Here is a 72,089-nt window from a genome sequence, read left to right as displayed (position 1 = left end):
GTCGGGGGAGGATTCATCAACGGCTCCTCGGAGATCATCGTCCTGAGCGGCCTCGTGTGGTGCCAGGCACCGATGGGGTATGGGCTCTCCCTGGTATTTGGTAAGTCTGGTCATGCATCTATACAGATATCAAAATCCACGTACTTGTGCATGTCCGTTGATGTTAATATGAGACTGCAAAGCAAAGAAATATATCATTTTGAAAAAAAGAATAAAATTATTCTAATTTCATGGATTCAAACTAAGGGGGCTCTATTGGCTGTCTAGAGTTCCACCCCGTCGCTATGTTAGGATCCGATCGTGGTGGGTTCTACTGATTTGACATCATAATGATCCTTTGTTTGTCAGCTTCATATCCATATTCATGGCTTTCTTCAAAGTGGTACATATTAACGATCTTCGCCCACATTAAGCTAGCTGACTCACCGTGAAATATGCGAAATGCTGTTGAACACACTCACGCACTTGTTTATCTGACAGGAGGGATTTTCTTTGCCGACAAAATGAGACGAAGCAGGTACAACACCATGTTGGATCCCTTCAACCGGAAGTACGGCGACTTGATGGGGGCGCTGTTGTACATTCCCGCCTTGTTGGGAGAGATGTTCTGGTCAGCTGCTATATTGTCTGCCTTAGGTTCGTAACATGACGTACTTTAGCATCGATCAACTCCAACTAAATAATATTCGCTATCTTACCAAATGAGACGGACTCCGTGATAGTGGTAGAGCGTCTGCCGCAAGATTGGAAGGTCGGGGGTTCGATCTGCGGCATGGTATCATTCGCCCGGACAAATACAAGCAGCCATACGCACGCAAGTCGCTTTAAAAGTGCAATAATCTTGAACGCGGCGTTCAACCCCATTTCAACTCACCTCTTACCAAGTGAATTCCGAATTTTTCCTGTTCATTGCTTAAGCTTTTGATAATCTTTACTTCCACGTTATCCGGACAATGACACGACACTGATAAACATATGTTACATCCAATATTCCTATGGACACGACTTTTTTTTATATTGCTGGAATATTGGCAAGTATAGATTACTGCAGTATCCGAAAATGAAGAGAGTCTCTGTGCCCCTTTGTATTATATTTTTATTAAGATAATTTCACAACTGGTTTTTTTCCGTAAGATATGGTCATTTCAGAGCCTAGATGTGAGTCTGGTAGTTACCGTCCACCGCGCCTTGGAAACAAATACAATACAATCTCAGTCAGCATATATTTGTATTCGTGTCACTTAAGAATGTCCTTTCTAGCCGATGCGACCTTGCCTTTTAAGGGGCAACACTTGCCGTTATCCTTGACATTGACACGACCATCTCCATCATCATCTCGGCTGGCATATCCCTGATGTACACGCTGGTCGGGGGACTGTATTCCGTGGCTTACACCGATGTAGTTCAACTCATCTGCATTTTTGTGGGGCTTGTAAGTAAAAGAAGTAAAATGCGATGCAATTGTGCGAAATGACAGTACACCGATTTTCACAAGCGGCCATTCTGAGCATATTCGGAATGAAAGATTAGAAAAACATATTACAGTCATAATATTTCCTTATCATGAAAATGACAGAAAATATATTCTCTAGCTGATACATGGAATGAACGCTTAAGATTGTAATTTGGTGAGGCACATGTCGAATATATTCACATTTACCAAGACGTTGATACGTTTATTATAATAAGTGGATACGCAATTAACTACAGTAAAGTACGTTTGTAACGAACACGCTTATAACGAACTGACGGATATAACGAACTGATTATTTTGTCCCGACTATTTGCTATTGTTATACTGTATATATGCTTATAACGAACTACGGTCATAACAAACTAAAGTTAGTGGTCCCTTTGAGTTCGTTATAACCGTAGTTTACTGTATTACGATAAACTAGCCTGGAGGTTGATAGCAGCTTATTAACAAGCCTTATCTAAACCATCTATGATTTTAAGATTGACATTGAATGATAAAGTGGCTATCACCCTTGTTTGTTTCCATAACGTAAATATCCCACATTAGGAATAAAAAGTATGTATTTTGCATTTCACCATAGGCTCACATTCCATATAAACATGTAGATATTTACGATCGTATTACCAGGGGAAGCACACTCGGCAAATAATCTATGTATAATTTGTCTGCTTGTAAATACGTTTGCTTTGTGGTCCAGTGGGTGAGCGTACCCTTTGCTATGACCAACCCGGCTTCAAGGTCCATCATCGTCGACTCCTCGTCGTCTTCATCGTCGTCGTCGTCGTCGTCGTCGTGGATCGGAGAGGTCGCTACGACTGATATAGGGATCTACATGGACACCTTTTTACTGCTCATTTTCGGGGGTATTCCTTGGCAGGTAGGTACGACCACCACCGAACTAACGCTTCTCGTGACATTCCAACAAAGAACATTGCTGTGCTTGTGATAATCTATGTAGAAACATCCAGTGGAGATTCCGGGCTAGGGTTCGAGGGTGAGTGAGTGAGTGAGTATGGTTTTACGCCGTTTTTAGCAATATCCCAGCAATATCACGGCGGGGGACACCAGAAATGGGCTTAACACTTTGTACTCATGTCGGGAATCGAACCCGGGTCTTCGGCGTGACGAGCGAACGCTTTAACCACTAAGCTACCCGACCGGCTAGGGTTGGTCTACAATACGTCATATGTCTGTCGTAAGAAGTGAATGAAAGGATCAGGTTGTGAAGAGCTGTGGCTTGATTTGTTGCGTGTCATTGTACACTGACGGCGTTTAACTATGCTCATATCAGTCACTGGTTCGTCTGGTCCATAATGGGGCGGTAGGTAGCCTAATGGTTAAACCGTTTGCTTTTCACGCCGAAAACCCAGGCTCGGTTCCCAACATGGGTACAATGTGTGAAGCCTTTCGCTGGTGTCCCCGGCCGTGATATTACTTGAATATTACTAAATGCGGCGAACACCAATATTCATCCATTCACTAACTCACATACTCGATCTTATACAGGACGACGTAATGTACCTGCAGCAAAACAAATGAAATAAAATTGGTAAAAACCTTGATTTCCATTGACATCCATTTAACACCATTTCACCTGATTCACCATTCCGATCATACCATTTTATATACTTATTAGACCATTTCTCCAAGTAAATAGTGTGTTTTCACAAATGTTTTGATAAATAGTTCGAGTTTGCACACATGATCCGTGAGATTATATATAAGCTCAGTGGATCTGTTGTACCAGAACATGCGCAACTTCTTTTATACAGCAATGCCGATATTGCAATACCGAAATTTGTTTTGAAGTTGCTCTGTTGTCTTACCGTTTTGCGTAAAACTAAACCCTTTCCAAGTCAAGAAGCATAGGACAAAACGCCGTTCTCATACCTCCATGTCAGAATGATCAGATTAGTCCCAGTGATCTTGAGAAAATACTATGTATCCCACGTTGGGAAATTAATGTCTCAGCGGGACAAAATAAATCCCTTATACCCCGCCACGAACAAGGCAAGCTTCACGCGAATTTCTGAGAGGCAGAATAAATCTCTTATACCCCGCTTCGAAGCAAAACGACGGACGATTTTTCATGGTCAATTGAAGTCAAGTTCACCTCAGCTCAATCGAACAGCTGTTCTCTATTAAATTTGTATTTATTTTAATTCTTTTACAATGTTATATTAAAACAAACCTTTGAGAGATAAGGTTGTGTTCATTTAAAAAAATTACTTCAATATTGTTTTGCGTTTATGGAAGGGTAAACGTAAAAACCTGGATGGGAACTGTGTAACGCAAAGTGTGCGCATAAGTTTTTTTTACATATATAACTCCATACACGCAAAAACATATTTAAGTCAATAATTACAAAATAAACAATTGAACGTTATATTATAATCAAGAAACAGTAGCCCGTTAGTGGGGATGGCCTAGTTTCTTTTTCGGAAAAAGAATAGCTTGGTTAGCCAATCAAATGGCATGGTATTACTTGCAATTTATTTATTGATGTATATGTCTTATATCAGGTATATTTCCAACGTGTGCTGTCCGCGAGAACGGTGAAGGTGGCCCGTATTCTGTCCTTCGTGGGAGGGTTCGGATGCATGTTTATGGCTGTACCAGCAGTGTTGATCGGAGCCATCGCAGCCAACACAGGTAGGTGCAAGAGCAATAAAGTAATATAAAATGTTATATAAAAAATATTCTCAAATTTGGCCGAATGTCAATGAATTTGTTAGATTCCGTGGCCTTATTATTATTTCAAAACGTCAACGCCAGAGAATGACCAGCCTTGAATATTTGCCAATACAAATTCCATAGGGCCTAAGGGGCGGTCGGGTAGCCTCGTGGTTAAGGCGTTCGCTCGTCACGCCGAAGACCCGGGTTCGAATCCCGACATGGGTACAAGGTGTTAAGCCACAGATGTCCGTATCTAAAAACAGACGCCCTCGTGCATATTCATGACCATCTCCACACGCGAGCCCGAAGGGGAGTCCGTATCTAAAAATAGACGCCCTCATGCATATTCATTCGGGCTCGCGTGTGGGAGATGGTCATGAATATGCATGAGGGCGTCTATTTTTAGATACGGACTCCCTTCGGGCTCGCGTGTGAAGATGGTCATGAATATGCACGAGGGCGTCTATTTTTAGATACGGACTCCTGTGGTTAAAAACGGCGTAAAACCATACTCACTCACTCACTCACCATAGGGCCTAAAAGGCAAAGTAGTAATGGAAATTATTATGAATGGATTACTGAACATTAGTGATGACGCAAAGTATTTCCGAAAAGGGTAAACGTGTCCTATTCTACCGGTATCACTCGCCACTTACATTTTTTCATTGTATCTCTATTGCAATTTAATTTTGTTTAGTTTTGGTCAGTTAGTTTCATTCCACTTCGGGAATTATCCCAACACAGGAACCTGTGGAGCGACGGAACGCCTCAACTCAAATCAGAAACAATTAAAATGTATATTCTACCCTGTCATAAAAAATAATCTCGCCTTATCTATTGTTCCTGATGTTATAAATGATTTATTCCGTAAAAAAATATGATCCTTTTTGGATATATTTTCAGACTGGAATCAAACTGCTTATGACAAGCAAATAAATGGTTCCATTCCGTCGGATGAGTTGGGACTAACGCTGCCCCTAGTCCTTCGCTATCTGACACCTGACGCAGTTTCGTTTATTGGCCTGGGTGCTGTCTCCGCCGCCGTCATGTCGTCCACTGACTCTTCCCTCCTCTCCGCCAGCTCCATGTTCGCCAGGAACGTCTTCGGCGTTGTCTACGCCAGATGCACCAAGAAGAAGGTACGGTAATAGGAGATTATTTAGCTCGTGGCCATACACTAAGTCTTAATGTTTAGCCGTTTTATATTTTTTATTACCGAGTGTCCCTAATTAATGACCCTGAGCCTAACCTTTGTATAGTCAGGGTAATCGAAGTAACATGATGCTAAATTATGTTATCATGTCTTGCCATCAGTTCGTACTATATATCATGGTTTCATTTCGACATAACTTGTATAAACTTCGTGAATAATTCAAATCTATCAGTTTAGCTAGATTTAGGTCATATGGTATTTCGATTGTGAGGAGTGAATATTTTTTTACGCCGCTTTCAGCACTATTCCAGCAATATAACGGCGGGGAACACCAGAAATGCGTTTCACACATTGTACACATGCGGGGAACGAACCCGTGGACCATATGTACGCTCATGTCACCACTCTTTTGTGGAACTATTTTATTCCGCGACACAGCTGTTTGTTTTATGGCTGTCAGTGTAAACATGAAGTCACACGCGCCACTGTAATACAACTGTGTATAGATCTACCGCTACCTCCTTCGAGGTAAACAATAGTGATTGATTATCATAATAACTTTCACTTTGTATGAGTTCATTGAGTTCATTTGTATGAGTTCATTGGAGTATGAACCTGCAAGCTGCGACGTTCGTACAGTTTGGCCCTCACTCTATGAACGTTCATACTCCAATGTGTGAAAGTCAATTCTTAATAATTTACATAACGTTTTTTCATCTTTCAGACTTCCGATCGTATGACAATTTGGGTTATGCGATTTACCCAGTTTGCCATGGCATGTTGCGCATGCGCCATGGCAATAAGAGTAAAATCAATCTACTATCTCTTCTACCTGTGTTCAGACCTCGTGTTCGTCATCCTCTTCCCTCAACTAACATGCGCAGTGTACCTTCGCGACACTAACGCATACGGGTCCTTGCTCGGCTTCCTCATTGGTCTGATCTTCCGACTGCTGGGTGGGGAACCGGGGCTTGGCTTGCCACCAACAATTATCTACCCGTGGTACGACGAGGATGCCGGTCAACGCTTTCCCTTTAGAGCTTTGTCCATGCTGATCAGCCTTGTGACAGTAATAGGAGGTTCATACCTGTTCCACGTACTCTTCAAGAATGGTTTTATACCGATTGAATACGACATCTTCAACAGTTTCTCAGACAAGCCGAGGACAATTCTGGCCACTTCTGCGACAACGCCAGTTGAGGTAGCCAAACTGCCATCAGACGTGCCCGCTGGCTACCAACCGTACATCGCCGATGACCTCCATGAGAGAAAGGTCAACTTGAGTAAAAGGGGACACGACAACCCAGTCTTCCAACCAGAGCCGGCCCCATCACACAATCTGGGATATAACGGGGAATTTGAAGCTAAAAGACCCCTGTCGACTGTAACCAGACTGTAGACACTTGTTTGATTGTTCATATAACCACAACTCATCCTGATTGTAATTATCTCAAGTTCTGCATTACGTAAGACAACTATATACGCTTGGGTAGTTATGTCTTTGCAAGACGATACAATCATGTACGTATATTTAACATAGTATTACACTTTATGGTTTTTCAATGTTTATTAGTACACAATGAATGGCACTTTAAGATTCGATGAGCATATCCTACTCACTACGTAGTTAGCAAGACACTATGTCATTCATACACAAATGTTATTACATATGCAACCAACGAGCTACAAGAAATCACGGATGATCTGGCCCGAGTGAATTGATATTAAAAGAGCCGCGTCATGTACAGATAATCCGTTATTTCGAGTTACTTGCGTGTTATTTTATATATTGTCCATAAGGAAGAGAATATATGGATGTCAACTTCTTTATTACGAGGAACACAACGTTTCGGAGTATATGCTTACTCCTTCATCAGGTGAATGCTTACTCTTTCACCTGATGAAGGAGTAAGCACATACTCCGAAACGTTGTGTTCCTCATTATAAAGAAGTTGACATCCATACATTCTCTTCCTTACGGGAATCACCTTTCAAAGACCTTATATTGTCCATAGTTTTGGACCTGAAGTTTGCGAGGGTCGGCGACTGTTGTCAGCCTAGTAACGCTTGGCAACGTTTGTAATTTGTGGTCAAATCCAATTTTCAAGTGTATACTTTCTTTTGCCCGGTATTTGCAAAAAACAAACACATACTGTGGACATAACCTTCTCCTATAACCTTCGATGTCTAGAGTTTAGATTCTACACACTAGACGGATTGTATTAACATGTATTACCTACAAATATTTCAGCTGTATATTGGAAACTTTAAACAGTTAATATATATATCAACGTAATATATCTGATCACACTAACACACCATCATATATGTGTTCTACACAAACACATGATTTCATATTTGTTCATTCAAATTGATATTGAGAGGAATTCACTGCAATAATGATTGCAATACGTACCAATAATGAAGGGAATGGATTGTTTTAACCTTCATCAACTTTGCAACATGTACCCACAACAAACGTTGAATGATATTTGCAATACATTGCATACTACTTTGTGACTTGCAGGGTATCTGTTGTCTATGAATTAAAAAAGTGACATACATGTGGATAACATTTTCCAGGGTACAACATACATCGAGAGGCCAACGATAAATGTTGGTCCACTATTACAATGACATCGTTGCTACAACTATTGTCATCCTAGCATACAAGTAAGCACGGGAATTGCACTCTGCAATCTTTATACTCCAAATACCTATGTGCATCCAAAGGCTGCACTTAGGGTCTTAATAACCGTTTGTGCATCCTTCTCAGCACTCCGATGAGTATTGACCACGAACTAGACTCAAGAACGTTCGTGGCTTGCGGGTCCCCTTTGTTAATCGGTCCCCTGATGTAATAATCAGCGGAGGGGCACGGGTGGCCCAGTCGCCTCAGGCGCTGCGATTCCCTGTGCAGAGTTGCGTCCCTTGGCACGCCAGAAGCCTATGATTGTGGGTTCGAATCCCAGTTCGCCCCGATTATGTTAAAAGGTTTGTCAGTACCATACCCGTGCTCGTGGTATACGTCTGAGACCTGCATCACTTCGTGCTTTCCACACATATTAAGCTGACTCGCCGTGATATTACTGGAATACTGTTAAAAGCGGCGTTAAACCCAACTCACTCACTAATAGTCAGCGCTATGTACGATGAACTGATCAAACCACTGTACATTGTTTAATGGGCCGGTGGCCCCTTTACGGAATAAACTCATTCACTGTAGACTTTAAACACAACTTTGAATTTGTAAAGAGGAAGAAAATGCTTTCTTATGAATGGCTGTCGTGGTGACTAATACACTGTGCTTAACAGTATGTATTGGGTGTTAAAGCTTGTGTTAAAAACTGTATCCAGTATTACCCAAAGTTTTTCCTACATGCACTGCGAGATATACGCCACCATCATCGCCTATCGTTCCAGACGCTGCTGTTTTTAATCTACATCAATTATGTCATTTATTGTCATGGATGTTTGATGAATTATTGCAAAGTAGAAATGATTTTTTTTATCCATGGTGTGTTCAATACATGTGTTCCTGATGTATCTGTAATTCATGTGTCTGTATCTTCATCGATACCACATGCTATTACCGCATAAATATACTCTCGAGCATTTGGGGTATTTTTGCGTTCAATATTTCAGTCAACCTTGTTTTGATTTTTCAATCTTGGCTTGCTTATAAATATTTTGCCCTACATCTGATTCGGGTCCATTGTCAATTTATAACCGCGATGTTTATTTTCGTCAACTGCCACTGTTAGTTTGTTGTTTAACGCCGCACTCAGCAATATTCCAGCTATATGACGGCGGTCTGTAAATAATCGAGTCTGGACCAGACGATCCAGTGAGTGACATCATGAGCATCGATCCACGCAATTGGGATCGATGACATGCATCAACCACGTCAGCGAGCCTGACCACACGACCCCGTTAGTCGCCTTTTACGACAAGCATAGTCGCCTTTTATGGCAAGCATGGGTTGCTGAAGATCTATTCTAACCCGGATCTTCACGGGTCCAACTGCCACTCCCACCATTAATTCATATAATCCTCACTGTATTTATTTATATGTGGCATTAGAGGGATGATTGAGTGTGTGAACAGTATTTTAGTTATATCACGGCGTGTCAGTATTTTTTTAAGAAGGAAAGCTTGAAGTGATGCAGGCCCACGAGCATGGGAATGTTGCAGAAAAACCAAAAGAAACATAATCAGGGCGAATGTTGGATTCGAACCCACGATCTCTAAAATTCGGTGCCTTAAACAAGTGGACCACCCGTGTTCCATCATACAGCAAAATATTCAGAAAAACATCCAACATCGTTATCAAACTAAAACATATGTGTCAATGAAACGTTCGTTAATCTTCTATCTAATATGCAATAATCTAAACAATAGGCCGACTAAATGCAAGATAGAAGTATCTTCAAAAACTGCAAGAGATAAGATGCATTTACTTGCAATCATATTCTTATGCCTGTATCAGGAATTCTAAAATGCTTCGCTAAAAGATCAAAGGCACCAACTGTAGTTTATCCTGACATATAGTCCACTTTTTAAGTTATGTTACATGGACTGGTGTCATGGCGCTGTTCAAACTTCCTCCCCGGTGATATAACGTATTCTTGGGAACATCGTTATTTCATTACTGTCAAGCAAGATGGCACATCAATATCAATTTTCGGTGAAGTAGTTCCTTTAAATTTGTCGAAAAGTTGAATATTATTACGTGGGGAGGAATTACGTCACGATTATGTTAACCATCTCTCGTGCCGCAGGCTTATCTTAAACATAGTCAAACCACTGTGTCCTAGCCACAGCAGTCATAAAATTGTCCGAGGCGGGCGTTTTTGCCTCATGATCACATGTACATAAGTCATGTTGATTAGCGTATGGCATTTAGCAATATACAGCAGCCGAACAAAACGACCGATGTTTTTCTTCCCCTGTGATGTTCGTCCCACGGCGACGCCATATCACGCCCTAGGCCGTCGATTTACGTCGGTTACGGTATCATTTCATGTAGCGCAACCAACTTGGTAAGCACACTGTTTTATGGATTAGAGTTGCTGCAGTCTGTCCACATGGTTAGGTCTACTATCGCCTACAGCGCACATTGCCTACAGTATTATCGAAACAATGTTATGCACCAGTCGCTGTCTCCAATGAGCTCCCATTACTTTCAGTATGAATGGACTCTCCCACTATGACAGACTGAGAGAAAAAACCTTGATAAGAGATAACAATTTTATTTTTACTTTGCTACCACAGCCGGCCCAATCACACAAGCTGGGAAATAACGGGGAATTTGAAGCTAAGAGACCCCTGTCGACTGTGACCAGACTGTAGACACTCGCTTGCAATTGATTGTTCATATAACCACAACACATCCTGATTGTAATTATCTCAAGTTCTGCATTACGTAAAACAACTATATGCGCTTGGGTAGTTATGTCTTTGCTAGGCGATACAATCATGTACGTATATTTAACATACACTTTATGGTTTTTCAATGATTATTAGTACACAATGAATGGCACTTTGAGATTCGGTGAGCATATCCTACTCACTACGTAGTTAGCAAGACACTATGTCATTCATACACGGATGTTATTACATATGCAACCAACGAGCTACAAGAAATCACGGATGATCTGGCCCGAGTGAATTGATATTAAAAGTGCCGCGCCATGTACAGATAATCCGTTATTTCGAGTTACTTGCGTGTTATTTTATATATTGTCCATAAGGAAGAGAATATATGGATGTCAACTTCTTTATTATGAGGAACACAACGTTTCGGAGTATATGTTTACTCCTTCATCACGTGAATGCTTACTCTTTCACCTGATGAAGGAGTAAGCATATACTCCGAAACGTTGTGTTCCTCATTATAAAGAAGTTGACATCCATACATTCTCTTCCTTACGGGAATCACCTTTCAAAGACCTTATATTGTCCATCATTGGACCTGCAGTTTGCGAGGGTCGGCGACTGTTGTCAGCCTAGTAACGCTTGGCAACGTTTGTAATTTGTGGTCAAATCCAATTTTCAAGTGTATACTTTCTTTTGCCCGGTATTTTCAAAAAACAATCACATACTGTGGACATAACCTTCTCCTATAACCTTCGATGTCTAGAGTTTAATGTATAGAGATTATACACACTAGACGGATTGTATTAACATGTATTACCTACAAATATTTCAGCTGTATATTGGAAACTTTAAACAGTTAATATATATATCAACGTAATATATCTGATCACACTAACTCATCATGATATATGTGTTGTACACAAACACATGATTTCATATTTGTTCATTCAAATTGATATTGAGAGGAATTCACTGCAATAATGAATGCAATACGTACCAATAATGAAGGGAATGGATTGTTTTAACCTTCATCAACTTTGCAACATGTACCCACAACAAACGTTGAATGATATTTGCAATACATTGCATATTACTTTGTTACCACCATACCCGTGCTCGTGGGTTTCACCGAAGAGGTAAACGTCTGAGACTTGCATCACTTAGCTGACACGCCGTGATATTACTGGAATACTGTTAAAAGCGGCGTTAAACCCACCTCACTCAGTCACTCATTTTTTACCAATGTACGGCAGCCGAACAAAACGACCGATGTTACTCTTCCCCTGTGATGTTCGTCCCACGACGACGCCATATCGTCGATGACGTCGGTTACGGTATGTCTCATGTAGCAACCAACTCGATAAGCACACTGTTTTATGGATTGCGGTTGCTGCAGTCTGTTCACATTTGTGGCGGACAAAAAGATGCAACAAAGACGTATATACGTCTCTGGTTGCAACTTGTACGACAGAAAACACCTCAACTCACTATAACAAGCGTGACTGCACTTCTGCACAGGTCATGTCAGCTCGGCCCCGCAATGCACCTGTGGATGTTTCGAGTCACATGATTCAATTGAAGCAAGTTAATATAAAAACTTTAGTTTATATCCTACTTAATGCTGCATGGGATTATGAATAACCACACACTGGTCGGTTAACGAAATAGTATCTACTAGTGTTTTTAATAAACAAAAACATTTTTCAGTGGTGTTGTATTACTTGATGTAAATGTCTTTAAAGGTATGGGTGCATGCAATAAGGTAGAAGAGCCCGTCAGATAAACCCAGCACCAATAAAACACAAGGTCAGTCTTAAATTCGGCATCTTAGAAAAGTAATAAAGTTAGCTCTTCTCACATGTGTAGTGTGTCAAAGTATAGTTTTGCCCTGAACTATTAAAACGTCAAAGCACACGGATGCAAGCGTTATCTTGCTTATACTATAATAGTTCAGGGCAAAACATGGAGGGAAGAGCAACCTGTTTCATACGACTGTATGTATATGACTGTATGGTTTCACATGGGTGCATATGCATCTGATTCATTAGAAAAGATAATATCTATGAATACATTTACATGTAAGCATAACCAGGACGTCTATATACTCATATATAAAATACACGATACAGTCCGCAGCTTCACTAATCAATGGCCGCCGGGGGCCCGAGCACCGCCATCAAGTCACGAGTGAACTGCCAAACCAATGTAGCATGACCGTTAAAACATCCCCGTCTAGTACCCCAGATCCCAACAACCTTTGCTCAACCAGGCAGACTATATGTACAAGTCTATATCGACCCTATTCAACTGGCCTTGACCCTGTCTTTGGCAATAAAGACGCGGCCACAGAGGAGGGGGTGCGGTAAAGCGCAGCCCAACTTTTCAAAGTATAGAAATCATGTTAACGAATTAAAACCATGTAACTAAATCATTGGTGACATGTTTGCAACTAAAATATAAACCAACTCATTATATTTTAACAAACGCTAATCGAATAATCTATTTTATCGTTTGCTTGTTTAACGTTATCCTCCCCAACATTGCCCCGTCTCTTCCCAAACTGGTTTTTCGCGCTTGGTTGATTACATGTGGTTGTATCGGGTGTGTGTGTGTGTGTGTGTGTGGGGGGGGGGGGGGGGGGGGGGAGGTAAGGGTTCATTCGCTCGAGGGGCGGTCGGGTAGCCTAGTGATTAAAGCGTTCGCTCGTCACGCCGAAGACCCGGGTTCGATTCCCGACATGGGTACAATGTGTGAAGCCCGTTTCTAGTGACCCCCGCCGTGATATTGCTTGAATATTGCTAAACGCTGCGTAAAACCACACTCACTCACTCATTCGCTCGAAGGCGACTTTTCATTGGGTGTAACAACATAGTACCCGGTGGCTAATCCGCTTCCTGCGAATTTCTCCCCTGTCAAAGTGACATAAACAATGCTTGCGTTCGATTTCGAAACATCGGTTAACCAGTGTTAACACATGTTGAATGATTCACGTCGTTCTTCGGATGACCTTTGTTCTTCACAAAACCACTGGGTGCAGTGCTCCGTTCAGCAGCCACAAAGTGACATCGTTAAAGCTATTTCGTTGCATTTATTGATTCAATTATGAACAAAGGTATTTTAATGAATATGATTAACTCTGTATTGATAGTATATAATATGTAATCTGATATGCTTCAGGGTGATTTAACTTTCGATTTTTGACATAACAACTTTAAAGACAATTATGAAATTTTGAATCTCTGTTTCATGTTCTTCGCGTTAATTTGAACTTTCTGGTCTAATGTGCGTTAAATAGAAAAGGTACAATGACAACGTTGTCATGAAATGTAACACTTTTTCACTTCTCATAGTTGCATGTTATAGTAATACACAATCATGGCTTTTGTGTGTTTCCCTCTCCTGGCGGCCATTTTGTATTATGGCTAAGGTTGCATTTTATGCGTTATATTTCGGATATTGCTCTAGGTTACGACTGATTAACAGTAGTTATAACTCCGACTGAATCTAGTCAGCCCTGATTGCTAGAAATGTGGTAACCTCGGTTTACTCAGGTCACTCAAGTTTTAATAATCGAAGGCACCTAATGAGAGTGGTGCCTCCCCATTTTGCAGACAGCTTATGCAAACAAAAGACAAGATTGAATGTACTGCAATTTGCTACCTTGCTACCTCTCCATTGAACCGGCATCGCCCACAAATACCCCGCTTTGCAGACATTAGTAAAAACAATAAAATAATAATGACACAATAAGAAGTGCATGTGTTTTCGCAAGTTACGCCTTACGGTTGGGTAGGGTCGTATTTATGTTATATTTCATTCCCGTTGTTATATTCACTTCATACATTGTATGTTACCATAAAGATATACTACACTCCATGAAAAGAATAAATTAAACACATAAGAACTTTTTTATGAATACAATAATTATAATACAGTAAAGTACGGTTATAACGAACTCAAAGGGACTACTAATTTTAGTTCTTTATAACCGTAGTTTGTTATAAACATATATACAGTATAACAACAGCAAATAGTCGGGACCAAAAAAGTAAGTTCGTTATGTCCGTCAGTTCGTTATAAGCGTGTTCGTTATAACCGTAGTTTACTGTACATTGCATCAGTACTATCAAATTAGTATGCACACAGTTATCGCAGATACATTAAGCTAATTTCAATACGTGTGATGCCTGGAAAGACAGGTTTACGTCAGGATTGTGTTCATTGAGTGCGTCAGTTTCAAATGTCATGACATACAGACAGACAGGTTGTTTATTACAGTCTCACCTCTGTTTACATATTAAGATAAATGACAACGGTGTTAGAACCTACACCGAAACGTCGCACTTGATTGTAATAAAGACGTTGTTCATCCATAAATCTTATCCTTACTTATGAAAGACTATCAAAATACAATTGCGACTTGCATATAACTATTTACTAAAAGGCGCATGAAACATTACATAATCCAACACACATTCTAAAACAGGCAACCGCAATTTAAACGCCATGGTATTAAATAGATTTGCGTTGTTGGAATATTTTTTGGCAGGTCTTGGCAGCTAAGAACAGTACATCTGGGTTGGACATCAGAAAAATCATTGAAAATATCACAGACTTGAGTACATCTTCTTAATAATGACGCTCTAATTTCATTATAAAGAGGGCAGTGTAACAAGTTATGATAGTCATGCTCCACACACTCTTTACAATTGACAAGGAGTTTACAAACATGTTTGGATAAAAAGCAAATTCAAATTGATGACGAATCTCAACACTGCATATCAGCCAGCTGAGTCATTTGACACGCCCACATTTGCAGCGTGTAGCCTGTGTGAGATTCAAATATAAATTTTGGCTGTATTTCATACACGATAGACCATATTATTCAGTTGACATGACAACCTCATTAGCATCTGTGAGTTACCTTAATTATAGCTTACGTATACAAATATGTTCTTTTTTCAAGGGGAAAATCTTCGGAGTTTAATTTCCTCATATTTGCTAATTTATTCGATCTAAAACACTGTAAGCCAGTGTTCGTCTATACTGATTTTGTGTCCAAGAATTTTTAAATGCACCATTGAAATCACTTTGCTCGGCCATTTGGCTTACAGTTGTTCAGCCAACAGGCGATTCTAAATGAAACCTGTATTTTAACATCTATCTAGACCTGGAAATTGCCAGTTTATATTGAACGTACATGTAACCGCTGATACATGTATGTTCCAATGTAAATGCCACATGTATACAGTTTTGTTTTGCACAATAATCCCACAGCAATTCCTGATTACGTATATACGTTTGTAAAGTTATGAAAAGTAGTACAAGAAAGGTCAAACTTCGCATACCAGCCAATCAAATGCCGAGTTGTCATAGCCGTTGTTACGTTACCTATTTTTCTCTTGTTGAAGATGTCGGTTTGCATGATAAATGTGCTGTAAGTGTGAGTCGTACTGAGCATTTGCTGTAAAAGTTAAATGAAGCGGCAAACACATTCCTTACATTTACCCATGCCTTCATCGCTGTTTCCCCCCAAAGTTGTATTCTAGAAGCACTCGTAAATAATTCCTCCGCGCCTTTAGCCGTTGACGTGAAGGACATTACAACGTCGTTTTTCGGATCATATTATGTGTGTATAACGGTAATGTCACACAGCTGAATTATTATATGTATTTCTAGTAAAATACAACATGCGCATTGATGCACTGATTTAAGTTCAATGACATGTGTGACCTATATCTTGTTGAAAGCAGAAGCGCCATAAAATGAACTCATACTAAAGTTAAAAGTTAAAGTTAAAGCCCCGACTCGCTGAAATACCTTAAAGGGAACTCACAATAATCATGCAAAAAAATGATAACCATCCAATAATTTTCTTCCGATCATAAACGGTCATAAACTAGCCTAAAACGTATTAATCTGTCAGCTCCTGGCGTAACGAAATTGAAATCAATTCGTCTTAATGACGTCCATCATTCGTATAAATAATGTCATTTATTGTTCGTTATATCCAACTTCGTTATATTCTCAAATGATACATGTATAATGTTACTTTACACCTACTAGATCTGCACAGATGGAAAATGCGTTCCCGAAAGGAGAACTTGATTGTATGTCATGTGTAGCGTGATGTACATCTATCCGATCAGTGCAGCTGTAAAATGCCTACCCGTAAAGAATGATGACGGTATGTCATGTTTAGCATACTTGACACCTACCCGATCTGCACAGCTTGAAAATGCGTACCCGTAAACATGAGTTGATTGTATGTCATATTTAGCGTACCCTACACCTACAAATCTGTCCAGCTTAAAATGCGTACCCGTAAGGGGGAGTTGGCTGTATATCATGTATAAGGGTACTCTACACCTACTCGGTCTGTCCAGCTGTAAGATGCCTACCCGTAAAGAGGAGATGGCTGTATGTAATATGTATAAAGGTATTCTTTTCCCACCCGATCTGTCCAGCTGTAAGATGCGTTCCTGTAAGGGGGAGTTGGCTGTATGTCATGTATAAGGGTACTCTACACCTACCCGATCTGTCCAGCTGTAAGATGCGTTCCTGTAAGGGGGAGTTGGCTGTATGTCATGTGTAGCGTACTTCACACCAACCCGATCTGTCCAGCTGTAAAATGCGTACCCGTAAGGTAGAGTTGGCTGTATGTCATGTATAAGGGTACTCTACACCTACTCGATCTGTCCAGCTGTAAGATGCCTACCCGTAAAGAGGAGATGGCTGTATGTAATATGTATAAAGGTATTCTTTTCCCACCCGATCTGTCCAGCTGTAAGATGCGTTCCTGTAAGGGGGAGTTGGCTGTATGTCATGTATAAGGGTACTCTACACCTACCCGATCTGTCCAGCTGTAAGATGCGTTCCTGTAAGGGGGAGTTGGCTGTATGTCATGTGTAGCGTACTTCACACCAACCCGATCTGTGCAGCTGTAAAATGCGTACCCGTAAGGTAGAGTTGGCTGTATGTCATGTATAAGGGTACTCTACACCTACCCGATCTGTCCAGCTGTAAAATGCGTACCCGTAAGGGGGAGTTGGCTGTATGTCATGTATAAGGGTACTCGACACCAACCCGATCTGTGCAGCTGTAAAATGCGTACCCGTAAGGGGGAGTTGGCTGTATGTCATGTATAAGGGTACTCGACACCTACCCGATCTGTCCAGCTGTAAAATGCGTACCCGTAAGGGGGAGTTGTCTGTAAGTCATGTATAAGGGTACTCTACACCTACCCGATCTGTCCAGCTGTAAGATGCGTACCCGTAAGGCGGAGTTGTCTGTATGTCATGTATAAGGGTACTCGACATCTACCCGATTTGTCGAGCTGTAAAATGCGTTCCTGTAAGGGGGAGTTGTCTGTATGTCATGTATAAGGGTACTCTACACCTACCCGATCTGTCCAGCTGTAAAATGCGTACCCGTAAGGGGGAGTTGTCTGTATGTCATGTATAAGGGTACTCTACACCTACCCGATCTGTCCAGCTGTAAGATGCGTACCCGTAAGGCGGAGTTGTCTGTATGTCATGTATAAGGGTACTCGACATCTACCCGATTTGTGCAGCTGTAAAATGCGTTCCTGTAAGGGGGAGGTGTCTGTATGTCATGTATAAGGGTACTCTACACCTACCCGATCTGTGCAGCTGTAAAATGCGTACCCGTAAGGGAGAGTTGTCTGTATGTCATGTATAAGGGTACTCTACACCTACCCGATCTGTCCAGCTGTAAAATGCGTACCTGAAAGGGGGAGTTGGCTGTATGTCATGTATAAGGGTACTCGACACCTACCCGATCTGTCCAGCTGTAAAATGCGTCCCCGTAAGGGGGAGTTGGCTGTATATCATGTATAAGGGTACTCTACACCTACCCGATCTGTCCAGCTGTAAAATGCGTACCCGTAAGGGGAATTGTCTGTATGTAATGTGTGACGATATTTTGATATCGAACCATCGGGAAACCCTTTGATTGTCAGGTACCGTCTTCCGCCAGAGGATATCGAATTCTCTCACTATCGTTCAAAAGATGATCTGTTTCATTAAGCTAGGTAATGTATTACTCTATCGCTTCGTGAACTGTGACTTCAGTCCTCTACACACATTTCGGGATGAATGAAAAGGTTCGTCAAATGGAATGAGATCCCGAAGTTCGTCTGGACTGCGCATGATTACGTTTTTATTAGTATCAATGTTTCTTCCAAATTTCAATAAGCATGCCATTCGCCTCAGCCAATGGATTCCACCTAAACTATACATGAATTATATTTGTCATAACTGCCTCAAGTTAGTTGTATGTTCTTCCTCTTACGAAGCGAGTTCAGTCGTCACGGAAGTATATGACGTCATCGATGACGTTATTGCATTCCAGATTGACGTCATGTCTGTCTAATAATGCTCTCGCTTACGTGACGAGAGAGTGCAACGGAATTTAATGTCTTTATATTGTTACAATGTCAATTAACATTACGGTTTATTAGTTTATAGATATATGACAATAATAACTTTTGAAAGCCCAAGCTAACGCCGTCATAATTACATGGAATTTCCAGGCATCAAATTCTCAACAACACTCGTAAGTCTGAAAACACAATGTTCATCTCTAATTTGATACTCTCAGGATTGCAATAGCGATGTAACGTACCTTGAGAATTGAGAAACAAATCATATACCCCTAAACAACGCCCTCTAATGTGTCATCGTTATGTCCCACGGGGTAAGGAAGATGTATATGAGGTATTATGTTAGAAGGATATAATATTCCATTGGCAACAAAAGATACTGTCACCGTAAGAATGATATCACAAAGCATCTTCTTTAAACTCGTTTGCTGTTAGCAAAACGTGACATAGTTATACCTTCAGCGGCCTTCATCACTAAAGTATATGAATGAATGAATGAATGAATGAATGAATGAATGAATGAATTTCTTTATTTCCTCCAGAGTTGAATCCGAAGATTTTACATGGGCAAGTACATTATTTACAATACATCAATGAAATTACTTGACTATATACAAAGAAATGATGTTATACACTGCTATGAATAAACAATTTACAATGTACATTTTGATAGCAGAAAGGTATCTAGTAGATATACATAAGGTAATTCTTTAAATTCCATATGAAGTGGCAGAAAGACAGTATGATGCTTTGCCAAGTATCGTAATCAAGTTCGTTTGTCAAGTCATGGACATCTGCACCGAGAAAGAATGAAAGCATATCATCATCGTCAAGCATATCTATTTTCACGTATACATCTACATCAAGTTTATCAATTAGGCATGAGAAGAAATTATTTCTGTCAGGCATAAACATTTCACAGTGCAAAATAATATGGCAATCATAGTCATAGCAATGTCTATTGCAATGGTTACATTCTTTCGACACTTTTGCTCTTGATCCGATTTTAATACAAAGTTGCAGGGGTTGTCTTAGATGTGGATAGAGATACATTACATTATAAAGAACATGCATTTGTAACCGTTTATGAATTTTATGGCATCGTGAAAGATCCGGTCTCTGTGCTAGTCTCTCTCTCCAGATGTACTGTTCATTCTCTGATAGACGTCTGATTACAAGAGCTCGCCAAGCCGATTTTGTTGGGAACGAACCGCTATCAGTGTATCCCTTTATATAGTTATCCAAATGGTATTTTTTAGCAGTATATAGAAGGATGTTACATATGCTTACTGGACGGCTAATATTGACAAAAGCGTTGGTAGCAATGTGAGCACAAAATAGGTCTTTTGTTATTGAGTTACAATCGTTATTGCAGAGCCTTCCTAATAATTGTAGTCTACATTTATCAATGTAGCCATTCATTGACCACATTCCCAAGTTAGAAATAGACGAATCGGTTGGATGTCTTTTACCAAATCCTTGTATATGACGAGCAAAGTAACGTTGTGTACATTCAATCATTTCAAGTTCTTTACCGTAAAAGGCTGGTAACAATTCACATCCATAAAAACTTGTAGATAAAATCATTCTTTTCCATATATTGACACATGCAACTGGGTGGAGGTCTGAGTCGTTGAGGCCGAGTGATCGTAGTGAATTAACACTTTTTCTTGCTTTTGAGCAACATGTCATGATTCTTTCTTTACAGGATAAATTATTGTTTATGATTATTCCGCCATATTTGACGGAGTCGGAAGTGTCAATTATTGCATCGCCAAATTTGTAGGTTACTATAGATATATGACAATAATAACTTTTGAAAGCCCAAGCTAACGCCGTCATAATTACATGGAATTTCCAGGCATCAAATTCTCAACAACACTCGTAAGTCTGAAAACACAATGTTCATCTCTAATTTGATACTCTCAGGATTGCAATAGCGATGTAACGTACCTTGAGAATTGAGAAACAAATCATATACCCCTAAACAACGCCCTCTAATGTGTCATCGTTATGTCCCACGGGGTAAGGAAGATGTATATGAGGTATTATGTTAGAAGGATATAATATTCCATTGGCAACAAAAGATACTGTCACCGTAAGAATGATATCACAAAGCATCTTCTTTAAACTCGTTTGCTGTTAGCAAAACGTGACATAGTTATACCTTCAGCGGCCTTCATCACTAAAGTATATTGTCTTCATGGCGTGTGATTGGTGGCTGGCTGTGTTCAGAGGCTGTGCGGATGGTTGACCATTGTTGATGTTAAGTAACCGTGGGATCTGGTGTCAACATCACAGTGACAAGGGTTTTTTCTTCTTATTCATTTTGTCTCCTAGTTTAGCTTATAATGGAGCCAGTCATGTAGATTTTACATAACTCAAAGAATGACATGTGTAATTGAAGAAATAAGACACTCACACCTTATGGCCCTGCTGGTTTTCGTACTAGGATTACCCATTTTACATTGAAATTCGGAAGACGAAAGAAAGGTAAACTTTATCATGTTTGTGCATCTGATTGATAATGTAGCATTAAGGAATGTGTCACATTGCTGTGTAATACAATGGGTATTTAGATAATGGTTGGTAATAGTGTAAGACACGACACATATAACGGAATGTCATATAACACACACAACACAACACAACACAACCACTCCCAACCTGTGTCAGAACTACCTTCATCAGTTCTCCGTCACTTCGCCACAAACACCAACGCCATCATCATCATCATCATCATCATCATCATCATCATCATCATCATCGCCATCATCATTATCATCATCATCATCATCATATTCATCATCATCATATTCATCATCATATTCATCATCATCATCATCATTATCATCATCGCCGTCATTGTCCAAAACCATCAGACCGCCTCCGCACTACCTTCATCAGTCCTCCGTCACTTCGCCTCAAACACCAACGCCATCATCATATTCATATTCATCATATTCATATTCATCATCATCATCACATTCATCATCATCATCATCATCATCATATTCATCATCATCATCATATTCATCATCACTATCATTATTCAAAACCATCAGACCGCCTCCGTGGTCTAGTGGTAGAGCGTCCGCTGGGAGAACGGAAGGTCTGGGCTTCGATCCCCGGCCGAGTCATACCAAAAGACATTAAACAATGGTACTTCTTGTTACCCTGTCTGGTGCCGGCATTAAGGGGCTAAAACAAGGACTGGTCGGCTCGGAATCAGTATACTGTGTCTGAGTGGGATATTCATGTTAAAGGGGCGGTCGGGTAGCCTAGTTGTTAAAGCGTTCGCTCGTCACGCCGAAGACCCGGATTCGATTCCCGACATGGGTACAAAGTGTGAAGCCCATGATATTGCTGGAATATTGCTAAAAGCGGTGTAAAAGCATACTCACTCACTATTAATGTTAAACTGCGGCATGGTATCTATCAACACTGGCTTTAAATACTTAGATCGACATCATCATATTTACACTTTAGAATAATGCATGTTATGGACATAGTCATTATCAAGAAATTTCAAAGTTATTCAAAATCCATTCTATGATCATGCAGAAGACTAAAGCATACAATGATATTATCCTAACCTAGTGAATGCATGTAATATTATGATAAATGCAGTCGGTAATAGCTGAGCTTATTCGAATGGCCTGGCTCTGAGTAATTCACTGCAGTTGAGGCCATGCCTATCACGTGCACCCACTGGTTTAAATGTACAGTAACACAACCAGGAACGGATACAGGATGGGGGAGGAGGGAGTGGGGGTTGCGGAAGCTGGGTGACATGCATGAGAGAGAAGTGAGCAACTGTTCCGCCTGAACCAGAGGAAAATCTAGACTTCCTCCATTTGGACTTTTGTATAATAGAAAGGGCTGGGCGAAAGGGATAATAATATGGTTCAGGGACTGTGAAACAGACTAGCTTTCAATCAGCACGAATAAATCTTTCCACGACAGTTAATGATATACGTACGCCATACTCGAACAACCATATTTATCACCAAAAACGAAACTAAGTATTTTGAAAATGTGTATTCGTAATAGTACATGTAGGAACATATTGTACCTCGTAATTCCCATAGTTTTCCATTTGTTAATCAGTGAGATTATACTCTCACACGACACCGGGTGTTCGCGAACTATTTGTGGAAATGTCTATCGCTAGCCAGCTCGGAAGATGTGTCTCTGGATGATGTGATGCCCTCTAATTAATAGACAGAAACGTTGCACATGGCTGGGACAACGTCTTGAAAGCCCATCTGGTATTAATTCACAAGCTCGTATAGCAGTTTAAGTTCCCACGGTCCAAATTTATTCCATTATTAAGACAATCGGTGCAACGTATATATTATGTTACTCTAAACGCTTACTATAACATTATGAGAACGTTTCAGCATGTTCCTTGATGTCGGAATCACAGTCCGGCGAACGTAATTGGATGGTTCCTGAAATCAGAGGAAATAAATCTACATATGTACACTTATCTCAAAGTTTTAAAGGGGACCGGTGTCATTGGATTGTTAATTATCCAGTTAACTGATGCACTGTATAATTCAACATTTTTCTGTTATCTATGAAAAATAAATCGAAAATGCGAGCGAAATAAATTTACATAATAACGATTTAGTTTCGTCAAATATTGTCCTAGACAGATATGGTAACAGTGTTGGAATTCACCCTCATAATGTTTGTAGGTTTCTCAGCACCATACCTGCCTGTGGGTTGTCTGAACTCGATTGTTAACAGGCCGCCGCCGTAACTATGCAGGATTATTGCTGGGTGCGGCGTTAGGCAACAAATAAACGACTACTTTTTCATGAAAATATGTGTGAGTACCGGGTGCTACCGGTAGAGCAGGATAACGTGAACCCATTTCGCAAACACCCGGTGTCATCACTGATTTCGGTGATCCATTCATATAATTTGTATCGCTACATTTTGGTCATCGTCTACGACTTTCCTCCCACGTCAAGGTGACGCGTCGAATATAATTGAAATGATGTTGAGACTCACTCACCCAAGGGTTAGAATTAAAGCATTTATCTCGGTCATTGAAACAGGTCTAAAACGGCCCATCACATCATTTATGCAAGCTATATCGTTTCTTATTTTCACATTTCTGTTAACCACCAACCCTTGATTCCCAATGTACACCAAGAAGAATAAACCTCTATGCCAGTGTGTGGTGTGCCTTATTACATTTTCATCCTAGATGACTCTGAAAGAATGAACTTAACGAAGTCTGCAATGATGCATGAACAAGACTTATTTACCATTGGTGTAGATATATTGTAGCGACACTGACGTTGAAATGTTTGCAATTCAGTTTGTGTAAACCAGGGTTCAAGGCTAAAATGTAATAAAGAAACTCATTTCAAACTCAAGGCTTATCTCTCTCAACTGACAATGGTTAAATTCATGGCCAAGGTAATACGCCATCTTCGGTATTCGCCTACAAAAGATGGTTTCTCGTCCAGGGTCAAGAGTCAACGTATTAACGAACAGAAGCACGTTTCTTTGTTCAACCGAAATGAACGGGTTTACCCGACGCACAGCTTGAAGAGAAATATGATTATTTTTTCGAAAAAGGGATGAGGTATATCATGCTGTGTCAATTGTATACCTGAGATATTGGAAATATATTACTCTTATTGGTCTTAAATTGATGTCGTCAAATAAAACTATTTAATGAGTGAGTGAGTGAGTTGGGCTTAACGCCGCTTTTAACAGTATTCCAGTTATATCGCGGCGTGTCAGCTTAATGTGGGAGGAAAGCCCGAAGTGATGCAGGTCTCAGACGTTTACCACTTCGGTGAAACCCACGAGCACGGGTATGGTGCTGACAAACCTAGAAACATAATCGGGGCGAACCGTGATTCGAACCCACAATCATAGGTTTCTGGTGTGCCCAAGGGACGCACCTCTGCACAGGGACGCGCCTTAGACAACTGGGCCACCCGTGCCCCCTATTTAATCTGTCTATATATACTAATAACGCTTATATATGTATCGCTTGAATATTTTGTGTTAACGAAAAGGAATTCCCCATCTAATATCACCAAAAGAATTCATGTTTAAATGGGGTTTTAATCAAATGTTAAATGAAAGGAAACAGATTTTCTTAATTGTCCTGTTGATGTCCTGTAATCTATCAAAACGTGGGTACTGAATGTAACAGATTTAATGTAATTGTATGTTTTTAAAATGTTTTATAATTAATTAAATAAACCCACAAACCCTTTCCATATCCAATAGAAATCCCTGCATAAAGCAGAGTCGATTGTACGATTCCGACTATATCATGAGCATGTGTTTATGAATCACAATGTGTTTATGAATTACTATATAATAAAGACCGCCTACGCGGTCTTGTGGTAGAGCGTCCGCCCGGATCCCCAGCCGCGTCATACCAAAAGACGTTAAAAGATGGTACTTGTTGTTACCCTGTGTGGCGCTCGGCATTAAGGGGCTAAAACAAGGACTTGTCGGCTCGGAGTCAGTATACTGCGTCTGAGTGGGATATTCATGTTAAACTGCGGCATGGTATCTCAGTGAGCTAGCACTATAAATCGGCATCAGTCCGGACTAGTACAAGCAGCCACACAAACACACACACGTACATGTACGTCGCTATATAAGTACAATAATCCTGGAAGCGACGTTAAACCCCATTTCACCTCACCTCACCTATATAAGAAAGATATGTTAAGATAACAATCAGAATATGTGTTCCTATCCGATAATTATATATATATATATTGCAAATTGCAGTGACAAATTTATGGATGATTAATATTTCCAGCCTTTACATCCTATGGGTAATAATTCACATTGTGTACATAGACACAGCCACCACATGTGACAAACTCTTCTAACAGGATGTGACCAACATTTCCTAACAATTAAACGCTTTGCTGATTGTTCTATTGATGCTAAGTTTAGCAGGATACATTAGAGGAAATGGAACGTACTGTTATTAAACGTGACCAAAGGTACATGCAGATCATTTGATCTCGTCACGCTACTCACAGTCCCCGATACAAAAATGTAATATATGAGCGATTTTTCATATGTTTTAATAATTACCATCTAGAGATATTGGGGTAGTCTAGAGATTGAAGCGTAAGCTCTAATATTCGATGATACGGTTTCGATAACCATGTACTGGTTATACTGGGCTCCAATATCACACACACCCTGGGCGGTGGGGTTGTCTTGTGGTTAAAGCGTTCGCTCGTCACCCCGCAGACGTAGGTTCGATTCCCCACATGGGTACAATGTGTGTAGCCCATTTCTAATGCCCCCCGCAGTGATATTAATGGTATAATGCTAAAAGCTGCATGAAACCATACTCCAGCACTCACTCACTCACTCACTCACTCACTCACTCACTCACTCACTCAAATCCTGTTTAGACCGGTTCCTCTATCCATCTATTTATTAGAACTGTCATCTAATGTAAAACTTAGTTTTCAGAATACATGAAACAGATAATCGGGTTTTTCAGCCACACAGTGCAAACGTTTCTTTTATCAGTGGTTTCGTATTAATCGATCATGGACCAGACACACCAATGGCTGATAGCTTAAGTTGCGATCAGCGTCGTTTGGGTACGCAGACTAACATTGACTGAGTAGGGTGTAATGCTCCAGGATCAGATTCCGCACGGGAATGCAAGTGGATATTTGTATTCACTGCATATACAATGAGTGAGTGAGTGAGTATGGTTTTACGGCGCTTTTAGCAATGTTCCAGCAATATCACGGCGGGGGACACCAGAAATGGGCTTCACACATTGTACCCATGTCGGGAATCGAACCCGGGTCTTCGGCGTGACGAGCGAACGCTTTAACCACTAGGCTACCCGACCGCCCCACTGCATATACAAACATATACGATCCCTTTTATATCGTGAACGTATAATGCTTTGTGAGACTAAGCAAACGAAACCTGTTGACGTGAAACACTACATTGAATGTCCCTGCGACATAAAACCGCCATGTAAGTGGAATATGGGACACAGTTAAAAAAAGTCACACATCTGGAATGCAGATTCCCTATTTGCCATGACATCCCGTACGTCGTGCCTGCTAGTGCATGCCTTTTCAAATGACGTGCGAATATATTCAAATAATATATCATCCGTTCTTTCAAAAACATGACATTACCACCTATATAAAGTAATAAAATGGCTAGTGTCGCTTGATGATAAAAGCTTCGGACAATCGCCAAGGACCATGTCGTGCGTTACTTCCACACAATGAAGTGTATTGACAACGAGCATGCTAGGATCTATAGAGGATGTCATATAGGACAGATAAAAGATCCAATACTTTCACAATATATAATCACATGGCCCCAACTGGCCCTCGCATGCACCAAACAGCCACAAGAGCGCCCCGGTGTGAGGGTAGCTACGAGGCGGGGCTAAGAGCCTAGATGTAGCATCGTGTTACAAGCCAATGGGTAAACTAGGATAAATACCCGACTAGTGGGTACCGGCTCCCAATACCTTACTTCAGGGGCGGGAGACCGAATCTATGCGGAACTAAATCTCGAGGGGTGAGACAAGGTGCTCACCTACATTCAACAGCAGTCCCTCCGTTTGTACTGAAACAGGTCGGCCGCGCTGAGTCGTCCTCGTGTAGAACGTGTGTATAGACAAACTGGGCACCTGGGTTTAATCCTACGAATGCATGATGGCCACGATGAATATAATCAAGGCGGTGACCGTTAGATTGGTATTGTTTTTGCACACTATTGTGGCCATCTGGAGAGTGACCGATGTCTGGCAGAATGACCAGTTCTGGCTACTGACACTGGCCACAGTGCCTTTCATTATAGAAGGAATATACGTGGTTGTGAAGAAAGAGGGCATCGAGTGGAAATGGTAAGTACAGTTAGGATTATCCCTCGATATTAGACGGAGGACGTGTTCTAATTTGAATGTGTTTTAAACATGCACTGTCCATTCGACACCGGTTTCTAAACACTCACCCATTGTTTAACAGAACATATACAATGAAATGTTATGTTAACTGATACACTATATAATTTTACATTTTTCTGATAGTTATCAAAATTCAATTGAAGATAACACAATTACATGAAAACGGTCTAGTTTCGTCAAATATTATCCATATGTGGTAATAGTATATAACCAAATGAAACCGATGTTAATAATTGATATTCCATCAGTGAACAATAACTACATTTCTATCATATTATGGGTTCGAATCCCTGTTCGCCCCGATTATGTTTCTAGGTTTGTCAGCACCATACCCGTGCTCGTGGGTTTCACCGAAGTGGCAAATGTCTGAGACCTGCATCACTTCGGGCTTTCCTCCCACATTAAGCTGACACGCTGCGATATAATCGTTTCTATCATATTAAGTATCACTATCATAACAATATTCGTAGCAAATCATTAAATATATGAAAACAAATATGAATATACTAAGCCAGGTACATATCCTTTGAATTGTTGGTAGGTTGACCATTCAGTAATTTACGATGCAACAGTGAGCGTAACATGTCCGTGTCAGAAACAGGAAAGACATGTTCCGAAACTACCCACACACCAGTCACCAGATGACGCGTGTATATATTTGTATCTGAATGCTTCTGCCTTCAAACAGCTGTACACGGACTTTGAATGGAATGACTAACTCCTTGAATAATCATTTAAGGAATGTGTGTATATGTATTATATTTACCTGTCATAAAGTTTATACCATGTCCTTTACCTCATTCACTGCAAGCTCCTTGAAAGGACATAAACATGTACTTTATACATTCGGTTTACAATGTATTCCGTATGAGGGTCTACCTAGCCCACGGTTAAATGCCTGATTCATTTTGAAGGCCAATATCCCCCAAGGTCGTTGAGTAATTGAATATTAAACTTCATACATTCAAATCCTACTTGTGAGGAAAGCATGTACACACGTTTGTCAGAGAGTCAAGTGTGTAATTTCACAATCTTCCTAATTCCGTTGTGGTTTTGAACGCAGAAAACGGGAACTTATCTCTCTTGTTAATCATTTCAAGATTCATCAAACATAAACATTGTACTCTGCTATTCTAAAATTCTTACCTAAGGGATGTTCGTGTTTGATGTTACATCCCTGTGGTCTGGTGTTCACGGCCATTAAGATAAACATCTCAGTTTCAAGGTAGACCTCCGGCTGTTTCTGAACACCGATATAAGTTCGCCTTCACCTATGTCTAATGTCTAATATCCTGCAGGTGGGAAGACCATAGTACATGGGAACTGAATGTCCGCGTGTTCTTACTCATGTCGATATCATATTGTCATTAACGTTCGTAAACCCATCTCAGCCTAGAGGATATGTGCTTTCAAGTATCTCTTATCGAATTAACCAATGTGCTCAATTCCTGTTAAAGTGTTTGAATGTATACTTTCAAAGGAGATTAAGCACTTCAACTTTTACTGAAGACGCTGGTCTTATAGGACTAAATTCCACATTTCCTACACACGCTGAAGTAGATATTGTCATTAAAACGGTATATGTTTAAAAAGCAACGTGCCATCTCACGATAGGTAGGCAGATTGCCTCATAAGATAGATCATTTCTAGTCTGCAAATAAAACCGTCAGCAGACAATGTCAATTCTCTTTGAATGCATTTTAACAAAGGCTTGTTTAATTTTATATTCGTGGGAGGACCATGCACTACACGTAACCGTGAGTTGGCGTTATTCAATATCCTGATTCATCAGACAATTTCAAAGGACAACATCGTTTACGTCTTTCCGCCCATTTCAGGGTCATCACGATCTGGTAAATGCATAACTTGCAGTAAGTTATTCAGGGACCTTGAATTTGAAGTGCAATCGAACCAGGTATAATCCTCGTTCAAATGAAGGTGTCCCAGGCCTAAACACTTAAACACTGTTCCACCAAACACAACACTGTTCCGCCTTCTGGACAGCGTTGCGTGGATAGGAACGTGAAATTAGATGGTCTGTAGGATGACAATAGTGAGGAATTTGTGATATATTTATAATAATTTGGAAAAGGTGATTCTTTAACGACAAAGGAGGGATGTAATTGGATATTCTTCGAGATTATTACTAAAATGTATTTACTAGACTGTACCCACCTTCACTCACTGCTAATTATTTGTCATTTTGTCGGACAGTAAGTATCCCAAATGTCATTCTTCCTTACAGACGGTTAATGTGTGATACCTACATATGTGCTTGGGTGTGTGTACCGTTTGTTCTTAACTTCCACTATTTCGCTGGTATATGAAGAGATGCAACATTGTTGTATCTTTGATGACGAGGAAACATGCAGTAGGTCTTAAAAGACACAGTGGCAAATATGGGGTACCTTGGTAGCGTTGTAGAACTAGAATTGGTCTTCAGCAACCCATGCTTGTCGTGAGAGGCGACGAACGGGATCGTGTGGGCAGGCTCGCTGCATGTCATCCTTTCCCAATTGCGTCGATCGATGCTCATAATATCAATCACTTGATTGCCTGGTCCAGACTCGACTATTTACAGACCACCGTCATATAGCTGGAATATTGCTGAGTGGGGCGTTAAACAACAAACACACAAACATTACAGGAACACATTGCTTTGGGAATCATTCCAGTTCACACTTCAATCACAAGACTACCCTACCACTTCCATCTTCCCGAGGCAAGCGAGTTAACTGACTATTAAAAGTCCAGTTTCCACCCTTGCCAACGAGCTAGCGGTGCACATGCTTTGCAAATCCTGCAATCGACCGAAATCTGCAAGAGTTTAGGAACCGGATTTCGATTTCGTTGCGCGAATTTGATTGGACTATGCATAGACTCGTTAGTCCAGCCGAATTGTAACTTACTCCATAATACCAGCCTAGTTCGGCAAGGGTGGAAACTGGACTTTAATAGTCAGTTAACCCTCTTGCCTCGAAAAGATGACCACTTCAGTCTATAACCAAACGTAACTGCAATGCGAACAAAGATACTCAACAAGAAGAACAGAATCTCCTACAGAATCTACAGAATCTACAGAATCTACAGAACATTGTAATAACGAAGTTGACATCCATAGATTCTCCCTCTTATGTGCATCACTTCCTGATGCAATTCAAAGACTTGATACAGTACAGTGTTGATTACACAATAATATAAGATAGCTATGCGATAAATCGCAAAGAACAATGAAGAACCAAGCGTGTTTTATTTCACGATAAAACATTGTTCTATCATGAAGTCATTTCTGGAGATTCTAATATGTGCTAATATATTTGACGACGTTATTTTTGAGAGGGAGGTGTCTTGTAAGTAGTTCCCCAAATACGTAGCTGGTCTACGCAGATAAACGCAGTGGCCGAACGATCAGATATGACAATCGGTATTAGAAGAAAAGGTATAGATGTTTGACGTGAGGAGTGTATTTATGCGGAAGATACCGACCTTTACCCACCTGTTTGTTCAATAGACTTGTCCAATATTGCAGGGGTCGGATTGTATTCAGGGAGTCATCATTATTTAAATACGGGTAAATAGTTTTAAAGCTTGTACATTTTATCAACGTCTTTAAATAGGCTGTACATAATGTTGATATCTCATATCGCAGCCCCGAGTGGTTATTCTCCCTGTAGTGTTTTATGGTACGATAGACGTCGTTTATTTCTTTAGTAAAATGTCATTAAAATGTAAGGATAGCTATGTACGGGTGTGTGTAACCGAGGTTAAGGGACGTTTAAAAAAACTGATCAGTATTGAAATGTAAACTGCAAGGATTAAGTAATAACTGTTGTTGGATGAGAGATACAACGAACTGCATGAAACACACAATAGTGCATGCCTAGTTTATACTCATATGACATTGTTTACCCTATCGTCGATGTTAAGTACACGTATACTCGTATTTGGTATACTCCCCAGGGAGCTGATAATGCAATTCGCATGCTGACTGATCCGTCGGCCTGGGTCACAATATCCGATGCTATCAGGAGACATAGTGTCAAGTTTAATATATTTTCTGCTATACTGCCATGTCGACAGAGCGAGTGAGTTGCAATTGTTTGTTGTTGTTTATTGACCAATGTATGCAGTTGAAACGTTACCGTGATACACTGGGTTCATTATAGTACCTTGTTTATGTTCGCCACATATTTGTGCTGATAGAAAACTGTTTAATTGTCATTACATCTAAAGCTTGGATGTTTACATGAATAAATGCTCATGCTCTTAATGTACACTTTTATTGAACGATCAAACACGTTCAACGTGTTCGCATGCACCAACTAAAGAATGAACTTACCATCATATTAGAGCGTTGTTTTATGTGACATAATAATCAATAAAACCGGGTGATAATAGTGAGTGAGTCGGGTTTAACGCCACTTTTATCAGTATTCCAGTTATATCACGGCGTGTCAGCTTAATGTGGGAGGAAAGCCCGAAGTGATGCAGGTCTCAGACATTTACCATTTCGGTGAAACCCACGAGCACGGGTATGGTGCTGACAAACCTAGAAACATAATCGGGGCGAACCGGGATTCAAACCCACAATCATAGGTTTCTGGTGTGCCCAAGGGACGCAACTCTGCACAGCGAATCGCGGCGCCTTAGACGACTTGGCCACCCGTGCCCCCTCCGGGTAATAATAACTAAAAACATGTCCAATATCATAAGAAATTATAGCTGTAAAATGGAGATTTCATTGCACGATTCCGACAATATCATAAGCATGTGTTTATGAATCCCTATCAAAACACTATCAAAAAATGATGATACCAGGTTTCGGGAACCATCATATCAATGATGTACATATGATACAACCCTGTTTACTCGAACAAGTTTTACCCCACATATATTGCATAAGACGATGTAAATGTGTAGACTCGGCCCTATGGTCTAATATCGGCATTCTGTTGTCTCGAACTACGGATAAACACATAATGAAATGGTCTGGGATACTTCGAGTTAAGAAGAAGTCATTGTATGTCAATACAAGCATATGAATACATCAGTGTGTCAAACATTGTAAATCTTCATAATGTCCCTCGAAACGATAAATCTGGCTCTCACGATCTCATGAGCATGGTGACTTCGAAATCTTCCTCCGCTGTCATTGTTGATAGATGATAATGATCACAACTTGGCACACTGAGTATAATACACGCTGACCAGACATGAGACCTATAGGCACTCTACCTGTTTGTCCAGGCAGCTAAAAGCCACCCAACCACCAGCTAAACTGTTTGATAACACCAACCCACGAAAACCTTTTTAAGACTTGTTTTTTGTGCAGTGTGTACATAGTGTGTCCTTATTTCAATTTCTTTTGAGCAATGTTGACCTACTTTGTCGGGGCGGGTGAATTAGGTGACATGGAGGTTTTGTAGACCTGAAAGACATTCAAGTGATGGAGGACGCACTGTAGAGTGTCTTTGTTCGGAGACTTTGTATAAGGGGTACTCTATTGAACATTCCTTATGACACTGGGATTGTTTTGATATCATTATGTACCATGGTGCCATCGTACTGTTGGATTACTGCATTACAAAGTATATTGTCTCTCAGCACGCCTGACCAAGAATAAACTGTTCATTACTGTGAAGGGGCGGTCGGATAGCCTAGTGGTTAAAGCGTTCGCTCGTCACGCCGAAGACCCGGGTTCGATTCCCGACATGGGTACAATGTGTGAAGCCGCTTTCTGGTGTCCGCCACCATGATATTCCTGGAATATTGCTAAAAGCGGCGTAAAACCAAACTCACTCACTCACTCATTACTGTGAAAAAGTATCTTACAATATGTCACATGAATCATTATTATTATAATTGTTATTGGCGGTCCGGATGTTTAACAAAGCCAAATAACAGCCACTTATTGCGATACTATATTATGCTGGTAATTTGATTATATTATGCTGATAATTTCCAGGCCGGTATATAAATACTCAGAGGCAGAGAGTGGCAATAGTTACGTAAAGTAAACCATTTAACAGGGATGAAAACCACTTTACGCAACTACTGGGTATTAACGTTTTGTGATGAGGGTGGGGATGGATAGTATATGTTCAAACTCTTTGGCTGCGGATAAGGACGACGACAAACAAGTGAAAGAAGTCACCAGGCGAATGAAATAATATAATCAAACAAACTGATACACAAAACATATCATCTGAACGCCGAGGGGCGGTGGGGTAGCCTAGTGGTTAAAGCGTTCGCTCGTCACACCGAAGACCCGGGTTCGATTCCCGACATGGGTACAATGTGTGAAGCCCATTTCTGGTGTCCCCCGCCGTGATATTGCTGGAATGTTGCTAAAAGCGGCGTAAAACCCAACTCCCTCAATCACTCACTCTAAACGCTGAGGCGTCCAATGTGATGGTGGCTGGCATTTTGCTATTCTGGTGCCATCACTGACTTTCGGTCGTCCATGCGTACGTTTTTCACGGCTGTTTTTGCCTTATATGTGCCTAGTGGGGGCTGTTTCCTCGGAAGGGGATGATTGGGGTTGGTTGTTATCTAGCGTTGTCGTTTAGCACTCAGTTAATTTAGTCGACGCGGTCAACAACAATAGTTTAATCCCCACGACACATTCAGCAGTGTATTCTCAAAGGTGAAATGAGTGCGTGAGTGAGTATGGTTTTACGCCGCATTTAGCGATATGCCAGCAATATCACGGCAGGGGACACCAGAAATGGGTTCGCACATTGTACCCATGTTGGGATTCGAAACCGGGTCTTCGGCGTGTCGAGCGAACTCTTTACTACTAGGCTACCCGACCGCCCAAAAGGTGAAAAGCTGTTTCTATTCATCTTATTACTGAAAAATATTCTTTTTAATGTTTCTGTTGTTGTTGTTGTTGTTGTTGCTGCTGCTGCTGCTGCTGTTGATCAAAACAATTATACAATCAAATGACAGGTATATTTCTTGAACGAGTTCTGTTTAGTACAGATAATTATTACATATTTAACCCCAATTACCATGTCTGGAACGAGGCATAATAGAGCATAGGTCTTCTTTAGTGAACAGATACATTATCTGCACGCATTAACCTTTGAGGAACCAAATCCCTAAATGTTTCCCAGAAAATAGATTAAATATACAGAGAGTATTAAAAGCAGATTTCCAGAGCAGATATACACAACCTATGTCAAAAGCAGGTCAATAGACAGGTTGTGTTCATCAGGGCTCCCAGGATAGCTGTGTCAGCATCTCTGGCATCACTGGTAATGTCAAAGGTGAAGATGCTGCTTGCAACTGGGTCGCTCCTGGAAGGGGGAAGGAAGTGCGAACGCCGTGAATGTGGGGCACGTGTGTGTTTCGTTGTATATGTGAAGTCTGAGGTTCATCTGAAAGGGGCGAAGTTAAATTTGATTTACAATTTATTCAAGAGATGACGAGAAAGGATGTGTAATGTATCTTGACTTGATCGTTCATCAAATGTCCAGGTTATTAGTATAGCTTTTATGCTTGCTGTTTTATAGAATAGAATACAGGCATTTATGGTATAAGTAATTATAATGGCATAAGGGAGTGAGCGTGTGGGATTTTGTAGCGTAGACAGCGAGATCAGAGCATGGTCATTGCAGAAGTTGACCATGGACTTTACAGCTGTGTCGACATTTTGCATGTGGGACATTGGCAGTCACCACTGCAATTTCGTTGACATTTCAGGGTTGCCACATTGACATTTCAACTGGGACATGGTGACATGTTACAACGTCGTTTCAGCTGTGGTACGGTGATATTTCAGCTGTCTCACTTTGACATTTCAGCTATATAATGGTAACGTTTGAGCTATGTAAGGGTCACGTGTTATCTAAGTCACGTTGACGTTTCAATTATAATGAACGTCTCAACTATGTCACGGCGCCGCCTCAACTGTGTCCTCAACCAGGAACTGAAAGTGAACACAATTTCCAGAGGAACATCCTCAGTGGTTCTCGTTTATCTAGAATGTATTGCTCTGTATGCATTTTCATGGCATTAATGTAATATAACTCTCTATACTGTATATACGTGGATATCAAATAACACGAGGGCATGCAGTACATAGATCCTGTGATGGAGTGTGATAGAATCGAGCAACAGCGTCAGATATTGTACCGGGGTAGAATAGGTCTTCAGCAACCCATGCTTGCCGTAAAAGGTGACTATGCTTGTCATAAAAGGCGACTAACAGGATCGGGTGGTCAGGCGACTGACTTGGTTGATGCATGCCATCGATCCCAATTGCGTGGATCGATGCTCATAATATCAATCACTGGATTGTCTGGTCCAGACTCGATTATTTACAGACCGCCGTCATATAACTGGAATATTGCTGAGTGCGGCGTTAAACAACAAACCAACCAAACCAAACCAATATTGTAATAAATGACAATCATATCTAAATATATTCCTTTGCCGATTATATAACTAGGTTAAACAATCGGCACACATACAACGAAATACTAAAGTTTCACAAGGCCTCATAAAGTTCAATACCAGTCAAACTGGCCTATTCACTTCCGCTGATTTACCCACCTTTTCTAGAAAGAAAAGAGACCAGTGAAACCGCTTCTTCTGTTTCATATGTTGATATGTGTATGCAGATTTAGGAGATTGTGTTCTCACACTTTTGGAATCTTCTATCACGACTGAATTTTGTTTTCCACCGCAGTCAGCGACACACACACACACACACACACACACACACACACACACACACACACACACACACACACACACACACACACACACACACACACACACACACACACACACACACACACACACATATCGGGAAAGGATGCATGTTATAATATCAAATATGTCAAACATGTGGTTAATAGCAAGAGCAACCATCTACTTCACCCTTGTCCCAACACAGCCCCCATTTCATATTAATCGTTTCCCACGTCAAGCCAGAAAACCGAGGGTTAAAGAGAACAGCGAACACTTATGTGCTACATCGTATAGGACTGGCATCCGGTATCTAATCCACGTACACGTATGACTAAGTGTAATAAACCCCCACCACCCGTGACACAATATATAATTATGTTAGTATCCGGGTTCTCGGTGTTACTCACATATCACACTGCATGTACAAGCATTGAGTCGTACCACGCAGTGATGACATGTGTATCCTGAGTCTTGTTTATTGTATTCATTGTCAGGCAACACACAGGTTTAACGATCACGATGCATCTTGAAAAGCAATCATGAATTATTCACTGCATGAACTGTATTTTTGTTGCATGCAACTGAGACTTGGATATTCTTAGCAATAATTTTACAACAGCAAAAGGCATATTCATCAATCTCGACTTTAGTTTTCAAACTAATCTTTTCAAATGATGTGAAGATCAACACCTGAAATCAGCTTAAGGGGTCAGGTATATGTGTCACCACCTTATTAATAGAACAAATAGTATTAATCAATGTGTGTCTACCTAGCCGGCGGTATGTATCGACGGTCTGTGAACAGAATGGATGGGATGAATATAATTATGTACTTTACATAAAACCGAAGAGCAACCGAAACTATTATACCGAGCTCTCAGTTGATTTTATCATATACTGTGGATGTAAAGAAACTATGGCCTCTCATTTGATCAAATCATTAACTAAGGAGTAACAGAAACTATTATACCGAGCTCTCAGTTGATTTTATCATATACTGTGGATGTAAAGAAACTATGGCCTCTCATTTGATCAAATCATTAACTGAGGAGTAACAGAAACTATTATACCGAGCTCTCAGTTGATTTTATCATATACTGTGGATGTAAAGAAACTATGGCCTCTCATTTGATCAAATCATTAACTGAGGAGTAACAGAAACTATTATACCGAGCTCTCAGTTGATTTTATCATATACTGTGGATGTAAAGAAACTATGGCCTCTCATTTGATCATATCATTAACTGAGGAGTAACAGAAACTATTATACCGAGCTCTCAGTTGATTTTATCATATACTGTGGATGTAAAGAAACTATGGCCTCTCATTTGATCAAATCATTAACTGAGGAGTAACAGAAACTATTATACCGAGCTCTCAGTTGATTTTATCATATACTGTGGATGTAAAGAAACTATGGCCTCTCATTTGATCATATCATTAACTGAGGAGTAACAGAAACTATTATACCGAGCTCTCAGTTGATTTTATCATATACTGTGGATGTAAAGAAACTATGGCCTCTCATTTGATCATATCATTAACTGAGGAGTAACAGAAACTATTATACCGAGCTCTCAGTTGATTTTATCATATACTGTGGATGTAAAGAAACTATGGCCTCTCATTTGATCAAATCATTAACTGAGGAGTAACAGAAACTATTATACGGAGCTCTCAGTTGATTTTATCATATACTGTGGATGTAAAGAAACTATGGCCTCTCATTTGATCAAATCATTAACTGAGGAGTAACAGAAACTATTATACCGAGCTCTCAGTTGATTTTATCATATACTGTGGATGTAAAGAAACTATGGCCTCTCATTTGATCATATCATTAACTGAGGAGTAACAGAAACTATTATACCGAGCTCTCAGTTGATTTTATCATATACTGTGGATGTAAAGAAACTATGGCCTCTCATTTGATCATATCATTAACTGAGGAGTAACAGAAACTATTATACCGAGCTCTCAGTTGATTTTATCAAAACCTGAGGTGCAATGGATCAAATGAATACAATTGTATAGTATTAATTTACATACAAACTTAGGAGCAAAAGAAACTATGGCTTCCCCTATATTTTATCATACACTGAGCAGCAACAGAAACTATACCTTTCAGTTAATTTTATCAGAAACAGAGGAACAAATGAATCTATACCACTCATTTGAATTTCTTTCACTCACCTTCATTGAATCAAATTAGTTTTACACAAAATTACCCAGCCACAAATTACTTTTTACAAACCGTTGTGGGAATGAGTGATGGTTAAATAGACATAAGTAAATTCATCAACATTTCTTTCATTCAAACTCTTTTATCACTCAGTTTATGTTTGCAATTGCTGTTATCGTGTTGTTTATTATGTACATGGATAAATTAGTGTTGGGATCTTTACTTGTTTACAATCAAGGGTTTTGTCACTTGTATAAAATGTGTTTATGTATAACATATTTATGTAATAAGAAGCGAAAAAATAATTTCATAGTTAACTAGTTATTTCACGATAGTTGTCAAAATAACAACGTACGAATTGTATTTTTTGTATTTTCGCCTTCAGATTCAGTACAAAAAGTTAGATATTATATCATGAACATAATATATAAAAAACTAAGCTCTCCTTTGTGCACGTACATAAAGGTATTTTAATGTAGACATGTTTACTGTTTTATACATTGACAATGTCTCTACCCTTTTGAAATACAAAATGGGTTCGTATAACATGTTTACATGTTAAATATCTCCTCGACATTTATTATTTGAATAGGTAAATATATATCATTTTGTCAGGAGAAATTACACAAATAACTAATAAACCTTTCAGTAATCAGACCCGGAGATACTGTGTGATATTACTTTTGTAGGCACGGCTTAGGCTATGCAAAATATGTTTACACGATTTACCCTAGATATCGTCATATTTCAAACGTCAATTGTATGTACACAAACTCTTCATAAAGTCATATTCAAGTAGGTATTGCCCCTCAAACGCTGGGTCTCCATTAGGTGCTGTAATTATCATAAATGGGTGGATTGTTTGTCGATCATGGCCATGCATTGACCATGTATTGTCCGTTAACCCCTTAAAGCCTAAGTCAGCCTCTTGAACAGATTCAACGTGGCATGGTGGAACTGGTTTGGGCGCCTCAGCGACTAATGGTATATTATCCACGAATTAACGATTGCTTTATTGTGGAACATGATTATTTGTGCTTTCGAGCAAGCCTGGTTGGTAAAACAAACAATTTAAGGATTTCTAACTGAGATAGAAAAACACGCTTTTTATAATGTGTTATCCTTGTCGATGTAACATATAGAGTTAATACTCGTTATGTTCAATATAAAGAACGGGTATCTCTAGTTTATGCATAAAAAGAAATATTATTTTCAATGTACCCCACTAACATGTAAGGTTCATTTCTCATGTTCCTCGCTCGAATTGCCGAACTGTTGGCATTACATTTGCAGCATATTTACCGCAATTTTGTGTCTCAAATTAGTTATGTAATGCGCCATTCTCCGGATATTTACGTATTATGAAATAGGTCTGGGGAATAACCCTAAGCTTGATTTCTGTCATATGCTTTGGAATGAAGTGGACAAATGCCTAACTGTGGTATTCTTACCGAGTAGGACCATAGCATGCATGCGTAAGATCAGGGAGCATAAACTAACATAGAGAGTACATCAACTCATGTCTCTCATGAATGTATCTTACCGCACACCTAATTATGTTACAGGTATACCTTATGCATGCATCTTCCACGATGTAACTAGCTTGGATTCATATGTGCTGGTGCAGCTTTCTTGGTCATATTACATCTGCTTCTTGAGAAAATAAGTTAGTACAAATATTTATAAGACACAAAGAGGTGCAGTTGCTTTGTGTACCGAACAAGGCAAGAGACTTGTCATAAATAGGTAATGGACGGGTTGTGATGTGATATGGTGAGATAAGGAATGAGTTGAAGTGTGACGTGTTGAAAAAAGTGACGAGTTAAGATGTGATGCGATAAGATTAGTGAGAAGTTGAGAAGTGATATGTTGAGAAATAACACGAGGTGAGTTTTGACATGCTGTGATGAAGTGCGACTTGAGGTGTGATATAGTGAGATGTGTGACAGAGTGAGGTGTGATGTAGTGAGATGTGTGACGAGTTGAGCAGTGATATTGTGAGATGTGTGACGACTTGAGGTGTGATATAGTGAGATGTGTGACAGGGTGAGGTGTGATGTAGTGAGATGTGTGATAAATTGAGGTGTGATATAGTGAGATGTGTGACATGTTGAGGTGTTATATAGTGAGATGTGTGACGAGCTGAGGTGTGATATACTGAGATGTGTGACGGCTTGAGGTATGATATAGTGAGATGTGTGACAGGGTGAGGTGTGATATAGTGAGATGAATGACGAGTTGAGGTGTGATATAGTGAGATCTGTGACATGTTGAAGTATGACGTAGTGAGATGTGTGATAAGTTGAGGTGAGATATAGTGAGATGTGTGACAGGGTGAGGTGTGATATAGTGAGATGTGTGACGATTTAAGGTGTGATATACTGAGATCTGTGACGAGTTGAGGTGTGATATACTAAGATGTGTGACGAGATGAGGGACGAGTTAGGGTGTGATGTGGTAAAATGAGGGATGGGTTGGATTAAGATGGAGAGATGAAGGACTATATAAGATGTGATAGAGGGCTGTAATGGACAAGGTGAGAGTGGCGTGACTACCACCTTGATCCCACATTCGTCATCACCGACTTTGAGACTGCCACCGAGAAACCTGCCAATGACGTATTCTAGAGTCGTCTGACTGGAAGCATGTTTCATTTCCGCCAAGCCATTTACAGAAGTCAACGATTTGGGGACTCCTCAACAATGACAGATGACGTTCGGATGCTCGCGGAGCAGTCTTAAGGATATACAGTCAACTTCGTTTGTAACGAACATGTTTATAACGAACTGACAGATATGACGAACTTATTGTTTTGGTCACGGATATTTTCTGTATAAATGCTGTACATATGTTTATAACGAAATGCGGTTATAACGAACTAAAATCAGTGTCTCCTTTGAGTTCGTTATAATCATAGTTTACTGTATACGATAACACATCGAATTATATCTTAATTTTTTCTGGGACAGACATATACCCTGAGACCCAGTCGCACCATATCCATCTCTCCGTCACTTAACACAGCATGTCTCAAGCTCACGGCTGTCATTTTAATAAGGGGCGGTCGGGTAGCCTAGTGGTTAAAGCGTTCGCTTGTCACGCCGGTGACCCGGGTTCAATTCCCGACATGGGAACAATGTGTGAAGCCCATTTCTGGTGTCCCCTGTCGTGATATTGCTGGAATATTACTAAAAGCGGCGTAAAACCATACTCGCTCACTCATTTTAATGAAGACTATTTATAGCGTCTTGTCTTTCGAATCGGGATCAAACCGAGGCTGTGATGTCGAACGGGTCCAGGGATGAAGGATACTCTGTACTGTAGATATAGTTATCTGCCCGCCTGTAGTGACATTGGAACTTGGTAAACTTTAAAATCCCCGATTTGTGACATATCCAGCAGGAAATAGTTTTGTTCGACAAGCCTATGCCTCACCCCTTGTTAGACCCCAAGACTTCGACGCTGTATGGGTGAATACCCTGGAAGAGGCTGAGGCTGAGTTTTGAAACAGGAACAACGTCACAGCGAAATCTTTACAAGCAAGTTAGTATTTGGAGGGGGACAATTTGGAGGGGGAAAAGATGATATGTAAGACCCTAGATGACCAACTTGACCAGAAGAGAGAGCTACTAGCTGAACTTAAGACCCCCACCCTATATGCAAATGATGTATCATACTTTGTGGGACTATGAATTTGTATGCCAATGTATGATTGGAATAGATATAGATATAGATATGGATATATAACTATAACTTATATTTATTGTACTGCAAATGTATACTTATTGCACAAAATGTGTACTGTAATCAATATTAATATGCATGTATCATGAAATAAAACATGCAATATATGAAAGTATAGCATTTTAACAAATTCAATTACACGCAATGTATTTATGTTTGTATGAAATAAAAGTAGGTTACAACTTCAATTGACTTCTTCTTGAAAACCAAGACAAACTTGATTTGCTCTCTGCCACCTCTATCGCTCAGCCAATCAGTACGCGTGACTGCTCTCATACTTGTTTAATAGTATTGGCGAAAAAGAAGACCCCGGCGACGATTCACGTAGGGGATTAGAAGTGATGAGGCGAGATTAGGTAGAGTCAATGGAAGAACTATTTCAGTTAGATGGTGATGGTGTCGTATGAAACAGTGATAGCTTGAGCTACAGTCGAGTGTACAACGCGACCTGAGATGCAGATATAAGATAGCACGAGTAGGCGGACTGGACGCGAATATGTCTCATCTCTCAAAGGCTACACCTGTCAGGGCATGCAAAAACTTGAATAATGTTAAGACTTAATGTCCACCTTGCACATTTTATAGTAAATACACAACTATTTATATTAAAGTTTACCAAGTTCCAATGTCACTACAGGCGGGCAGATAACTATATCTACAGTACAGAGTATCCTTCGTCCCTGGACCCGTTCGACATCACAGCCTCGGTTTGATCCCGATTCGAAAGACAAGACGCTATAAATAGTCTTCATTAAAATGAGTGAGCGAGTATGGTTTTACGCCGCTTTTAGTAATATTCCAGCAATATCACGGCAGGGGACACCAGAAATGGCTTCACACATTGTACCCTTGTCGGGAATTGAACCCGGGTCACCGGCGTGACAAGCGAACGCTTTAACCACTAGGCTACCCGACCGCCCCTCATTAAAATGACAGCCGTGAGCTTGAGACATGCTGTGTTAAGTGACGGAGAGATGGATATTGTCCGAATTGGTCCAGGGTATATGTCTGTCCCAGTAAAATTAAGATATAATTCGATGTGTTATCGTATACAGTAAACTATGGTTATAACGAACTCAAAGGGGACACTGATTTTAGTTCGTTATAACCGTAGTTCGTTATAAGCATATGTACAGCATATATACAGAAAATATCCGTGACCAAAAACATAAGTTGGTCATATCTGTCAGTTCGTTATAAACGTGTTCGTTACAAACGTGTTCGTTACAAACGTAGCTGACTGTATATCCCCAAGACTGCGCCGCGAGCACCTGAACGTCATCTGTCATTGTTGAGGAGGTATTAAACTGTTAGACTCATAGTAGAACATTAATGTTTGGGCAAGTAAACACGTAGTTACAAACAGCTCTGTCCCCGAACTTCAAAGCATCCTGAACCATATCCATCAACTATAGATTAAGCTCATGTCATAAAGAACATGAATGTGACAGTTGGAGTATGTCCCATGTTGGACGTTGGTGTGAAATGCCACGAGCTGGCGGATTTTTATCTATTGTTTAGACTCGGCAAACAGTGTTCTGGAACGTCGAGAGTGTACAATGTATCATACATGATCTCGTCTACTTTGTGTGCTCTGCAGGGATCTTTCTCCTTGGCACTGTTATATCTCGTGTGTTGTATATGTGGCAGGTGGCGCTGGGTGGTGGAGTTGGTCCGGGGTAAACACTCTGACGGTAACAGCTCTTAAAAGGGTTGGTATGTGAGTGAGTGAGTTAAACTTTAACGTCGCATCGGCATTATTCCAGCCAGAAAGCGACGAGAACAAGTTGATCTTTTAACAATTGAGCCATAAATACAAAGTTATATTGAAAAACAATTTTTCAAACATATTTCCTCATAACAATATCATTTACAACTGTTTAAAACACGGACTATAAGCCACCAGCAACCAAAGTTGGACCACCTCGCTTGTGGTCATAGGAACTTACGGTGCCTCAGCTTCCTGCAGAATACCCCAGCAGGATTAACGTCATCACTTAGCTACTGGTGGTTATTCACAATACAATCCAATATTTAATACATGCTGAGCAACGCGTTGGCTTAAGACACTGGGTGATGGTAGTTACATTGATTATGAAAGGAATTAGTGTCACACATGGGGACAATCATTTTACGGAACCTTCGATAATGTTTTTTTAATTCCGTACACCAACTGTGTCAACAGATCTGTAACCTTGCAGTCATGGACTGGTTGCATTGATCTCATTCCGGACACCAACTGTGTCAACAGATCTGTAACAAGGCTGTCATGAACTGGTTGCATTGATCAGAGCCAGGACACCAACTGTGTCAACAGATCTGTAACAAGGCTGTCATGAAGTGGTTGCATTGATCAGAGCCAGGACACTAACTGTGTCAACAGATCTGTAACAAGGCTGTCATGAACTGGTTGCATTGATCAGAGCCAGGACACCAACTGTGTCAACAGATCTGTAACAAGGCTGTCATGAACTGGCTGCATTGATCTGATTCCGGACACCAACTGTGTCAACAGATCTGTAACAAGGCTGTCATGAACTGGTTGCATTGATCAGAGCCAGGACACCAACTGTGTCAACAGATCTGTAACAAGGCTGTCATGAACTGGTTGCATTGATCAGAGCCAGGACACCAACTGTGTCAACAGATCTGTAACAAGGCTGTCATGAACTGGCTGCATTGATCTGATTCCGGACACCAACTGTGTCAACAGATCTGTAACAAGGTTGTCATGAACTGGTTGCATTGATCAGAGCTAGGACACTAACTGTGTCAACAGATCTGTAACAAGGCTGTCATGAACTGGTTGCATTGATCTGATTCTGGACACCAACTGTGTCAACAGATCTGTAACAAGGCTGTCATGAACTGGTTGCATTGATCAGAGCCAGGACTCCAACTGTGTCAACAGATCTGTAACAAGGCTGTCATAAACTGGTTGCATAGATCGGAGCCAGGACATCAACTGTGTCATCAGATCTGTAACATGGCTGTCATGAACTGGCTGCATTGATCGGAGCCAGGACACCAACTGTGTCATCAGATCTGTAACATGGCTGTCATGAACTGGTTGCATTGATCAGAGCCAGGAGAACTGGTTGCATTGATCTGATTCCGGACACCAACTGTGTCAACAGATCTGTAACAAGGCTGTCATGAACTGGTTGCATTGATCAGAGCTAGGACACTAACTGTGTCAACAGATCTGTAACAAGGCTGTCATGAACTGGTTGCATTGATCAGAGCCAGGACACGAACTGTGTCAACAGATCTGTAACATGGCTGTCATGAACTGGTTGCATTGATCAGAGCCAGGACACCAACTGTGTCAACAGATCTGTAACATTGCTGTCATGAACTGGTTGCATTGATCAGAGCCAGGACACCAACTGTGTCAACAGATCTGTAACAAGGCTGTCATAAACTGGTTGCATTGATCGGAGCCAGGACATCAACTGTGTCATCAGATCTGTAACATGGCTGTCACGAACTGGTTGCATTGATCGGAGCCAGGACACCAACTGTGTCATCAGATCTGTAACATGGCTGTCATGAACTGGTTGCACTGATCAGAGCCAGGAGAACTGGTTGCATTGATCTGATTCTGGACACCAACTGTGTCAACAGATCTGTAACAAGGCTGTCATGAACTGGTTGCATTGATCAGAGCCAGGACACCAACTGTGTCAACAGATCTGTAACAAGGCTGTCATGAAGTGGTTGCATTGATCAGAGCCAGGACACCAACTGTGTCAACAGATCTGTAACAAGGCTGTCATGAACTGGCTGCATTGATCTGATTCCGGACACAAACTGTGTCAACAGATCTGTAACATTGCTGTCATGAACTGGTTGCATTGATCAGAGCCAGGACACCAACTGTGTCAAAAGATCTGTAACATGGCTGTCATGAACTGGTTGCATTGATCAGAGCCAGGACACCAATTGTGTCCACAGATCTGTAACAAGGCTGTCATGAACTGGTTGCATTGATCAGAGCCAGGACACCAACTGTGTCAACAGATCTGTTACAAGGCTGTCATAAACTGGTTGCATTGATCGGAGCCAGGACATCAACTGTGTCATCAGATCTGTAACATGGCTGTCACGAACTGGTTGCATTGATCGGAGCCGGGACACCAACTGTGTCATCAGATCTGTAACATGGTTGTCATGACCTGGTTGCATTGATCAGAGCCAGGAGAACTGGTTGCATTGATCTGATTCCGGACACCAACTGTGACATCAGATCTGTAACATGGCTGTCATGAACTGGTTGCATTGATCGGAGCCAGGACACCAACTGTGTCAACAGATCTGTAACATGGCTGTCAGGTTAAAATGTATGAAAGACTATGATTTAATCATTTGTTTTAATAATCCCACGAAGGATACCCTTGAGACATTTAATATGTGGCATACTGTTATGGATGCTTCAAAAGACAAACACAAAATAGTGAGTGGGTTGTGTTTTATGCCGCTATAAACAGTAGGTCATTGACATCACGGTGTGTTTGCTGGAAGCTCGATATAAAATGCAGATGTTGTACGTTTACCGTTTCGGCGATATCTACGAGTAAAGGTATGCACATAAAATTTACAACAAACGCAAGAAAATAAACTGACAAATCACCAATAAATGTATCGCCTCCGGGTGTTCGTGAAACGGGCGGGACTGTGATACGTGTAGCATCAGCCGTAGAGCGAGGCTTAGAAAGCTTGACTAAGCCACTCCATGTCGACAATCAAAGTATAGATACATTCACAAAAGGGCATTTGGGTCATAAAATGCTGTTTCGTCAAGTACATAGGGTTTGTACATTAAAAGTTTATTTTCCTTTCATAATACGTACGCCATAACCAAGGCCTTTTAGCATACAGTAATAAATTAGATGGTGTGTATGCAATGTTATTTAAATTCAGTGGAGGATGAATATAACTTTTTATTAGTTTGTTCTTAAAATAATAACTTGAGAAAACACATTTCTAAAACCGTACTATTTTGTTTTCCAAATATAGATCAATTTGCCTTAATGAAATCAGTCCATACAGATATTGTCATATACTTATCAATATTTATTTATCATGATATCTCAGTTAGAAAGTAATCTGTATGAACAGCCTCGCGCACATACATTGTGATACATGTCCCATGGGCCTGTGGATTTGTACTTGTGAGAATAAAGGCCATCTACATGTCAGTATAATACATACGTGAGTGACGAACCTCAATTATTATTACACTCCACATACATGAACTATATTTTATTTCTTATAGTGTCTACGGTTTTGATGACATTGTTTCCCATTTCCATGTATTTACCTTGAGTAGCCAGTAATGTTTGCACTGAACCTTGAAGAATATAAAACCAAGGTCGGTGCGAGGTTTGATTGAAAGAGTCAAGTAGAGGTCTTGGTTTCTTCAGGGGTTATGACTTAAGAAAGGTTTTAATAAATCCACATTGTGCTATGAGTAATAAAATACAGTACCCTACCTAAGCAATTCAGTTAATCCGTAACCATCTTTATTGGTTATTGTATACGCTATGACTGTTGCTCCATGGCCTTGTGTCTAGACGTTGTAAGTGGTGTCCTTTGTCAACCTGCGAGACTGTCTCTTTGTCATAAAGTTATCAGTATATGTTTGTTTTATCTTCATCATAAATCCGGAGCTAACGGAAACAAACACGTATTCCATATAACTTCAGTAAAACTTGGTGGACTGCCACTTCGCTCGATCGTAGTCCCACTTTAAGGGAAATGCGTTGAACAAGATAACTGGAGATCGGGATGTGTCCTTTTTAACCTTAAAGGTTATATGTGTTAGAGTAGTATGATTTGATTATACAAATAAGTCCGTGGTGACCATATTCAGGTGTATAACATGCTAGATTACACATGGGAAACTTATTCCTGTATCAGCAACCTGTGAAATGTAAACTTGACACATCCACCTTGATGTCATTGTATATATCTCAGCAGTCATCTGAGACATGAAACAGCTGTGTGTAGAAGCAGAAGAGGGATTTATATGTTGAACCCACAACGACGACAAGGAGGATGTTGCTGAGCGTGTAATCGGTCGGCGCAGTCGTGGTTTTAATGGTTGTAGTTGTAAACGACATCATTATGCTCCAAGTATGAGGATGTTTAGATGTAGCAATGGCGAATTGCTAAACACATGTTATTCCCTGGGGACGTTTTTCTTATTTTATTAACAGGGGTCGGGGAAAGAGAGAGAGAGAGGGGGGGGGGGGGGGGGGGGGGGGGGGGGATCAAGCAATGTCTTTTTATTTGCCTGGAATTGACAAATGCATGTTGTACACATTTGGAACCAATTGTGCCATTATAATCAGGTTTCATTCTTGTAAAATGTAAAACAAATATTGACATATGTATTTCATAAACTGTAAAAATTTCAATTGTTTTGTCGTCATTAAGTGAACGAAGGTTTCAGTTTTTGTGTGAACTTCCCCTTAATAATGTTTATTCTTTAATATGAGAATAACTAATACATTTATAAAAGTAACAATATCAGTTAACTTGGCCCGTTCATTAATGAAATAACATCATGTATTTACGGGAAAGCCAAGGAATTGGGGTGAGCGGGAACTGTTACCGTATTCCAGCAGTATGACGGCGAGAAAAACCAGAAGCAGATTTAGAATTGTAAATGTGGGGAACTGAACGCGTGTCCTCGACGTGGAAAACGAATAATTTATCTATAAGCCTACCTCGCCTCCGTCGCAGTGGCAGAAATAAGAGCGCTGGTTATTACGTGTCACACTTTTTGCATGACGAGCATACAAGTGTTTTGTATGAGCACGAGTTCTGTGTGTACAGTCAGTCAAGCTACAAGCATACAATAAATACAATGCGATGAATGTAAATTATATACAAATACATCATGGTCATATCAATGTCAGTAAATATGAAGCCCTTAGCGTCTGAACTCGAAACCACTCATTTCATACAGTGACACATTCTCGCACACAGTCTGTGAATCCTACCTTTTACTTAGATCAGAAGTCTAATGTTAACCCTTGAATTTTGACCCAGAATAATACCTTTGAAAAGCGTCAACCATGACGCATTCCAGCGACGTGATCTGCCTTCACGGTTATTTCGAAACATCAGTTGAAGATGAATACCTCGTGTTATCCTTCTTTAAATATCCCATCGAGATATAGAACAGAAGTTCCGTGGTCTACTGGCTCGTAAAAAGAGTCTTTATCGTCACCTTAACTAGATTCCTGTTATCCAGGCCAGGTCTCCAGACTCCCTTCAGGCCGTTGGCCTGTTCGACTACTTGCGATAACCATCCAGTGTTAAACCTCTAGCTGCCATTGAAAAGATACAAAAGATTGCGGGGTAGACTCAAGGTAAAGTTTATGAACCGTCCAAAATATAATATGATCTACGCCGAAGGCGTTGACATCCTTGACATATGAAGCTATATGTGATTTATATTGGTCACAAGATATGTTAGCACATGCGTGTTAATATATGTTTATTTCGTAAATGGAAATTAAAAAATATATGGCTTGGCGAAGTAACTGGTTTTTTAGAAACACATATATTTGCATCGTCATCATGGCATTGCTGGTCGGTCGGGTAGCCTAGTGTTTAAAGCGTTCGCTCGTCACGCCGAAGACCCGGGTTCGATTCCCGACAAGGGTACAATGTGTGAAGCCAATTTCTGGTGACCCCCGCCGTGACATTGTTGGAATATTGCTAAAACGGCGTAAAACCATACTCACTCACGGCATTGCATTCAACAGAAACTTGATCTGACTGAAATATTCATCCTAGTTAAGTGTCAATGAAATATGGTGGACATATGTTGTTATATTTATATAATATATGTGAGAAGGACTTTGCTCAACGGCACACGGACGTGGAGGAACCAGTCTCGTTAGGCGCTGTCGCGTTAGTATGTGACGCTGTTAGTATATTACTATGTGGCGGGACAGGCTTATTTTTGCAGCTAATCCTTTGCAAACTGTTTTCACAACATGTATAGGCACTTCACGCCCAGAGATGGGCATATCCCGCTTGCTCAAGTAAAACTGTACACATAAACTCTTACTTTTGTTAAACCCACTGTGTTAGATAAGCAATGAATAATCATTCATCGGTTAATCCTTTGATCACGGTGTTTTTCAACTCAACGGATACATTTAATACATTCACCACAGACACGTGACGATCCGGGGTAGAATAGGTCTTCAGCAACACATGCTTGTTGTAGGAGGCGACTAACGGGATCGGGTTGTCAGGCTCGCTGACATGGTTGATGCATGTCATCGTATCCCAATTGCGTGGATCGATGCTCATAATGTTAATCACTGGATTGTCTCTATTCAGACTCGATTATTTACAGACCGCCGTCATATAGCGGGAATATTGCTGAGTCCGGCGTTAAACAACAAACAAACAAACAAATCATTCACCACATGAGATCCACTCTCAAATTGAATACTTTTTAAACGAGTAATGACAAAATGGGAATCACCAATTGCAATATATGTATATTCTGAACACCATCATCCGAACAAACACCCATCAGAGGCAGGGACAAACTTTGGGCATGGCACGACAAATGTCAATTGGGGAAGAGAATTTATGGATGTCAACTTTTTTATGACAAAGAACACAATGTTTCGGAGTATGTACTTACACATACTACAATGGATTAAAAGAGAAGAGTAACTCAAATGTTTATGTTTAATATTATAGGTCTATTGACATAGGTCTATTGACATCACAGATAAATGTAAATAACAAGGTAAGAAATACAGAAACCAGATCCAAATCGGCCATCTCAGCATGCACACAAAGAGAAATTGTTTTCACTGCAAGGGTATTTTTTATGTCAAGCCATAACCATCCGATCAGCTTCTCCGTTTTTTTGTCTGTTTGTTTGTGTTGAGTGAGTTTGATTTAACACCGCTTTTAACAGTATTCGAGTTATATCACGACGTGTCAGGTAGTGAGGGGTGAAAGCCCAAAGTGAAGCAGGTCTCAGACGTTTACAACTTGACTTTGTTGAAGCCCACGTGCACGGCTTTGCTTATGTTGAATCAAGTAATTAACATGCGCCCTTTGTAATATTGAAATCTGCATAGATCAAGGGTAACCAAGCAGTATACAGAAATGCGCAGATATCTTCCCTGAAATTTTATTTACGCGGCCCTTACAAACGGTAGCCCATTATCTTGTTACGCTCAGTTGAGTTAGCCAGCAAATCTACTCACGGTTGGTGAGCCCTAACGCACACTCAGACAGCGAGGTGGAAGCCAGAGCATAGGTCTCATCACTTTAGGCTTTCCTCCCCATCAAACTGACACGCCATGATGTAACTGCAATAATGAATAAGCTCACTGCACGACAAGGTGTTCATTTTCTGTGAAGGTCCAGACCCTGAAAGTTGTAGACAGTGTAACCAGTGTAACTATTACATTGATACAAGATAGACACAATTTTATGGATAACAACTTCTTTAATACTGTGACATGGTACAGAATATATATAGTAGGTGGAGGATATATATATTCTGTACAATGTCCCTCATTCAGTCTTGCTTGACAACGGTATAAGGGTCTATACCGAAACGTCGCTGTTCACAGTATTAAAGAAGTTGTTATCCATAAAATTGTGTCTATCTTGTCATCCGTCAACTTCTAAGCAATGCCTATCAAACAATACATTGATATATATCTTGAGAGTTGTGTTCACAGATAAAGACAGAGGGGTTAGTGACATATCGTGAGCAGCCTCCTATCAAGTGGGATCACATTTTAAAATCACTATGGATACTGTCAAAGCATTCATAAAAAAATAGGTCAAAAGAAAAGAGGAATCTGTTGAATGTCTTTCAGAGTGGGTTATTTCAGAGCGTTACGTTACGCACAAACTGAAAAAGCGGAACCAGAATGGGAATAAACCCATTCTGTCCGAGCCAGCTGACATCCAGATCCGGATATGAAAAGTTTGTAGTTGTTCCCACTGACAAGACCTCAAATAACATAACATATATATGTAAGCATCCCTACATAAATTGTTTGATCAAAGAACTTGCAATTGGTATAAAATGACATATCACATGATGCCACATATAAGGCCAGTATGTTAATTGAGGAAGATCTCTACCAAAACCATGCATCAACTTTTGACTTGTCTCTAAAACCTGAAGACATATCCATTCCTTTTTTGTACGGGATTCCCTAGTTTCATACAAATCCGTACAATGAGAGATGTATTGCAGCAAATGTATCATTAACCATATTCTTTAAACCAAACAAGGTAGGACTTTCGTTATATTCACAGAAAGTATTTGAGACAAGTGGAATTAATACCATGTATATTCTCAAGAAACCAAAAGAGCCAAGCTCAATTAGATCAAAACATTTTGAGTTTTCAAATCTGTACACCACTATCCCACATGGCAAACTTAAGGAAAGACCTCATTCATGTTGCAAAATGTGGCGTTCATAAATACAGTTACATCTCTTTCTTCAGAGATTCAGGGCAATTTGTCAAAAATGAAAACAAATGCCATCTGAAGTTTACTGAAAAAAATATTGTGTAATCGTGGACTTCCTCATTGATAACGTCTATTTAAAGTTTGGGGGGTAAGACATTTAGGCAAGAAGTAGGCATCCCCATGGGTACCAATTGTGCTCCCTCTTGGCTGATCTGTGTCTTCATGCATATGAATCGGAATTTCTGATCGGTTCGGCAAAGTCAGAACAAGGTAATTGGTTCAGGAAATGTAACTAAAGCTTCAGGTTTATCGATGATCTGATATCGTTCAATAACCATCAAATAGGAAATTCCCTTCTACTGATTTACCTCGTTGAACTAGAAATAAAGTAGACCAGTGTGACCAACTCATCTGTTTCATATTTAGATCTATTCATTACGATTCAAAGTGACAAAACACTCTCCACAAGGCTGTATGACAAGAATCAACTTTCCCTTCACGTCGAGCAATATTCTTGCCGCTCCTGCCCTTGAAGTGGAAAACATTTCCAAATTATGTCCGATGCAATTACCTATTGTGACTTGAACCATTTATTATATACTTACGAGTGAACGACTGAGTTTTCCGAAGTTGAGAAAAGGGATATTTTCATTGCAGTGAAGATAACAATTGATATTTGGCGGAATTATTGTCATACAAGAGTGACCTCCCCTCAAGTTGTCTCCCTTTATCGTTAGTGTCTAGCCCGTACACAAACTGTTGCCTTCTTTGTTACGTTAGTTCCACATTGTCAAGGCAAAATAATGACAGATGGTCATTTATGGAGTTAATATCATTTCAGGCTGGTTGTTATCCTCTTGAAAATGTTTCGCTATAAACTGTAAATTTTCTGACTTAACACGTCAATCGAGACTCTTCGTTTCGCAAAGAGACATTTTTGTCACTTGAGCAGTGTGTCGTCTTTCGCCTCCAACCGCGGTTTGGTAGTTTTCATGTATATTTTTTGTTAAAGCTGATTTTGTATATAAGCATATCTATATGTATGATACAGAATATTCGTGCCCCTAGATATATTTTGTCACTTTTGTTAATATTTCAAGATTTTGCGAACTCGAAACAACTATTAAAGTCGCAAATACAACGGGTGGTGAACCGTCCCTTTATGTTAGGTAGGTAGAATTTACGTTTCAAGGTTTTACATTTGTGAGGAAATAATAAAATTTCCAACACAAAACTACTATCCTCTATATCTTCCCGTGTTTTTATTATATTTTACACTTGTCTTTACATGTGTTTGTGACGGGGGTCACTAGCTCATCTTTTCGCACATGGCATCATCATTTTTTATAGTGATTCATAAACACATATAGTCGGAATCGTAAATCGACTCTGACAGAGATTTCTTATGAATATGAAAAGGGTTTTGTCGCTTTTTATTTAATTGACTTGAGGAAACAGTGACTATCATTTGGCCCGAGTTTAACCCTCTTTATCTATCGAGTTATAGTTTGCCAATGTTAAGTACAGTCGCACGGCAAAGACTGTAACCTCGATCACGCCTTTGGTTGAGGCCATTCTTTATGTAATGTAGATTCGCCCTCGTTTCATCAAGACGTGAGTTATACGCTACTTGTCCAAGTGGAAGTCGTATGGATGTTTGCGACGACAATATGACGGTTTATTTATGGGGAAATGTGATACTTATTGGAATAGGAGTTACTGACCCTCTGGGCTCGTCACGTCGGCAATTCAGAGACATCCACAATAAATCATGTCCGGCGCGTTGGACTATCTGTATGACCTATATCTCCGGTTCCAGAGCACGTTCTATGATCAGTCGTATAAAACGCGTCTTTGTCTTGGCGTTGTTGCAACGTTGCAAAGGGAATGTTCAATTAATTGATGTGATTGTCGATTGTTGATACTTGTACTGTATATCTTTGTCGTAACTCACGTTTTGCATGCAAAAAGTGAAAGGGACATATATATTAAGGTCATGATAATATGAACTAGGATGCCATTGAGAAGAATATTAAAATATAGGTTGGGATAGGTGTAGGTAGACCTTTATTTTATAATTTAATGTAAAGTTAAAAATGAACGGTTGGACGGATGGTTTGTTGTTTCACGCCGCACTCAGCAATTTTCCAGCTATGTGACGGCGGTCTGTAAATAATCGAGTCTGGACCAGACAATCCAGTGATTAATATCATGAGCATCGATCCACGCAATTGGGATTGATGACATGCATCAACCAAGTCAGCGAGCCTGACCACCCGATCCCGTTAGTCGCCTCTTACGACAAGCATAGTCGCATTTTACGTCAAGCATTGGTTGCTGAAGATCTATTCTACCCCGGATATTCACGGGTCATGATCTGTGTTAGCAAATATAAATGTGACCTTTTTCATGTGTTTTCTCCTTGGGCATATGTGTGACTCTTTTCTCTGTGTGAGGTTTTCCCATGTGACTTTCTTTCCAATCCATATAAGCAGGCTGCTGTTTGTAAAGGACGGAATTGAAATATAATGAAATATAACACACCAACGCTAGAGAATAATCAGTCTGGACTATCTGTTGAAACAGATTCCGCTGGGCGTAAAAGGCAAAATACTGGAGAAAAATATATGAATGAATCACTGAAAATCTGTGGTGACATCGGCCTGTAAACAAACGAGTTACGTATAAAGCGTTGACGTAGTGGAGTTTAATTCAAACGATATGCCTTAGAAATTAAATTAATTTTGTAGTGGAAATATATCTTTATATGACTATGGACATTATCAAATTTGATCGTTGATACTTTGCAGTTTCATTCAAAGTGATTTGTTCTCTCTTTGTCGATAAATGATGTTTCCTTGTTCTTTGATAACCATCTTTCATTCATTGACTAAATCAACTTAAACCTGTGGACTCAAACACTCTGGAGAAAGCTATGCTCCCTACTGAATGTTCCATTATGAACAACACATTCCTTATACAATACAATGTTCTTTGTGTCATTCGTTAGTATGCAAGAATTTGTAATTGTTAATACCATAATAAATCAACGTTAATGGAGATTAAGGATAATGTTTTTAATGCAAAGCTATGTTACCTGTAAATTGGAGAGCGCTAGTTTCACGAGCAGCGTTGGGTATCATATGTTAGATCATCCGCCGATAACGAGAAAAGTATGTGTGTGATGGTCGAGGGTCGCCGTAAGATGTATTTATTATATACTTCAGTGTGAAGACTGAGGGAGTTGAGAAAACTGATATTTTCATTGCAGTGAACATAACACTTGATATTCACTGCAGTGAACATAACACTTTTACGGAACTATTGTCATACAAGAGTTACCTCCCCTTAAATTGTCTCCATTTATAAGTGTCTTGCCCGGACACAAACTGTTGACGTCCTTTTTACGTTTGTTCCACATTGTCAAGGCAAAATAATGACAGATGGTCATTTATGGAGTTAATATCACTTCTTGCCGTTTGTTATTCTCTCGAAAATGTTTCTTTATAAATTTCTCATTCAACTCGTCAATCGTGATTCAAGGTTCGTTTCGCAGAGCGCCTTTTTTTGTTACTTGACCAGCGTGTATTCTTTCGCTTCCAACAGCGGTCTCCTAGTTTTCAAGAAAATGTTTTGTTGAAGTTTATTTTGTATATAATCATATCGAAATGTATGATAAAGAATTATCGTGACCCTAAATACTTTTGGATAATTTTGTATTTATTTTTTAAGATTTCGCAAACACGAAACTACTTTTAAAGTCGCAAAAACAACAGGTGGTGAACCATCCCTGTGTGTTACGTACGTAGGGAGAATTTACGTTTCAAGGTTTTACATTTGTAATGAAATAATTTAATTTTCCGGTAGACAACTACACAAAAAGTATATAATAAATAGGATATTTCATGTTTCGTGAAAATATCTCCTTTTCCCCAGTCACTCGATGAGAGAAACTTGATATTTCACTCGACACATATTTCCTTCGACACATGAACTATCCTCTACTTATTTCACAGTCATGGTGCGGGACTAATAATATCAGTCGTGGTGCAGAAATGTACTTTGAAGTGTCGAATAGGTCCATGGTAACCTTTGCTTTGCGAAATTCTGGTCGCCCCGATTATGTTTTAGTGGTTTGTTAGCATCACACCGGTGCTCGTGGGTTTCACGGAAATGGTAAACGTCTGAGACCAACATCACTTCGGACTCCCACATTAGTTATATAAACTGACACACTGTGATGTAACTGGAATATTGTTCAACGCGGCGCTAAAACCCAACTCACTTACTCACTCACTCACTCACTCACTCACTCACTCACCAAGACTTGGTGGATTGTGTGTCATCGTACCCCGAAGGCGTGAAACATTTACAAAAATATCAATCGCTGGAGTGTCTGGCCAAAATTAGATTATCTTAGGCCACAGTAATATGGTTGGAATTCACACGAAACAACTGTGGCATTAACCACAATTCACAGAAGCACGCAAGTCTTACTAATTCACTGATGGCAGTCAGCACCAGATGTGTTTGTAATCCTCCACCCTACTGTTTTAGGCTCTGTCCGTGTTTCCTCTTCTTCCTGATGAGCACGATGCCAGCTATTTGGCTCCTGGAGATCAGTCGCCAAGGAACGTTCGCCACCACCAACATCACCGCCGTCACCGACATCGCCATTGCAGGGGTCAGTTCACTTGCTTGTGCACATTCCGATACGCCATTATTGCTGGATACCGGCCCAACCGAGCTTAACAATAAAACGTTTTGGCACAGCCTTGTCACAACATTTTGTAACATCTTTTAAAACATATCTGATCAACTTGACTGAACAAGTCTACCAACGTTACAACTGTCAGTTCACGAAGTTAAACTTTTCAAAAATACACCCTGAAATGACAAACCGTCAGTGTTGCACCCAACTGTGAAATATGTTTAGGTTATTGAATGAAAAATAGAGGATAACATAAATTTTGATATCAGATATTATTGTTAGCGTAGAATTAAGATGGCGGCCATACATATATGCCAGGGCCGGTTATGGGTGCAACGTAATCACCTTTTTCAAGTTGATACTCCTTCATCAAGTATGTATCAGCACAATACAGATGCGATAGTGAGGGTGTTGCGCCGGTGAGACGGCTGGCCAACTTTCGGTGAAAGGAAAGCTCGAATTGAAACAGGGCGTGTACAATTTATCCAATAATCTTTATAAATACGAATCTGGTTTTGAACCCACGATCTGTAGATCCAAATATGGGACTCAAATCTGAATGGCGGATGCCAATAACAATAACATCGTGTGACAATATTATATATATATATCCACGCCGAAATGACATACAAATAGGCATAACATAACTGTAAGAGAAATACCACCAGCGCAGGTGTGACTAACACAACCGTGTCAAGAATTTCGTCCCTTGCCCGTAACAGGATCCGATGATCGAGGGTTCTAAACACGGATTCTTCCCTAATCGTCAGCACAATACCCGTGCTTGTGTATTTAACTAAGTTGGTAAACGTCAACAACTTGCATTAAGCCCCCTTTACGTCAAGCAGTCAAGACGTGGTACCACTGAAATACTCTTCAAAACGGGTTCCTTACTGTATTTGACAATTCGTAGTTTTTATATACTTCAATGCACTTTACAACTGTCAGTGAGTATCCATATTACAAGTTTCTTTTTATCCTTCAAGGTCCGAGTCCCGATTCGATTAACTCCTGACACCTGGGTCTTGATTATTGAGGAGAGCCTGCTGTATCTGATGATCCTGGGTCGATGGCTCCTTCCCCGGGGTGAAGTCAGTCGGGAGCAACTCTCCCAGCTTCTCTTCAGCTTCCTCGCCATCGCCTCGGATATCATGGAGTTGTTCTCTCTGTTTGATGAAGACGTCGTGAGAGGCAGCATCGTCATCACCTACGTGCTCCTGTCCGTGTGGACGTGGAGCATCCTTCAGTTTACCTTAGTCTTGACCATCTACAACCGGCCACGAAGAGCCAGAGTCGTCGAGAAAACAACGTCAATTCTGATAGAACATAAAGAGGGAGTGAAGTTGGAGATAATCGCCATCTTCATCAGCATGCTCATGCAGGACGGTCCATTCCTCTGCCTGCGATTGTTCTGTATGCTTCAGTTTCAGCTATTCACGTATAGCGTGGTGTTCTTCACTGCCAAGAACTTCCTTGTGATCCTGCTGTTGGTGTACAGATTAAGTATACTGTGTTCTGAGAACTATTGCAAAGGGGGAAAGAAAGGTGATAAGTTGGATGAGCATGATGAGTTGGAGATGAAGAACGGGAAGCATCCCCTGAATCACACAACGTTTGTTGCCGTCAATGAAGGTTATCATGGAGACAAGAATAATGGTGGAGCTGTGAGACAAAGGTCAAGGCCAACGTCTGAAGGAGCGAGCAGTATTGATAGTCTGAATACTCTAGGATTTCGAGTGAGTCATCAGGGAGAAACGGATGTCGACAAAGAGAGATTGAGTCTTCGGGTTAGCAGTGGAGAATCAGTTTCAATCAGATCGGAAGGAGAGGAAGTTGACCGTTTCCCGGAACCAATGCAGCAATCATCCGGAGAGGAAACAATTCTTAAAAAGGCAGATTCGCTGGAATCCTGTCATTTGTGACATTAGAATGTCAGGCATACATTTATCATTTTGGTCAAATCATTCTAACACCAATCGAAGCGGTTTTCATTTTCAAACAGCATTGTTGGAAATCTTCGAGAAGAGAGCTGAAAAACGATTGAATCTGTTATGTTCGAAGTGAAATTCGCGACGATGTTTTTTTTCGTTGAACTTAACAAACAGGTGAAGATTTGAAACGGATGCGGCCGGATAGAGAGACAGGTGAAAACGCTCTTCTCGTTCATCTCCCGACAATGAAGAAACAAGGCGACCTGGTACCCATTCCTAGTTTTGTTCCAGACGCTGCTCTGGAACCTTGTTGGAACATAAGACGTTATCTCTTTTAACAGATCATTGCTGCATCAACTTAGATAGTTAACGTCAATGTTGAGTGACCTGATCCAATTTGGTCCCACCTTCGCCATCCCCAATGACCGTTTCGTGTATTTAATATAATAACACGTCCCATTTTAATTCTGGAAACCCAAAAGTCCAGAAACTCTACGCTCTTTGCCCAGTCTCGGTTAAAGGTATTTACAAAATTAAACATGCCGTTTTCATGGGAACATACCAAGGAAGAAAAAATGAAAAAAAAATTGTTTAAAAACTCAATATTTAGACTATGTCGCCCATGGGCCTGCCCATGGGCGAAGTGTGGCCCATGGGCCTGCCCATGGGCGAAGTCTGGCCCATGGGTAGGCCCATGGGCAGGCCCATGGGCGAGAATATGTTCCTTTACTTAAAACTCATGTTTTTGATTCGCAAATACATTTAATGTATTCATTCAAGTATCATGACACAATATTTAACTCATTTTAACTTAATTCAACGATTTTATAGCGATATTGAAATATTTCGCCCATGGGCGAGAAAAAGGTTTGGCCAATGGGCGAGAATATGTTCCTGTACTTAAAACTCATGATTTTGTTTCGCAAATACATTAAATGTATTTATTGAAGTATCATGACACAAAATTTAACTCATTTTAACTTAATTCAACGATTTTATAGCGATATTGAAATATTTCGCCCATGGGCGAGAAAAAGGTTTGGCCCATGGGTAGGCCCATGGGCAGGCCCATGGGCGAGAATATGTTCCTTTACTTAAAACTCATGTTTTTGTTTCGCAAATACATTTAATGTATTCATTTAAGTATCATGACACAAAATTTAACTCTTTTTAACTTAATTCAACGATTTTATAGCGATATTGAAATATTTCGCCCATGGGCGAGAAAAAGGGTTTGGCCCATGGGCGAGTATATGTTCCTGTACTTAGAACTCATGATTTTGTTTCGCAAATACATTAAATGTATTTATTGAAGTATCATGACACACAATTTAACTCATTTTAACTTAATTCAACGATTTTATAACGATATTGAAATATTTCGCCCATGGGCGACAAAAGGGTTTGGCCCATGGGCGAGAATATTTTCCTTTACTTAAAACTTATGTTTTTGTTTCGTAAATACATGCAGGAGTTCTAACTATTTTCATGGCACATAATGTAACACAATTTTACTCAATTCAGCTATTTTACAGATTTATTGAAATATTTCGCCCATGGGCGAGAAAAGGTTTTGCCTTCGAAATCCTTGATTATTATATCATGCCAGAGTTCTGAAATTCAGTGACAATGCTGTTGAACAGTAGAATCTGATTGACGTATTTTGCAGAACCTGTTTGACACTATGGGTTCCAGGACCACTAACACTCTGAGCTGAAAAAGTTTGGTCCTAACCGCACCCAACATCTTTAATGAACCCGGCCTTATCTCTCAAAACGTTTTGGCAGTTTATCATACGAATTCATGTGCGTGTACAACATTAAATTTTAGTTAGTTTCTACTCATTTCCCAGTTTATGACCCGTTGATACATCACACTGGGCAATTACGTGACAGGTACGCGTGCGCGTATTTTAATGGAAAGAAACTATTCGTCTTTTATTGCATAACGTTTGGCTGAATATCTTACATTCTAACGAAATCTCGAAATAATTATTTAATTACAAGCAGTGTCGAACTGACCAGTAGGAATTATGTTTCAATGCGATTGAGGAAAACGTGAGTGAATATTGTGACACTAAAGCAACTTTTAACTGCATTGTCACTTTTGGTATGAAAATGGTAATAGTTAAGAAAAACGTAACAGCCTTCTTATGATAATTCTCATATTCTCATTAGTACGTTGTGTCTAATTACAGTGTCGGCCTTATTTACAGGTGATTCTACAATACTTGTTGTCGGTCAATTACAATCTGCCACACCACGCGTGAATAAACAGTTATGCAGGTGTTGCTGTGGGCAAATACCTAGCCTGTACATGTATATTTTTGTGGATACATGTATTACATATTTTCGTTGATATGTGGATATATTAAACACCAAGACACAAAAAGTTTATGAAAGATGAATTTGTGCCTTGATATATATATTCAACGCGAACGAAGCTTGTATTTTCTCCGCGATCCTGATGTGTATCATCGTTTAATTGGTCATTCATTAAAAGTATGTTGTGAGGCGATATCAAAGGAGCCGCTCAATATACGCAGTGTCGTCCGTTTCGCGTGAACTACCACCCTACCCTGTCAGTAAGAGTTATGTAATCGGTACACAAATATATTTGGTGCGATGTCAGTGTGGAAGGAGTTTGAATTACGTCCGCCAGTGGCCACAGAAAGTATAGTACCAATCAACAAGGCCAATGCCGTACTAATAACCTAGTGACTCGCGTAACAACGGCTGTCAATATGTCTGCTACATCTACCATACCATCATCCCTGTCACAACTGGCGTATTAACGGCTTATTCAAAATATTAATTGTAGAAATGTCGTTACCAGACTAACGTACGTCGTATTCAGTCCTCAACTGGATGTTACATTCCTTATATCAGTTAACAGCCCTGTTTGTGAAAATATTTACTAGACATAAGATTTAAAGACTAATAAAATCAATTGTAAGACCGCATAGACCATAAAACCGAATAAAATATGTCTTGGTATCATCTCTTGTGTATAAGATGATGGCAATGACCGGAAATATTATAACGTTAGATTAAGAAGGAGAAACATTAAAGTGTTTTACAATACTTGGAAACATGAGCAATAAGATGTAGCAACATAAACATGCATGGAATAGGGAAAAAGGATGAAAACAAATTGAAAAGGATTTTAATATAAAATTATCGAACTAAATAACTTGCCTGAACAGAAAGGGTACCCAAACTTGTTTGACAGTTATTCGTGTGTTGTAGACTGTCGAATGGGACACATGTGTGTACGTAGGGTAGGCATATCTATTGCAAGTTTTAGTACTCATACACTTTCTCTTTTTGTGTTTTGTTTGTTTGTTAGTTGTATAACGCCACACTTAGCAATATTTCAGCTGTATGACGGCGGTCTGTAAATAATCGAGTCTGGACCAGACAATCCAGTGATTGACATCATGTGCATCGATCCACGCAATTGGGATACGATGACATGCATCAACCAAGTCAGCGAGCCTGACCACCCGATCCCGGTAGTCGCTTCTTACGACAAGCGCTGTCGCCCTTTTACGCCAAGAATGGTTTGTTGAAGATCTTCACGGGTCTATTGAATGCAGGGATTTGTGTAAAGTCATTCAGACAGCATACAATGCCAACTAAAAAATTATACTCAGTGTCTCCGCAAAGTAATATAGTACGGTACTTAGAGTACATGTGAGATTATACTCAGATTAGGGAGATGTTTTATCCGTGTAACGTGTTATTATTCTACCTAACAATGTATTTAATGAAATGAATGAAAAACAAACTCAACGGCTAAAAGGTTTCATTGAAAAAACTACCCGTAGTCTTGACTAATAAAACAACTGCAACCCGACACAGATTAAACGCTCTTACAAACACAATCATAATCTGGTTAGTCTGTATCACTCAACGAGGCCGCTTACTTTGCCCACAGTATGAAAGTATTGGGCAGTTCAGTAATTAGGAGCCAAAACCAGGCAGGTACGCTGGTCACACTTGACTGGTCTGACTGATGATTAGGTCGTCTGACAATTGTGAGTGAACCATAGCAAGAAGTATCTGCGAAACTATTTGCTCCTTTTATGGGACCGATTAGTTTTATGACCATGGGCCTCGGCACAAGCGTGGTGTTGGAAGACAAGTTATACATGTACATCCGATATGGTGACTGTTTTTCGCTATTCATATTCTAAATACATTCATAATACCACAACATTTTAGTACTCCTTGAAACTTTACAATCACTTCAATATGTACAATAGATTGAACGAGAACACTTGATATATTGCAGATTATTAAATCATTGTCTCTATTATCAGCCGCTACGTTTATATCGTTTGCATTGTACAAAGAAATATTTTATCTGTCCTTTTGCAGATTTAGCCTCAGAATGTGCTCATTCGAATGAGGAACGAAAATAATTGCTTATCATGAGTATATATGATACAGTTAAAAGTTACTTGTACACTGTAGACGTATTCACTTTAAAGTCGCATACGACCTTCGCGAGCGAGTTGAATGATCCAGGTTAATTGGAACGAAGTCTAGAGAGGGTTATACAGTTTTGTATTTGGTAATGTGTAGGTTTGTTAAATATAATTTTTTTCATTCCTTTTATTTCAATATGTAAAAACATAACTATGCGCTTAAAAACAGAGCTGACTTGATGGGAGATAGCCACCTCAGATTGTCTGTTGGACACGGTTTAACCTTACTGTGTCCTCACCCTGGGTGTTGTTACCGTTGTTATAAGGGATTAAGAGCTACGGCTCATTGCATTTTTGGTTACAGTCTGTATCACTAAAGTGGACATGTGCAGGTGAACTCTGTTCAATTAGTATATGAAATGCCCCAAAATGTGAACTCCAGACAATAATAACCTGAGGGTAAATCCACGTGCGTCTGCCTTTCCCCTCGTTCATCTTCGAAATCCTTGATTATTATATCATGCCAGAGTTCTGAAATTCAGTGACAATGTTGCTGAACAATAGAATCTGATGGACGTTTTGTGCAGAACCTGTTTGACACTATGGGTTCCAGGACCACTAACACTCTGAGCTGAAAAAGTTTGGTCCTAACCGCACCCAACATCTACAAGTAATTAACAGTCCCATGCTGAGACCTTTCTCAAAATTCAGACCGGTGGCAGGTTGCCAACAAAGAGAAGAAAATATCGCAACCCCGACACGAGTGTGCTCAGTCAAACAATGAACTTACGACCGGCAGAAAACAACTCCAGTTGAGTATGCCGATGCTGTATCTCAGCCGTGTTGGCCTGAAAATTTAAACATGCTAATTAAATCCAAAATCGTATAATTATTTTTAATAGAAACCGTATCTTAATTTGTTCTTGCACTGCATCATATCGTGTATTTCATCTGTATATGTGTAATGTGTATATGTATCAATGACTACACTTATACCGCATATTCTGCAACAGACTATAATTAATCACCTTATTATTGTCTCTCCATTTACCATGGCTGACTGCACTAATACCCTTTTAACAGTGGACACCGATATCAGTATACATGTAGGCTTTTTGTTCAAAAAGGAATATGCAGGAAATTATATGTAACAATTAACTGTGTACTAATTACATGTTTGAATGTTATCAGTTTTACGTTCTGAGATACAGTGATGTAAGCATCTTCTAAAATCTTCTAAAAATATAATAAAATACAAAACTCTCTGCCGTAATTTTTTGTGGAAATCATTCGATCAAGTAAACAATGACTGCGTGACAAGACGAATCAACTATTTATACCCGATAAAAGAAACTGCCGTATTTTAGGAACAGTGCTATAACAAGACATTTGAAATTTCTAACAAGCAGATACATTAGAGACAGTGACTAGACTACAGGTACGTAATCCGTATCAATCAAAGGTGTAAAAAAACTGAAAATCATATCTGTCGGAGACCTACCAAATTACCAAGTTTTATCATTACTATATTTATTACAATGCAAATACTTTAGTGATACATTTTTTAGAGGAGAGGGCATACACACAAGTATATTGCTTCCGTGTGTGAATGCAGGTTGTACTTGGTATCTCAGTTCTCAGTTTCATACCGGTTGTATAACTGAATTTGTATATGGAACCATGCGTACAGCATGACAATTACTTGCTATTCGTCAGTTTACAACACACATAACACGGTCAAAAATTTTAGGCACCGCTTTTGCGAGTTATGTAGTACAGTAATGTTTTATTAAAATCTATTTCAATTTGTTTTCACCATTTTCCCTATTGACAGTCGTTGTTACGTGCGTCACTAGGTAATTAGTACGGATTGACCTTGTTTATTGTTTCTATACTTTGAGGATTTCTGTGACAACTGGCGGACGTAATTCAAACTCCTTCCGCACTGACACCGCATCAAATATATTTGTGTACCGATTACATAACTCTAATGGACAGGGTGGGGTGGTAGTTCACCGGACGACACTGTGTATATTGGGCGGCTCCTTTGATATCTCCTCCAAACATACGTTTATTGAATGACCCCCTTAAACGATAATACACATCTCGATGAATATATCAAGGCACTAATTCATCTTTCATAAACATTTTTTTGTCTTTGTGCTTAATATATCCACATATCAACGAACATTTGTAAAACATGTATCCTAAAAAAAATAAACATTTTCAGGCTAGGTATTTGCCCACAGCAACACCTGCATAACTGTTTATTCACGCGTGGTGTGGTAGATCGTAATTGACCGAGAGCAGGTATTGTAGAATCACCTGTAAATAAGGCCGACACTGTAATTAGATACAACGTACTAATGAGAATTATCATGAGGAGGCTGTTGTTTTTTCTGAACTGTTACCATTTTCATACCAAAAGTGACAATGCAGTTAAAAGTTGCTTTAGTGTCACAATATTCACTCACGTTTTCCTCAATCGCATTGAAACATAATTCCCACTGGTCAGTTCGAAACCGCATGTAATTAAATAATTATTTCGAGATTTCGTTAGAATGTAAGATATTCAGCCAAACGTTATGCAATAAAAGACGAATAGTTTTTTTCATTAAAATACGCGCACGCGTACCTGTATATTGCATACCTGGTGTCACGTAATTGCCCAGTGTGATGTATCAACGGGACATTAAATGGGAAATGAAATAGAAACTAACTAAAATTTAATGTTGTGGAAAATAACTCCAATGAATTGGAGTACACGCACATGAATTCGTATGATAAACTGTCAAACCGTTTTGAGAGGTAAGGCCGGGTTCATTAAAGATCGCTACAATATGTAAAACAGGTGAAATTTGTAGAACTAAAGGAAACATCCAACCAAATGCCCTTTTTAAATAGTAATGTAATGATATAATATAAAGTATATTTCACATGATACAATATACTTTGCAAACAGTTAGTTGATGCTTGAAAGGGACTGACGTAAACATGGACGAAATATTTTAATAACGCCGTAAAATAGTTGAATTAAGTAAAAATTAGTTAAATTTTGTGTCATGATACTTGAATAAATACATTAAATGTATTTGCGAAACAAAAACATGAGTTTTAAGTAAAGGAACATATTCTCGCCCATGGGCCTGCCCATGGGCCTACCCATGGGCCAAACCTTTTTCTCGCCCATGGGCGAAATATTTCAATATCGCTATAAAATCGTTGAATTAAGTTAAAATGAGTTTAATTTTGTGTCATGATACTTCAATGAATACATTTAACGTATTTGCGAAACAAAATCATGAGTTTTAAGTACAGGAACATATACTCGCCCATGGGCCAAACCTTTTTCTCGCCCATGGGCGAAATATTTCAATATCGCTATAAAATCGTTGAATTAAGTTAAAATGAGTTAAATTTTGTGTCATGATACTTGAATGAATACATTAAATGTATTTGCGAAACAAAATCATGAGTTTTAAGTACAGGAACATATACTCGCCCATGGGCCAAACCTTTTTCTCGCCCATGGGCGAAATATTTCAATATCGCTATAAAATCGTTGAATTAAGTTAAAATGAGTTAAATTTTGTGTCATGATACTTGAATGAATACATTAAATGTATTTGCGAAACAAAAACATGAGTTTTAAGTAAAGGAACATATTCTCGCCCATGGGCCTGCCCATGGGCCTACCCATGGGCCAGACTTCGCCCATGGGCAGGCCCATGGGCCACACTTCGCCCATGGGCAGGCCCATGGGCGACATAGTCTAAATATTGAGTTTTTAAACAATTTTTTTTTCATTTTTTCTTCCTTGGTATGTTCCCATGAAAACGGCATGTTTAATTTTGTAAATACCTTTAACCGAGACTGGGCAAAGACCGTAGAGTTTCTGGACTTTTGGGTTTCCAGAATTAAAATGGGACGTGTTTATTGATAATAAGCAGTTTATACCTTCTGTAATGAAATTACCCATGCATTTAGGCAACAAAACATGATTATAATGTAAAACCTCGTTAGTCCCATGACCAACGAATGTATACTACTCAAAAGAAGTTAAAGAATAACCGTTTTGTTTTCATGTGACTAAAGTTAATAATGCCTCGGTCCAGTACAAGAACACCCGTTTTATTTCATATAACTTCAGAAAATCTCTTATGGTCATGAAATCGTGTGTTCTTTAATTTATTTTGAGTGGTATAAATGTCGAGTTACCCTATTTCAGCACCGATAACCGTAGAACCTATAATCATTTTGCCGAAACGATAAAGCTAACCATCAAAGATATATCGTTACAACAGAGTTCTTGTAAACGAGATTCAACGGTTCGTCCAGAAGGAAATGCTTCATTTTGACAGGGCTAGCTGCGAGGGGATATCGGAAAGGTCAATAGAAACAATTCGTCATGAACATCTACACATGACTCACTGTCAAATAGTAATGATACCAAGTTTCGCGGAAAGGGGTGATCATATCCTGCCCCACCGGTGGCATCCGTCACAAACCCATGCAAAGGCACGTCAATTGTTTATCTCGGTTCGCCCCGATTATGTTTCTAGGTTTGTCATCACCATACCCGTGCTCGTGGGTTTCCGCGAAGTGGTAAACGCCTGATACTTGCATCACTTCGGGCTCTCCTCCCATTTTGAGCTGCCACACCGCTATATAACTGGAATATTGTTAAACGCGGAGTTTTCACCTTCATGTATTCTACAGATGATTCTACTCACTGCTTGATTTTATTACGGGATGTAACCATTAACAGCTTTACTTTGTTGTCATGCGATCATCTAACTGTATTTGTGGACTCAGCATTATTTCCAGTATTATATCTATATATCAACAAACTGGTATTGATCACTTACTTGTACATTGTTGTGATATTGTTTATGACAATCAGTTTATCGTCCTTACATCTGGTGTGAGTTATACATGTCCGACATTATTAATATTCCTACCCACATTGTTTCAGTAGATCAACATATGTATAGTTAGTTCATTAGTTATTAGTTCAAGTCACCAATCTGTCAATCAATGTATACTTCAAGTCTTTGAAAGGCATTTAGAAGTCATACACATAAGGAAGAGAATTTAAGGATGTCAACTTCTTTATTATGAGGAACACAACGTTGCGGTGTATATACCCACTCCTTCAACGGGTGAATAAATGCTAAGAACAGCAAAAGTAATAACATAACAGAGGGGGAAACGTCAAATGGGGAGCCAACAGATGATTGGAGCTGATAGGTGGTTTGCAATGGAGACAAGGAAGCCGACACTTAACTTAACACTGATATGAGGGTAACGCTATTTTTCAGGGCATATCATTTGCAGAAGCCCTAGATCTTCCATTAAATGCCCGACGAAGACCGAGGGCTTCTACAAATGATAATGCCCTGAAAAATAGCGTTACCGTTATTATAGCTAAAATGGATGGAGTTGTTATCAAATAAAAAGAAAAAGAGGTTATCAAGCGAGAGTGTTTGGGGAAGCAACATATACTCAAAACAACAATTGTTTTTACTTGCATTTCGCGGCAATCCATCGGTCTGTCCGCTAGAGTGCCTGCCCTTTGTCAAAGGGAAGCTACTCTAACCCTAGTCTTCGAGACGTCACGGCCACGTTCAGACGTTTTTGACTGTCGGCCTGTCCTGTCATAACGTTAAGAAGTGCAATCAGATGTACACACAACGACAAAACGAAACAAGGTAACAATTCCCAACATATTTCGGTCAAATCCAACTATTTTAATTTGTGGAAAAGGTTTCAAGCCGCAGAGGTCAACAAGCTCAGATATGGCTACTGATCCCGCTTGGCTAGGCCTAGTGTCCTCGCAAAATTGTTTCGAAATGTTTGTCTCCAAAGTTGCCAAAACTTATAAAATGCCTCAGGTACGTGGCAGACAGACACTGATTTTCCGTATATTAGACTGTTCTTTTGATAATCAGAGCAATTATCCCTGTAGTTTATCCAGATTTCCGATGGTTAATTCTGACTCGATTGCCGAATGGCAAGGGCGACGCCATGTTTGTTTATAAACACTGAAAGAAGTCCCTACTTGACCTTTGATATTTGTATCTCTATCCGCATATGACGCCAACGGATATCGTTTTTATCCGTTGGTTTTATTCTGCCGAGAAACCAACCCATTATATGATAAACAACAGTATCGGTTTTGAAACATTTACTACAATCGACACCAATCACACTCCGGCGCAGTGGTGACTCAGCATAACACCACTGCCACAGGCTAATTTGCATATCACGTGACCGGAAACTTCTCTTGTTTGTAAATAAACGCGCTTTTTCAGAAATCAGTGTAGAACGGACTAATGCAAGTATTTGGGGGCGCTTAACATATTGTTTTGCATTATTATATAGATATGCTACTACAACTGCGACAGTGAGTTGCATGACAATATATATTTAAGCATCAAAGTGACCGTATGGCCAGCTCACCGTTTGGCTTCGATGACAGCACGTGGAGCCGTACAACCAATGTAAACAAAGGATAACTACGCAAAAACAAATAGATTTTCACGTATTAGGATACTTTCTTAATGAACCGTAACCATTCTTTGACGTTTGTTTATGAAAATAGGAAGACTTGTCAAACATGAAACGGATGAAAAGCATATTCAATATCTTGAATGGACTGTGAAAGATGTGACGAATCGTCACATGGCGCTGGCCTGTGGCAGAGGTACTATGCTAGCTGGCTGCCGGCCGCATGGAACTCTGGGTAGGAAAGTGGACACCAATGTCACTGACCAACTTTTACAAATAATGGAAACGTCATAGAACAAATCAGATTACGTCACTATTGAACGTGACGTCACCTATCCCTATCCTATGACGTCACCTAACAACGGGCGTGATAATGGCCCGTCGTCAAACAATACGAGGGCATTATCAAGTTATAGTTGGCCCGTTCATTTTTTATTTTTTTTATTTGGCCTCCCGTTTGTCCATTACCTGTTACCTATTACCTAAATGGATAGAATTATCATTAAACGCCCGCATGTTATCGTGCCCGTTTTAGTTAATGCTCTGAAAAATAGCGTTATCCTGATTATAGGTAATGGGAAAACCGTAGGCCAGGCGTAATTTGCACTGATGGTTGAGTGAGTGAGTTATTGAGTATGGTTTTACGCCGCTTTTAGCAATATTCCAGCAATATCACGGCGGGGGGCACCAGAAATGGGCTTCACACAATGTACCCATGTCGGGAATCGAACCCGGGTCTTCGGCGTGACGAGCGAACGCTTTAACCACTAGGCTACCCGACCGCCCCGCCACTGATAGGTTATACGAGTAGAATGGAAATGACAATGGACAAATGGATAATTAGCACCGAAAACGATCTAAGCAATAAATCCCAAGCTTGTTTATACTTTTGATCGTCAGGGTGAAATTAATGAAAAGTCTTCATTTTGTTTCAAGAATACAGGCATGGATTTCTATTTTGTTAACATGTGATGGTTGAAGCATGCCGTTTGATGTTGTAGAGGCCAAATACGACCAATCTGTCTGTGTTTGGATTTATGGAGGACCGTCGATCACTCTGTGTGTTGTAAATTAAACACTGAAGAACTTTTGTCTGAGTTCAGTTAGACGTAAATAAAAGCGACACAACCCTTTCAGGATCTTTCATAATCGACTGTATCATAAGCATGTGCTTGTGAACACTATCACTTAATGATGATATCCTGTCTCACAACAAACAGGGGGCACGGGTGGCCCAGTCGTCTAAGGCGCCGCGATTCGGTGTGCAGAGCTGCGTCCCTTGGGCTAGCAAGAAACCTATGATTGTGGGTTCGAATTCCGGTTCGCCCCGATTATGCTTCTAGTT

General features: G+C 39.9%; 2 protein-coding genes across 2 annotated transcripts in view; both read left to right on the top strand.

Annotated features, from left to right (window-relative positions):
• Positions 1 to 7,826, top strand: part of LOC124132600 (high affinity choline transporter 1-like) — a 15,689-nt gene extending 7,863 nt beyond the window's left edge. The window contains exons 3-9 of the mRNA XM_046496586.2: positions 1 to 100; positions 481 to 636; positions 1,284 to 1,432; positions 2,175 to 2,354; positions 4,000 to 4,129; positions 5,057 to 5,292; positions 6,031 to 7,826. The exon at positions 1 to 100 is cut by the window's left edge and continues 8 nt beyond it. Coding sequence (XP_046352542.2) covers positions 1 to 100; positions 481 to 636; positions 1,284 to 1,432; positions 2,175 to 2,354; positions 4,000 to 4,129; positions 5,057 to 5,292; positions 6,031 to 6,705 — 1,626 coding nt within the window. The 3' untranslated portion in view covers positions 6,706 to 7,826. The remainder of the gene's footprint in view (positions 101 to 480; positions 637 to 1,283; positions 1,433 to 2,174; positions 2,355 to 3,999; positions 4,130 to 5,056; positions 5,293 to 6,030) is intronic.
• A 19,640-nt stretch (positions 7,827 to 27,466) lies between these two features.
• LOC124132601 (transmembrane protein 26-like) lies at positions 27,467 to 60,241 on the top strand. Its single transcript, XM_046496587.2, has 3 exons — positions 27,467 to 27,988; positions 57,718 to 57,844; positions 58,858 to 60,241. Exons 1-3 carry the CDS (start codon positions 27,795 to 27,797, stop codon positions 59,791 to 59,793), a joined length of 1,257 nt encoding a protein of 418 aa, XP_046352543.1. The 5' UTR covers positions 27,467 to 27,794; the 3' UTR covers positions 59,794 to 60,241.
• The last annotated feature ends 11,848 nt before the right edge of the window (positions 60,242 to 72,089 follow it).

The sequence above is a fragment of the Haliotis rufescens genome, unplaced genomic scaffold (genome assembly GCF_023055435.1).
Source record: "Haliotis rufescens isolate VD_foot unplaced genomic scaffold, xgHalRufe1.0.p SCAF_11, whole genome shotgun sequence".
Lineage (NCBI taxonomy): Eukaryota > Metazoa > Mollusca > Gastropoda > Lepetellida > Haliotidae > Haliotis > Haliotis rufescens.
Note: the sequence above shows the minus strand (reverse complement) of the source record. Positions and strands in the feature narration are given on the sequence as shown.

Bases quoted from the DNA above. Each gene is read 5' to 3' on its own strand.
- LOC124132601 (XM_046496587.2), top strand. From the start codon at position 27,795: ATGATGGCCACGATGAATATAATCAAGGCGGTGACCGTTAGATTGGTA. The intron at 27,989-57,717 runs GTAAGTACAGTT...CTACTGTTTTAG, and splicing joins GAGGGCATCGAGTGGAAATG to GCTCTGTCCGTGTTTCCTCT. The intron at 57,845-58,857 runs GTCAGTTCACTT...TTATCCTTCAAG, and splicing joins CCGACATCGCCATTGCAGGG to GTCCGAGTCCCGATTCGATT.